Genomic DNA, 69,171 nt, shown 5'->3' on the forward strand with positions numbered 1-69,171 from the left:
TTCACTTTTTCGCATTGTATTTGAACGAACTCCTCCTAGGGAATTTATCGGATCTGCTTCACAATTGGTCAGTACAGTCATGAAGTGGTGCTGAACCAAAATCGTGCTATTTGTGATTCTACGTTGAAGGGCGTGGCCGTGGCGTGCCATCAAAGTTGGCCGTTTTGAATTCCGTGGTCTTATTTTCGCTTTTTTCCCCTTGTATTTGAACAAACTCCTCCTAGGGTATTTATCGGATCTGCTTCACAATTAGTCAGTACAGTCAAAACATGGTGCTCAACCAACGCCGTGTTATTTGTGACTGTACATTGAAGGGCATGGCCGTGGCGTGCTGTCAAAGTTGGCCATTTTGAATGGAATTCTTTCACTTTTTCGCCTTGTATTTCAACTAACTCCAACTAGGGAATTCATCGGATCATTGATGTAGGGTTAATGAACATGTAATTCAGTTAAATGTGGTCTTACATGTTAATGTCAAAACAATCAGTAGGACACCACAGGGCACCTCTGCTTCTACAGATTACATAAATTTGCGAATTTTTTTTAAAACTGCGCTTTTTTAAAACTGCGCGCAGTGATGAACGGGACCTCGTGCCGGCTTGCGGCTGCGTCACGTGCGGTCCTAACATGTGCACATCTTGCCAGCACACATGTTACGACGGCACGTGACGCGGCCGCAAGCCGGCGCGATTTTTTTTTAAAACTGCGCGCAGTGATGAACGGGACCTCGTAGTGGCGGCTGCAAGCCGGCGCGAGGTCCCGTTCATCACTGCGCGCAGTTTTAATTCTTCTTCTTCTTATTATTTTTAGCGACTTCGACTGCATTTTTCCCCCCCTGAACATATTCGAAAACTCATTTTTTTTTGGTGCAATTGTGGGGACTGGTGAAAAATTTGATATTCTAGCCCTCAAATTCACATTCGCCCCTAGGTGGCGCTATAGCAACTGTTCAAAAGTGCAAACTTTGCACAAGCAGCACGCGTCACCGGTTTGACCTACACTCATAAAACTTTGCACACACATGAAAATCCTCATGATGAACAAAAAAGTCTCTTGAACTGAACACTTCCGGTAGCCATATTTTCCGCCATTTTGAATTTTGTTAAAAACAGTAAATTCCCCAAGGATCCCAGGTTTTTCGACTTTGACCAAAATCCTTTGGCACATATCATATATGGCCCATTCTCTTCAATCTGACTTAAGGATTAGTCTGTACAATAAAGTTTAGAGCACCAATGAGTTCTAAAAGGGGTGTGGTTGAAACCTCGAAAATAGTTAATTGCTGATATCAATGTCAAGTTGGACGCCTATGATGTTGGCCCCAATACAAAAGTTGTTCAGAATCAAATTCTGAACAAGATAAAGTCAACATATTTTCAAATGGGGCGTGGCATCGAAATGGGCGTGGCCTGACACTAAAATCGCCACAGTTCATAGACGCAATGTTTGATTTCAGCAGGACCGACTTAGTGGCCGTTAGGTACCAAAGTTCTAACTGCTCACCAAAAATTTCGTCGATTTAAAAAACAACATGGCCGCCAGAGCCTCAAAATCACTGTGCGGAGACCGTAATAGTTATGAATATGAAATTCACAGCACACGTGTAAACTGGTGCCGATAGCTCACATACCAAAATTCGTGTTTCTATTTTTTGTAGCGCCCCCTACAGGAACTTTAAAAAGCAGCCCCTGCGCCACGTTTCACCAATATGTATGAAACTCAGTATTCACGTACAATGTGCCCATACCTACAGAAAAGCCTCTTGGACCCATGCCCCAAACCCCACAGGAAGTCGGCTATTTGCATTTCTAATTTTCACTTTTGGCGGCCATTTTGAATTTTTTCACTTTTTTGCCTTGTGAACTCCTCCTAGGGAATTTATCGGATCTGCTTCAAAATTGGTCAGTACAGTCATGAAGTGGGGCTGAACCAAAATCGTGCTATTTGTGATTGTACGTTGAAGGGCGTGTCCGTGGCATGCCGTCAAAGTTGGCCATTTTTGAATTCCGTCGCCTTGTATTTGAACTAACTCCTCCTAGGGAATTTATCGGATCTGCTTCAAATTTGGTCAGTACAGTCATGAAGTGGTGCTGAACCAAAATCGTGCTATTTGGGACTGTACGTTGAAGGGCGTGTCCGTGGCGTGATGTCAAATTTGGCCATTTTGAATGGAATTTCACTTTTTCGCATTGTATTTGAACGAACTCCTCCTAGGGAATTTATCGCATCTGCTTCACAATTGGTCAGTACAGTCATGAAGTGGTGCTGAACCAAAATCGTGCTATTTGTGACTGTACGTTGAAGGGCGTGTCCGTGGCGTGCCGTCAAAGTTGGCCATTTTTGAAATCTGTCGCCTTGTATTAAACTTACTCCTCCTAGGGAATTTGTATTTGAACTAACTCCTCCTAGGGAATTTATCGGATCTGCTTCAAAATTGGTCAGTACAGTCATGAAGTGGTGCTGAAACAAAATCGTGCTATTTGTGACTGTACATTGAAGGGCATGGCCGTGGCGTGCTGTCAAAGTTGGCCATTTTGAATGGAATACTTTCACTTTTTCGCCTTGTATTTCAACTAACTCCTCCTAGGGAATTTATCGGATCATTGATGTAGGGTTAATAATGTTAGTTAAAGTTGTTACAACATGTAATTCAGTTAAATGTGGTCTTACATGTTAATGTCAAAACAATCAGTAGGACACCACAGGGCACCTCTGCTTCTACAGATTACATAAATTTGCGAATTTTTTTTAAAACTGCGCTTTTTTAAAACTGCGCGCAGTGATGAACGGGACCTCGTGCCGGCTTGCGGCTGCGTCACGTGCGGTCCTAACATGTGCACATCTTGCCAGCACACATGTTACGACGGCACGTGACGCGGCCGCAAGCCGGCGCGATTTTTTTTTAAAACTGCGCGCAGTGATGAACGGGACCTCGTAGTGGCGGCTGCAAGCCGGCGCGAGGTCCCGTTCATCACTGCGCGCAGTTTTAATTAGGGACCGAGCCAAACATGGCAAGGTCCCTATTGAAACCCTCTTGATTATTATTATTCTTTTCCAGCACTTTGACTGCCTTTTTCCCCCCCTGCACATATTCTAAAACTCAAAATTTTTTGGTGCAATTGTGGGGACTGGTGAAAAATTTGATATTCTAGCCCTCAAATTCACATTCGCCCCTAGGTGGCGCTATAGCAACTGTTCAAATGTGCAAACTTTGCACAAGCATATCTCGCCACCGGTTTGACCTACACTCATGAAACTTTGCACACACATGCATATCCTCATGATGAACAAAAAAGTCTCTTGAACTGAACACTTCCGGTAGCCATATTTTCCGCCATTTTGAATTTAGTTAAAAACAGTAAATTCCCCAAGGATCCCAGGTTTTTCGACTTTGACAAAATTCCTTTGGCACATATCATCTATGGCCCATTATCTTCAATCTGACTTAAGGATTAGTCTGTACAATAAAGTTTAGAGCACCAATGAGTTCTAAAAGTGGTGTGGTTGAAACCTCGAAAATAGTTAATTGCTCATATCAACGTCAAGTTGGACGCCTATGATGTTGGCCCCAATACAAAAGTTGTTCAGAATCAAATTCTGAACAAGATAAAGTCAACATATTTTCAAATGGGGCGTGGCATCGAAATGGGCGTGGCCTGACACTAAAATCGCCACAGTTCATAGACGCAATGTTTGATTTGAGCGGGACCCACTCAGTGGCCGTTAGGTACCAAAGTTCTAACTGCTCAATTAAAATTAAGTCGATTGAAAAAACAACATGGCCGCCAGAGCCTCAAAATCACTGTGCGGAGACCGTAATAGTTATGAATATGAAATTCACAGGACACGTGTAAACTGGTGCCTCTAGCTCATATACCAAAATTCGTGTTTCTATTTTTTGTAGCGCCCCCTACAGGAACTTTAAAAAGCAGCCCCTGCGCCACGTTTCACCAATATGTATGAAACTTGGTAGGCACGTATAAGGTCCCATGCCCTACAGAAAAGCCTCTTGGACCCATGCTCCAAACCCCACCGGAAGTCGGAAATTTTAATTTTTTCATTTTCACTCTCGGCGGCCATTTTGAAATTTCTTTCACTTTTTTGCCATGTATTTGAATGAACTCCTCCTAGGGAATTTATCGGATCTGCTTCAAAATTGGTCAGTACAGTCATGAAGTGGTGCTAAACCAAAATCGTGCTATTTGTGACTGTACGTTGAAGGGCGTGTCCGTGGCATGCCGTCAAAGTTGGCCATTTTTGAATTCCGTCGCCTTGTATTTGAACTAACTCCTCCTGGGGAATTTATCGGATCTGCTTCAAATTTGGTCAGTACAGTCATGAAGTGGTGCTGAACCAAAATCGTGCTATTTGTGACTGTACGTTGAAGGGCGTGTCCGTGGCGTGCCGTCAAAGTTGGCCATTTTTGAAATCCGTCGCCTTGTATTAAACTTACTCCTCCTAGGGAATTTGTATTTGAACTAACTCCTCCTAGGGAATTTATCGGATCTGCTTCAAAATTGGTCAGTACAGTCATGAAGTGGTGCTGAAACAAAATCGTGCTATTTGTGACTGTACATTGAAGGGCATGGCCGTGGCGTGCTGTCAAAGTTGGCCATTTTGAATGGAATACTTTCACTTTTTCGCCTTGTATTTCAACTAACTCCTCCTAGGGAATTTATCGGATCATTGATGTAGGGTTAATAATGTTAGTTAAAGTTGTTACAACATGTAATTCAGTTAAATGTGGTCTTACATGTTAATGTCAAAACAATCAGTAGGACACCACAGGGCACCTCTGCTTCTACAGATTACATAAATTTGCGAATTTTTTTTAAAACTGCGCTTTTTTAAAACTGCGCGCAGTGATGAACGGGACCTCGTGCCGGCTTGCGGCTGCGTCACGTGCGGTCCTAACATGTGCACATCTTGCCAGCACACATGTTACGACGGCACGTGACGCGGCCGCAAGCCGGCGCGATTTTTTTTTAAAACTGCGCGCAGTGATGAACGGGACCTCGTAGTGGCGGCTGCAAGCCGGCGCGAGGTCCCGTTCATCACTGCGCGCAGTTTTAATTAGGGACCGAGCCAAACTTGGCAAGGACCCTATTGAAACCCTCGTGATTATTATTATTATTATTATTATTATTATTATTATTTTCCACGACTTCGACTGCATTTTTCCCCCCCTGCACATATTCTAAAACTCAAAATTTTTTGGTGCAATTGTGGGGACTGGTGAAAAATTTGATATTCTAGCCCTCAAATTCACATTCGCCCCTAGGTGGCGCTATAGCAACTGTTCAAAAGTGCAAACTTTGCACAAGCATATCTCGCCACCGGTTTGACCTACACTCATGAAACTTTGCACACACATGCATATCCTCATGATGAACAAAAAAGTCTCTTGAACTGAACACTTCCGGTAGCCATATTTTCCGCCATTTTGAATTTAGTTAAAAACAGTAAATTCCCCAAGGATCCCAGGTTTTTCGACTTTGACAAAATTCCTTTGGCACATATCATCTATGGCCCATTATCTTCAATCTGACTTAAGGATTAGTCTGTACAATAAAGTTTAGAGCACCAATGAGTTCTAAAAGTGGTGTGGTTGAAACCTCGAAAATAGTTAATTGCTCATATCAACGTCAAGTTGGACGCCTATGATGTTGGCCCCAATACAAAAGTTGTTCAGAATCAAATTCTGAACAAGATAAAGTCAACATATTTTCAAATGGGGCGTGGCATCGAAATGGGCGTGGCCTGACACTAAAATCGCCACAGTTCATAGACGCAATGTTTGATTTGAGCGGGACCAACTCAATGGCCATTAGGTACCAAAGTTCTAACTGCTCACCAAAAATTAAGTCGATTTAAAATACAACATGGCCGCCAGAGGCTCAAAATCACTGTACGGAGACCGTAATAGTTATGAATATGAAATTCACAGGACACGTGTAAACTGGTGCCGATAGCTCACATACCAAAATTCGTGTTTCTATTTTTTGTAGCGCCCCCTACAGGAACTTTAAAAAGCAGCCCCTGCGCCACGTTTCACCAATATGTATGAAACTCAGTATTGACGTACAATGTGCCCATACCTACAGAAAAGCCTCTTGGACCCATGCCCCAAACCCCACAGGAAGTCGGCTATTTGCATTTCTAATTTTCACTTTTGGCGGCCATTTTGAATTTTTTTCACTTTTTTGCCTTGTATTTGAATGAACTCCTCCTAGGGAATTTATCGGATCTGCTTCAAAATTGGTCAGTACAGTCATGAAGTGGTGCTGAACAAAAATCCTGCTATTTGTGACTGTACGTTGAAGGGCGTGTCCGTGGCGTGCCGTCAAAGTTGGCCATTTTGAATGGAATTCTTTCACTTTTTCGCCTTGAATTTCAACTAACTCCTCCTAGGGAATTTATCGGATCATTGATGTAGGGTTAATAATGTTAGTTAAAGTTGTTACAACATGTAATTCAGTTAAATGTGGTCTTACATGTTAATGTCAAAACAATCAGTAGGACACCACAGGGCACCTCTGCTTCTACAGATTACATAAATTTGCGAATTTTTTTTTAAACTGCGCTTTTTTAAAACTGAGCGCAGTGATGAACGGGACCTCGTGCCGGCTTGCGGCTGCGTCACGTGCGGTCCTAACATGTGCACATCTTGCCAGCACACATGTTACGACGGCACGTGACGCGGCCGCAAGCCGGCGCGATTTTTTTTTAAAACTGCGCGCAGTGATGAACGGGACCTCGTAGTGGCGGCTGCAAGCCGGCGCGAGGTCCCGTTCATCACTGCGCGCAGTTTTAATTCTTCTTCTTATTATTTTCCAGGATTTCGACTGCATTTTTCCCCCCCTGCACATATTCGAAAACTCATTTTTATTTGGCACATTTTGTGGGACTGGTGAAAAATTTGATATTCTAACCCTCAAATTCACATTTGCCCCTAGGTGGCGCTATACCAACTATGCCAAAATTTCAACGTTTGCACAAGCATAACTCGTCACCGGTTGGACCTAAACTCATGAAACTTTGCACACATATGCAAATCCTCATAATGAAGAAATTTGCAGATACTAACTTAGCACTTCCGGTAGCCAGATTTCCCGCCATTTTGAATTTAGTTAAAAACAGTAAATTCCCCAAGGATCCCAGGTTTTTCGACTTTGACAAAATTCCTTTGGCACATATCATCTATGGCCCATTACCTTCAATCTGACATAAGGATTAGTCTGTAGGATAAATTTCAAAGTACCCATGAGCCATTGAGTTCTAAAATGGGTGTGTTTTTCACCCCGAAAATAGTAAATTGCACATATCTACATGAAGTTGGACTCCTAGGACTTTGGACCCCTCTAGTAAAGTTGTTCAGAATCAAATTCTGAACAAGATAAAGTCAACAATTTTTCAAATGGGGCGTGGCTTCGAAATGGGCGTGGCCTGTTACTAAAATAGCCACAGTTCATAGACGCAATGTTTGATTTGAGCGGGACCAACTCACTGGCCGTTAAGTACCAAAGTTCTAACTGCTCAATTAAAATTAAGTCGATTGAAAAAACAACATGGCCGCCAGAGGCTCAAAATCACTCTGCGGACACCGTAATAGTTATGAATATGAAATTCACAGGACACGTGTAAACTGGTGCCGATAGCTCACATACCAAAATTCGTGTTTCTATTTTTTGTAGCGCCCCCTACAGGAACTTTAAAAAGCAGACCCTGCGCCACGTTTCACCAATATGTATGAAACTCAGTATTCACGTACAATGTGCCCATACCTACAGAAAAGCCTCTTGGACCCATGCCCCAAACCCCACAGGAAGTCGGCTATTTGCATTTCTAATTTTCACTTTTGGCGGCCATTTTTAATTTTTTTCACTTTTTTGCCTTGTATTTGAATGAACTCCTCCTAGGGAACTTATCGGATCTGCTTCAAAATTGGTCAGTACAGTCATGAAGTGGTGCTGAACCAAAATCGTGCTATTTGTGACTGTACGTTGAAGGGCGTGTCCGTGGCATGCCGTTAAAGTTGGCCATTTTTGAATTCCGTCGCCTTGTATTTGAACTAACTCCTCCTAGGGAATTTATCGGATCTGCTTCAAAATTGGTCAGTACAGTCATGAAGTGGTGCTGAACCAAAATCGTGCTATTTGTGATTGTACGTTGAAGGGCGTGTCCGTGGCATGCCGTCAAATTTGGCCATTTTTGAATTCCGTCGCCTTGTATTAAACTTACTCCTCCTAGGGAATTTATCGGATCATTGATGTAGGGTTAATGAACATGTAATTCAGTTAAATGTGGTCTTACATGTTAATGTCAAAACAATCAGTAGGACACCACAGGGCACCTCTGCTTCTACAGATTACATAAATTCGCGAATTTTTTTTAAAACTGTGCTTTTTTAAAACTGCGCGCAGTGATGAACGGGACCTCGTGCCGGCTTGCGGCTGCGTCACGTGCGGTCCTAACATGTGCACATCTTGCCAGCACACATGTTACGAGGGCACGTGACGCGGCCGCAAGCCGGCGCAATTTTTTTTTAAAACTGCGCGCAGTGATGAACGGGACCTCTTACCGGCTTGCGGCAGCGTCACGTGCGGTCCTAACATGTGAACATCTTGCCAGCACACATGTTAGGACGGCACGTGACGCGGCCACAAGCCGGCGCGAGGTCCCGTTCATCACTGCGCGCAGTTTTAATTTATTTTACAATTCAAAAATGAACAAAACTGTTCTAAATTAAGGAAAAGATACTGGGAAACGAATAAACCATTACAAGCAACGAGTGAACTTAATAAGCGATCGAAATACTTTTTTCAACCACCGCCTCTTTCCCTTGACATTAAGTTTTCACCTGACGAATGCGACCGATGTAATTAAGGCAACCTGGTCTCACAGGAATCCGTGAAATAAGTCGGTCTACGTCGTGGCGAACTTAGCCCTTTGGATAAGGTGACCAGATTTCTGAAACAAAATCCGGGGATAGTGCTTACATTATAACAGGGTCCGCGGGTGGAATTGTTGACAGGGGGGAGGGGGGCGCGAAGTTGCATGATTGCATCGCGCGTTAGCAGGAAGGCCGTCAATGCATAATTAGACATCCCGACGCTGCTCTTGTGAAGAGATTTTTATAAAAACAATATATATGGGGGAAAAATATAAAGAGGGCATTTTTTTCCCCAAACAGGTTTACGAAGATCTCATCAATATTCATGAGCTGAGCTACAAACGCGAAGCTGCTATTGCTTCAAAGTTGTTCACGTTACGTTATTAGAAATGGCGGCGGCGACAACTCTGTGCACTCGCTTTAAAGAAGTGTGTGTGTGTGTGTGTGTGTGTGTGTGTGTGTGTGTGTGTGTGTGTGTGTGTGTGTGTGTGAGAAAGAGAGCGTGGAAAATATGCGTACCTCTATCACACCCAAAAAGGGTACCAACACACACACGTATATGTTGCGAATGTGAACTGTGTGTGTGTGTGTGTGTGTGTGTGTGTGTGTGTGTGTGTGTGTGTGTGTGTGTGTGTGTGTGTGTGTGTCGAAGTGCGAGTGTGTTTGTGTGAAAGAGAACGTGGAAAATGTGCGTACCTCTATCACACCCAAAAAGGGCGCACACACACACACACACTTTAAAGCGAGTGCACAGAGTTGTAGTCGCTGCCATCGCTAATAACGTAACGTAAACAACTTTGAAGCAATAGCAGCTTCGTGTGCTCCGACTCCGTACAGCGGTCAAGTCCACGCGCATGCGTAATACTACTTTTGTAGCTCAGCTCATGAATATTGATGAGATCTTCGTAAACCTGTTTGGGAAAAAAAGTTACCGCACGGGGATGCGGTCTCTTATGTTGGTCCCGTTAATGTTAATCAGCTGAAGCCCATTGTTATCTACAACCATTGTTCTGGAACCAAAGATAATAGGCCTTAAGCATCTACAACTTGTATTTAATAAGCCTAAATTGTTCTGTGCTGTGTCCTGATTGGCTGAAGAGAAATAGCCACATCGTTGAGTTCTAAAACTGGACCTGTCGATTTGACATCTCTGGGGACTCCTTGCAACGGCATCAGCCGCCTAGCGACGACCAGTCCATACTGCTGCACCTTTTCCCCTGCGACGTCCCAAAACAGTCGAGTTGCAAGTCGTTGCGTCGCGAATCTTTGGTCTGAACTGGGCTTAAGCATTATTAGTGTTTCACGCTGTTTATACAACTTACTTCGTGGTGACTTATTTCCGTTCTAGTGGAACTCCACTCCCCCCATCATGAGTCTGCACCGCCGCGTCGCCAGGGGGCGCTAACGCACCGCCGGGCAGTGACTAAGTGACGTCAGAACCACCGGGGCGGTACTTAACGGTGGAGCGCGCGGGTCTTTCAAAGCAGAATCGGAAAGGCTGCAGGCAGAAAGCTCAAGTTCAAGCAGGAACATTACGAAGTTTAAAAAAACCCGAATACTTTCCCGTGATCTTTAATTAGTTCGGATCGCCATGGACTGTCTGGATCTTCCGAAGGTTCTCCCGAACTCCCCGAACAAAGCCCGGGGTCAGATCCAGGTAAATAACGCGCCGAGACCCCGTAAGGACGTCAATATTAACGTGACGTTTACGTTATTCAGCGGTAACGTCAATGTTGTAGAAGTCCACTAACGTGTGTTCGTGTGTTGGTGTCTGCAGGTCATCTTCGGACCGATGTTCTCTGGCAAAAGGTAACGATTCATTCAATCAAATCGCATATTGTCCTAAACGCTGAGGTTATAGATGGTGTGCATTCCTCAATAACAACATGAGAAGGTAATGGATAGTGTGTATATAATATATATTTATATACAGTGTTTGAGATCTACTATAGTGGTGTTTAGTATATACTGTAATATTAGTGTATATACTGTAACTGGCGCGGTTAAGATCCCGCCAAATCCGCATTGTTGACGGTGAAGCCCCGCCCCCACGGCCAGCCGCCACCTGTCAGTTTAGAGCTTCATAAAGTTAGATCTCTATTCACCTCTCTGTGCTTGGAGCTTCATAAAGTTAGATCTCTATTCACCTCTCTGTGCTTGGAGCTTCATAAAGTTAGATCTCTATTCACCTCTCTGTGCTTGGAGCTTCATAAAGTTAGATCTCTATTCACCTCTCTGTGCTTGGAGCTTCATAAAGTTAGATCTCTATTGTCCTCTCTGTGCTTGGAGCTTCATAAAGTTAGATCTCTATTCTCCTCTCTGTGCTTGGAGCTTCATAAAGTTAGATCTCTATTCTCCTGTGTTTAGAGCTAACTGTTTCTGCTACTGTTCTTGCAGCACAGAGCTGATGAGGAGGGTTCGGCGTTTCCAGATCGCTCAGTACAAGTGTCTGGTGATCAAATACACCAAAGACACTCGCTACTCCGTGGAGGGCGTGGCCACGCACGACCGGTAAGGACTCTCGGTTGTGTGTGTGCGCACAAAGTTAAACACAATACACATGTTACAATGCGAAACACATTAAATACAGGACACATAAGGGTGTGTGTGTGTCTGTCCTTCAGGTAATCTGTTTCCTTTTCTCTCTCCAGATACACGATGGACGCCGTCCCAGCGACCCGATTGGCCGATGTGTTCCCGCTCACGATGAACGTCTGTGTGATCGGAATTGATGAAGGACAGTTTGTAAGTTTACCCGATCGATGACCCCACTGTCCTCGTTTCCAAGCGGTCGCCGTTTCCCTTTATGAATGGAAATGACATTAAAATGCCTGTTTTCTGTATATTTATATTACTGTTTATCATTTCTTTAATGAGTAAATCGTCCTGTTTGTGGGGCGCCATGTGGCTCAGGAGGTCAAGCGGGTTGGCTGGTAACCTGAAGGTTGCTAGTTCGATCCCCGGCTCCTCCTAGCTGAGTGTCGAGGTGTCCCTGAGTGAGACGCCCTCACCCTGACTGCTCCTGAAGAGCTGGCTGTCGCCCTGCGTGGCTGACTCCGCCGTCGGTGTGTGAATGTGTCCATGAATGTGCGGCAGTATTGTAAAGCGCTTTGAGTCGCCACTGGTTAGGGCTGGGCAATTAATCAAATTTTGATTTTGATTTTAGCGTGAACCGAAACTAATATAATCAAGTTTAAACTTTATTTATTTATTTATTTATTATAAAAGTATTATTAAATAATCGTGACTATGATTTTTTTTTCTCCATAATCAAGCAGCTCTACCGCTGGTTAGAGAGCGCTGTGTTAACGCCGTCCGTTACGTTTGGTTTCAGTTCCCCGACACGGTCGAGTTCTGTGAGGCGATGGCCAACCTGGGGAAGACGGTGATTGTGGCGGCGCTGGATGGAACCTTCCAGAGGAAGGTGAGTCTCAACAACACCAGTGCGCGTGTGTGCGCGCGTGTGCGTGTGTTGCGTCCCCTCATTCTGAGTTGTGCGTTCCTTTGTCTCCAGCCCTTCGGGAACATCCTGAGCCTGGTGCCGCTGGCGGAGAGCGTGGTGAAGCTCAACGCTGTCTGCATGCAGTGCTACAAGGAGGCGGCCTACACCAAGAGGCTGGGGGCCCAGCAGGAGGTGAGGGGCCACAGGGGAGGGTCAGGGGCCCCAGAGAGAGTCCTATACCAAGGGGCTGGGGGTCCAGCAGGGGACTGAGGGGCCACAGAGTCCTAGAGGAGGCTGAGGGGCCTCAGAGAGTCTAACCATCACTAGGTTAACCCATTCAACTGGGACGTACAACAAAGATAGCTAGGGTAAGATGCTACACCATGCTAAGTACTGTTTTTTGAAGTGGAAGTTTACAATTAACAAGGTAGGAGGTAATCTGGGGGTTCACGTCAGATTGTCAACATTCTAATCCATCTGCACATTCTCCAACAATATCTTCTGAACTAATGATTGTTCAGACATTAATAGGAACCCTCTTGACTAATTTCTGTCAAGTACTAGTGATGACTTGTGTCTCGTGATTGTGTTTGTTTGTCTTGTGATAATATGCTGACTGCTATGTATGTATGTGTGTGTATATATATATATATATATATATATGAGCTCTCAGCCTTATAGATATATAGGGCTGTCAAGATTTAAAAAATGAATCGAATTGATTACAGGCTCTGTGATTAATTAATCAAATACTTACATTTTGCCGAGAAAGTATTTCAAAATAATTTAATTCAAATAAATGATGGTAGATGAGTGATTCAATGAACCATAGACATAATAGACTTTAAAGTTCAATGTCTCTTTCAACATTTCTCTCTCACTCAAGATGCAATGCATCTCAGACAAAAAAATACAATACTTTGTTTTGACTCTAGAGGGCACTATAGGACCGCGATTAATCTGCGTTAATTTTTTTAGCACGTTATCTTTTCTGTTCTTTAATTAATCACAGAAGAAAAAAAAATTAATCACACGTTAATTTGACAGCCCTAATTATATTTAATCTATCCCAATGCTGCCCAGGTGGAGGTGATCGGGGGGGCGGAGATGTACCAGTCGGCCTGCAGGAAGTGCTACGGGGGTCTGATGGACAAGGAGAACGTAGCCCCCCTGCTGAGGGACGAGACCCCCAGCCCCCAGGAGACGGCGGCCGGCCGGCCGCTGGAGGCCTGCGTACCCAGGAAGCTCTTCTCAGCACTACAGCTCTGAGCCCCAGGGCTGAGGGCCCTGGGAGTTTTTCAGTTTTTGCCGCTTTTAGAGAGAGAGTGTGTGTGTGTGTGTGTGTGTGTGTGTGTGTGTGTGTGTGTGTGTGTGTGTGTGTGTGTGTGTGTGTGTGTGTGTGTGTGTGTGTGTGTGTGTGTGTGTGTGTGTGTGTGTGTGTGTGACGATTTTATTGTAATTGATACAAATGTAGAATTAAATTATTTTGAGAGCAACATGAACGTGAACTCATTCCTTATAGCATCAGCTTCTACACTTTGGTCGAACTAGTGTTCTGTTTCCTCTGTAACGTACCTGCAGAAACCCGTTTAGTTGGACTTAAGTTCTTTGACTCTAGTATAGTTTGACAGGAGCTAACCGGAAGGTTGCTAGTTCGATCCCCGGCTCCTCCTAGCTGAGTGTCGAGGCGCCCCTGAGCGAGACGCCTCACCCTGACTGCACCTGACCAACTGGCTGTCGCCTTGTGTGGCTGACTCCTCCATGAATGTGGGCATGAATGGGTGAATGTGAGGCAGTATTGTAAAGCACTTTTGGTGGTCACTGGTTAGAAAAGTGTGTATAAATACTGTCCATTTACCATTTACAGTATCAACTTCTCAGCAAACAAACGGTCGCCCGTTGTAGCTGACCCAGGCTAAACATTATGAACCATAACATGTGCTTTAACAGGAGTTGATTCTGAAATAACTTAACACTAAAGAGTCTGCTTCATAATATGGAGAGATGTGACCAGCATGCAATTAGTTACAAATAGGTTTACTTCAAGTATCTGGAAAGCCTGTATAATAGGCTATATACTACATATGTGTGTGCATAGATGTCTGTATATATATATATATATATATATATACTGTATATATATATATATATATATTCACGTCTATGTGTACACTTCCATATAAACACGTGTGTGTGTGTGTGTGTATACATGTCTATATCTATCTATACATATGCTCTATTACTGATGACACAAATCCCTGGGTGGGGATTTCAAATACTTAGATCCTGAGATGGTTCAGATCTCCACACCTCACATCAACATCAATCTGCTGTTTCTCCAGCGTTCTCCACCTCAGCCCCGGTCTATAGCAGCATGACGACCGGCTGAGATCAGTGAGCCAGGCAGGACCTAGAACTCCAGACACCCGCTATAGAGGAAACCAGGCCTTCATGTAGTGGTTAATCACAGGATAATCTCCTTTTTATAGACACACACGCACATGGAAGCCTTCCATGAAGACAGCAGCGTTAACATCTGTAATCAGAGTGACAAATCCAGAGAAAACATCTGGAAATCAGAGTGACAAATCCAGAGAAAATATCTGGAAATCAGAGTGACAAATCCAGAGAAAATATCTGGAAATCCGAGAGGCAAATCCAGAGAGACATCTGGAAATCAGAGTGACAAATCCCTGTGTGGAGTGTTTCCCGCGGAGGCAGTGAAAGGCCGTATTGATTACTGATTAGTAAGTTGCCATGACAACGCTGATACAAAGCAATGTTGTACTCCAAAGACTTTAAAAAGTGAAAAGACAAACAAATATAAATAGAAAATACTGCCTTTAAACATTTATTATTTTGTGAGACTTTTTCACTCTATTGGCAAAGACATTTCGAAGCGAGGCGGGGTGAGTGACAGACAAATGAATTGCACTCTGGGAAAACAGACACTGTATTTAGTGGTTCACTCAAACATGGATAGTCTTCTGTAGAAGCATCAATAAATAAACAAACCCACGTTAATGTTACGCGGTCTCTGTGCTCGCGGTGTCGGTGGAGCAGGTGTGGAGAACAAGAGGCCATAAGTCCCGTTCCTTTAACACACGGTGAGCAGCCCTCTGCCCTCGTATCAATGAGGCACGGTAGATCTAAAATCTCATATCTGATCCCAGCTGAGCTTTGACCCTCCAACCACAACGTTTTCCACCCCCATCGTCCAGAGTCACAGTGACATACCTCAGTGACGTAGCTCTGTAACTTAGCAGTGACGTAGCTCTGTGACGTAGCTCAGTGACGTAGCTCTGTAACTTAGCAGTGACGTAGCTCTGTGACGTAGCTCTGTAACGTAGCACAGTGACGTAGCTCAGTGGCATAGCTCGGTGACGTAGCTCAGCTCCGACGCTACGTCCAGAGGCGTGGATCCTCCACCTCCACACAGGGGGGGGGGGGTCTTCCCAGCAGCCCCCGCCCCCCCCCCCCTCCTCTCAGTGTCCTAGTAGGGGGGGGGCTGGTAGCCCCTGTCCCCCTGCGGTGGGGCCCCGGCCGTGAACAGCGTCTGCTGGTAGGGGTCGGCCCCCCCGCTGGGGAACCCGGGGTAGGTGGTGGGGTGGTAGGCGCTGTGGGCGTAGGAGGTGGGGGCGTAGGAGGTGGGGGCGTAGGAGGTGGGGGCGTAGGGCGTAGCGCCGTGGTTCGACGCCGGCGGCTCGATGCGGGTGGGCACGGTGACGCCGTCCATGCCGTGGCGATAGCGGCCGAGAGCGAAGTAGGTCAGGATGGCCTGGGGGGGGGGGGGGAGGGAGGGGGGGGCAAGACCATCAGGGAGGGTTACCAGTTCAGAGGTCAGAGGTCACCTAGACTCTGCATAGCCCCCCCCCCCCACACCCCTCTTAGACTCTTACTGTATGTTATACGTCCTGGCACTTAAAAATAGTACTCAGCATGGTGCAGCCTATTATCCTAGCTCTCTGTTGTATACGGGGAATGGGTTAACCTAGTGATGGTTAGTGCTTGGCACTTCATGTTCTATGATGGTGTTTATCAACTGGAAAGATAATCAATAACACGTATCAGATCCCTAGTCCTGAGGTCAGTAGAGGCGTGGGCTGTGACCTTGTGGCGTGTGGCGACCTTGGGTACCCTGAAAGGCGCTATATGAATTGAAGTGATTATTATTCTTATTATTGGAGGCGGGTGCAGTGGCGGTCCTCCTCACCCAGGTGGCGCTGGAGAAGAAGGAGAAGGCCACGGCGGCGCGGGCCGCGTCCTCAGGGATCCCCCGGACGTCGCGGGTCTGACCCCACAGGCTGGCCAGCAGGCAGAAACACACGAACCACAGGAAGGACCACACACCTGGGACACACACACACACACACACGCGCGCATGCACACACGCACGCACACACAAATGCACGCATGTACACACGCACGCACACACAGAGACCCATTATAACACACGCACACGCACACACACACACACACACACACACACGCATACATGCACACACACACACACACACACACACACACACACACACACACGCAAGCACACACACGCACACACACAGACACACACACACACCCATCATAACACACACACACAGACAAAAACACACACACACACACACACACACACACACACACACACACAGACCCATCGTAAGACACATGTTTCATGGATGACAGCTGCCCTCCCTGTGCATTGAGTCTCCAGGCTCCCTGTGTTCCTATATGATTGAATAGCGGTAATAAAGAAATCAATACAGACATTACAGACATTCTAAAAACAGAATTTGGCACTTGAAAGAAACGATGTTGCCACTGTTACTGTCAGCATCTATAGATCACATCCACATGAATAACCTCCTCTTAGTAACTTATTAATCATCCATAAGGCCAGTTATGTTGAACATGAGGCCCACAGGTTCTCAGACGGGGACAGAGACTAACCAGAGGGTCCTGTCTCCAGGGTTCACTGATAACAGGTTAACCTAACAATTGTTAGTGTTTGGCTCTTGGTTCTATGAACATCCTTACTGTACCCACAGAGATATATCGTTGTTTCTCTTTCTTCTGACAAATGGACTTATTGTAAGTCGCTTTTGATGAAAGAGTCTGCTAAACGCCTTGAATGTAAATGTAGGTTTCAAATCTCTGGTCAGGCTGCATTATCCCATCAGACTAAACTACGATACACAACCAGCGTCACACACTTCTCTAACCGCACAAATCACCCTGTCCGCATTCCTTCCCCTAAGACCCCCTTTCCCCCCCTGATCTCCCAGTGAGTGTCCCAGCTGCCCTATTAGCCTCAGCCAATCGCGTCTCGCCAACCAGGAATGGCCCCTGCTAATTGGCAGCAGCACATCGTTAAGCGCTGAGAGACGCATTCCAGCAGAGCGAGAAGCACAATGAGGCTCAGTCTGTCCCTCCCTCCCCGCTCACCGGAGAAGCCCAGGTCGGCCATGACGGCGTATCTCCTCCTCCGGGCGTCGCCGATGGCGGGCAGCGCGGCGTCCAGCAGCAGGAAGCCGCTGCAGCCCAGGAAGGCGAGGACCCCCACCCCCGTGGCGTAGCGGCAGGCGGACCCGTCCCGGTGGAAAATGCACTCGGCCTGGGGGCTGTCCCGCGGGTTCACCCAGCCCTCCGCCGTCACCACGCCAAACACCACGATGGAGAAGAGCTGGGGGGGAGGGGGGGGTCAAAGGTCAATGGGGTTAGATTTACATTTAGGGGGTTTTTGCTGACGCTTTTATCCAAAGCGACTTACAACCATTCATGCACACATTCACACAGCGACGGCGGAGTCAGTCACGCAGGGTGACAGCCAGCTGGTCAGGAGCAGTGAGGGTGAGGGCGTCTCGCTCAGGGACACCTCGACACTCAGCTAGGAGGAGCCGGGGATCGAACTAGCAACCTTCCGGTTACCATTTGACCCGCTCTACCTCCTGAGCCACATGCTGCCCCCAATTAAATGAGATGTATGGGGGTTCCATGTTGGAATATCTACTTTGAATTGTTTCTGATGTTTTTCTGTTTTAGGTGAAAAGTCGCACAGAGCTGCCACCTTAACATGAAGGCTCTAACTATATTTAAAAAAAATCATTTATTTGAATACAACTTGACAACAAACCAAACCAACAGAAAACCTGAACCAGTTTTTCACCAACAGTAGTTTCTGCTGAACTGCAGTTATTCCTATTTGTGCAAACCAGCCACCACCTTGTTCTCTGTTTGCTGTTGCTGCTCCTGAAGTGAACACACTGTGCCTGAAGCTGTCTTCAGCCCAGTGTGTGTAGCTGTCTTCTCTGTCCCCCCCCCCCTCCTCCCCCCCTCCCCAACCACGCGCCTCGTTCTGACTACAGCTGCCGCCCATGTGACACAACAGACATTTCTCACCTCCCAACAACATTCAGTCGGCCAAGAGTGAGAAACATATCCATTTCAAACGTTACTCAAGAGGACATTCACTACGTTACCTCGTCACCTGCTCTGGGAAACATCTCAAAACTTTTACTTTATTTTACTCTATAAACTGACTGCATTTATACAGCCTTTTCTAACCAGTGGCCTCTCAAAGCGCTTTACAATACTGCCTCACATTCACACATTCACCCATTCATGCACACATTCACACAGCGACAGCGGAGTCAGTCACGCACGGCGACAGCCAGCTCGTCAGGAGCAGTCAGGGTGAGGGCGTCTCGCTCAGGGACACCTCGACACTCTGCTAGGAGGAGCCGGGGATCGAACTAGCAACCTTCCAGTTACCAGTCAACCTGCTCTACCTCCTGAGTCACATGCCGCCCTGCTTACAATCCTGGGAGGACTAACTAGGTCCTGCACGCCGCCAGGTTAATGAACAAAGTCCCGTTGTAATCATCTCTGAGGAGGGGGTGAGGGAGGGGGGAGCTGGTTTATGGTGCGTTAACAGATAAGGGGCGGGGTAAGGAGCAGGTGTCTGCCTCACCAGGAGGTCTGCGGGTCCATGGGGGGAGTGGAGGAGGAGGGGGGAGTGGAGGAGGAGGTGGGAGTGGAGGAGGAGGAGGGGGGAGTGGAGGAGGAGGTGGGAGTGGAGGAGGAGGAGGGGGGAGTGGAGGAGGAGGAGGGGGGAGTGGAGGAGGAGGGGAGAGCGGAGGAGGAGGGTGGGGCAGAATGGAGAAACCAGGAGAGACGTAGAGAAAGGTGGTGCATGAATGATTTCCTAGAAGCATGTAATCGAGAAGTGAATGGACCAGGGTCTATTTTGAACTGGGTCGAGGTGTATCAGCAAACTAATCTCTCTGGAGAAACGGTGAGGCAACATATCAGACCACGTGTAGAGAGAGAGAACGAGAGAGAGAGAGAGTTTCTCAAGGAGTCTGGTGTGTAATTACATGTTTACTACCAACATGCTCTCCCTCCTCACAGTAGCAGTCGTTTGGTTTAGAGAAACACCTTCTCAGAAGGAGGGCATACCTTCCCTCCCCATGACCCAATGACCCTCTGTTTGTGTTTCTCTGAAGGTTTGAATCCCACTTTCTGTTCACTGCTGGTTCGATGATCGCCTACAGTCAGTGGACAGTGCGTTGTTTGGTGGTTTTTTTCTGATTTAATGAATCCATAAAGTTGGACAGACTTTAACAAAAGAATATTAAACCAGCTCTCCGACAGAGCAGAGAACCGTTGGTGAAGGACAATGAATGAATGAGCCTATTGTCTGTGGACCACTGCGACACAGAGACACAGCCACACAGAGACACAGCGACACAGAGGCACAGTCTTCCCCTCCAGCCCAGTCAGTCCTGGTCAGTCCTGGTCGGTCCCAGTCAGTCCCGGTCCGAACCTTGCGGTCTAAATAAAATCCCGGAGCAGAGCGCACTTCTGCACCTGCAGTCCATATCACTCCTCCTATGACTGATCCCGGACCAGTTTCCATGTCTCGGTGCACCACCACCCACCGACTCACGGCGCTCTAGGATCTGGACCTCTGAGTCCGGGAGGTTTCCGACCACTCACCCAACTGAAGAACCGCACGATGGTCTGCGGCTGGCGGGCAAACTTCCGTAAGTTGAAGGCTCCTCCGGGGAGCGGCGCCCCGTACGCACCCGTCCCGCCCGTCTCCTCCATGCTGTCCCGACTCCCTCACCAGATCCGAGGAGGTCACAAGGTCCAAGGATCACAAGGAGCGCATCGGTGGGGGGCTCCTTCTGCAGCCGACCGAGAGACTGATAATCCGGACACCCTGGAGAGTGGCGACAGAAGACCGGACACCCTGGAGACAGAAGACCGAACACCCGGGAGACAGAAGACCGGACACCTTGGAGACAGAAGAGCGGACACCTTGGAGACAGAAGAGCGGACACCCGGGCTGGAGAGAAACAGGAGACTGAACAACCTGCTACTGTGTTGCGCTGTTGGTGAATCTCCTCCCATCGGGGGCGGCATGTGGCTCAGGAGGTCGAGCGGGTTGGCTGACCTACAGACCTGCTGTTACCTCAGGGTACCAGCAGGGGACGGCAAACCTGCTGTTACCTCAGGGTACCAGCAGGGGGCGGCAAACCTGCTGTTACCTCAGGGTACCAACAGGGGGCGGCAAACCTGCTGTTACCTCAGGGTACCAGCAGGGGACAGCAAACCTGCTGTTACCTCAGGGTACCAGCAGGGGACAGCAAACCTGCTGTTACCTCAGGGTACCAGCAGGGGGCAACAGCGGACCGCCAGGGGGCCAGAGTCTGACGCAGCAGTTGATGGAGTCTGCCTGGTGGAGGCGGACATGCGCCCTGCCGTTCGTGGGATCAAACAATCATCCGAACGTCGATGCTGAACCGTAAACCTCGAGAAACTCTCCACTTTAATGCTGTTTAAGTCTTACGTTTCCTATACGCTACTTCTAGTTCAATCAAATCAAACTTTATTTATGGAGCGCCTTTCGTGCAAAATTATAGTAAAATAAATAATAGTACAAGGTTGCTTAACAACACAATGACAATCAACATGAATAATAAACAGAATGAATAAAACGGATAAAGAGAATGCTGAACTAAATAGGTATATATTTTAAGGTTTCTTATGTATGACTCCAACAGCAGATTGCGATAAAATCACTCAAAAACCATAAGATCTCAAAGTCCCTCGAAAGGGGGACGATATAGGCAATAATATACATCGTATCGTGACATACAGATCCAGCCCTACACCTGGAAACAGAAATGCGCTCAGATGGTTTCTGCTGACTCATCATCAGCACTGCGCCAAAACGGACAGCTCCATCCGTCCCAGAACCAGTGGCAACGCTGAACCCTAATACCAGTATCGTATAGTATATATCAGCATTTCGGACCTTAATCAAAGTCAGCTCATCCTCCACCAGAACTAATCAAACCATATCGATCGGTGCGTAATTACGCAGGAGCGCGTGTGTATCCAGTGGAGACGTCCCAGCCTGGATGCATTACGCATGACGGCGCCCCCTCCCTATATAAAGGAGGCGCTCCCACCGCACTGCTCTCTCACTCAACACGCACCATGAGCTACGGAGCCGACCTCTACTCCTCCTCCTCCTACCGGAAGATCTTCGGGGACTCCCCCCGCTACTCCTCCTCTCCATCGAGGATGAGCAGCCACGCGTCCTCCGGTAACCGCAGCGGCGGGGGGTACCGGTCCCAGTCCGCCTCCCGCAGCGGCGGGTCCAGCCTGGGCGGTGGGTACACCAAGCGCTCCGGGGCCCGCAACTACTCCTCCATGCAGGTGGACCACGGCAGCTTCGACCTGACGCAGAGCAGCGCGCTCAACAACGAGTTCAAGATCATCCGCACCAACGAGAAGGAGCAGATGCAGGGACTGAACGACCGCTTCGCCATGTTCATCGACAAGGTGCGCACCCTCGAGCAGCAGAACCGGGGTCTGGAGGCCGAGCTGGGGGCCCTGAGGAGCCGGCAGACGGAGCCGTCGCGCCTGGCGGAGCTGTACCAGCAGGAGATCCGCGAGCTGCGCTCCCAGCTGGAGGAGGTGAACGCGGAGAAGAGCCAGACGTTGATCGAGAGGGACAACATCGAGGAGGAGCTGATGAAGCTCCGGGGGAGGTACGAGGAGGAGTTCCGCATGCGGGAGGAGGCGGAGGCCACGCTGAAGGCCTTCAAGAAGGACGTGGACGACGCGACCATGGTGCGCCTCGACCTGGAGAAGAAGGTGGAGTCGCTCCTGGACGAGATCAACTTCTTGAGGAAGGTGCACGAGGAGGAGGTGGCGGAGCTAATGGATCTCCTCCAGGCGGCGCAGGTGTCCGTGGAGATGGAGGAGGTGTCCAAGGTGCCCGACCTGACGTCGGCGCTGAAGGAGATCCGAGGACAGTACGAGTCCCTGGCCTCCAAGAACCTGCAGTCCGCGGAGGAGTGGTACAAGTCCAAGTTCACCGACCTGTCGGAGCAGGCGGGCCGCAGCCAGGAGACCATCCGGGCCAGTCGCGAGGAGCTCAACGAGTACCGGAGGCAGATGCAGTCCAAGACCATCGAGATCGAGAGCCTGCGGGGAACCAACGAGTCCCTTGACCGCCAGCTGCGGGAGATGGAGGACCGGCACAACGCGGAGATCGGGAACTACCAGGTGGGTGTTCTGCAGAGGAGCGGGTTGGCTGGTGACCGGGAGGTTGCTAGTTCGATCCCCGGCTCCTCCTTGCTGAGTGTCGAGGTGTCCCTGAGCGAGACGCCCTCACCCTGACTGCTCCTGACGAGCTGGCTGTCGCCTTGCGTGCTGTCAACGCCGTCGGTGTGTGAATGTGTGCATGAATGGGTGAATGTTTGTGTGTATGGATGGGTGAATGTGTGTATGAATGTGTGAAGTTGTGTATGCATGGGTAAATGTTTGAGTGAATGTGTGTGTGAATGTGTGAAGGTGTATGAATCGGTGAATGTGTGTATGAATGGGTGAATGTATGAATGGGTGAATGTTAAGCAATATTGTAAAGCGCTTTGAGTGGCCACTGGTTAGAAAAGCGCTGTAGAAATGCAGTCCATTCACCGTTTAAGAGTTGCATGAGATGAAGCCGGTATAGAGGAGGAGGAAGGGCCACTTTGGGGAGGTTTGGGGTCTCTCAGGCTCTCCGTGGTGCTGAACCGGAGGCGCACAAGCGCACAAAGGCTCAGCCAACGCCCCGTCGCACCCTGAGGTGACGTCTTCCTCTGATCTTAAAACACAGAGGGGAAACGGGGTCGGGCCCGGAATGCGGCAAATTCTCTTTTAGTTTTAGTTCTTTATTCGTTCTGATTTAATTGCACATTTTTGTTTTGAAATTGCAAAAACATGCCCTCGCACACATGCACACACACACACACACACACACACACACACACACACACACACATGTTTTTTCAATAAATTTTTATTTTGTTTTGTTTCGCAATTATCCTCCGATTAAAAGTCACAGGGGACATCATCCACGTCTCCAGTAAAAAGTTATATATGTATATATATTTATATATATATATATATATTTATTGATATATATTTGAACGTGTGTGTTTAGGACGGCATGGCCCAGCTGGAGAACGACCTGAGGAACACGAAGGGCGAGATGGCTCGTCACCTCAGGGAGTACCAGGACCTCCTGAACGTCAAGATGGCTCTGGACATTGAGATCGCCGCCTACAGGTACGGCTCTCTGGGACAACGCCACACACACAGACACACACACACACACACACACACACACAGACACACACACACACGCACACACACACACACACACACACACACACACACACACACACACACACACACACACACACACACACACACACACACACACACACACGCACACACACACACACACACACACACACACACACACACACTGCCCGGGGGCCATGGACCCACGAGGCCTTCTGCTGGAACTCATGTTTCAGTTCAAGGGTCAATTTCATGAACATTAACATTTAAACTGAGGGTGTTTAGCAGACACTTTTATCCAGAGCAACTTACAATAAGTACATCTGTCAGAAGAAAGAGAAACAACAATATATCTCTGTCTGTACAGTAAGGATGTTCATAGAACCAACAACAATCACTATGTCAACCCGTAGACAACATAGATAGCTAGGAGTAGATGCTACACAATGCTAAGTACTATTTTTAAGTGCAAGGACGTACAACATACAGTAAGAGCGTACATTAAGAATAACATTTCCATTATAATTAAAGTTTGACACACCTCTTAAATCATTACCAGTAGCACTAATGTCTCCCCCCCTCCTCTCCCCCCTTCCTCCCCCCCCCCCCCTGTAGGAAGCTCCTGGAGGGGGAGGAGACGCGGCTCACCACGGGGATCAGCTACTCCACCCCCAGCCTGGGCGGCGGCGGCGGCCAGGGCTACGGCTTCACCTCCCGCATGTACCACAGCGCCGGCGGCGGGGAGAAGGGCTCCTCCGGGACCCGGGGGGAGGACAGCCCCCAGCTGCAGAGCAAGGCCGGGGGGGGCAAGACCTCCCATCACGAGGTCTACGAGGAGACGGTGGTCTCCACCAAGAAGATGGAGAAGCAGCAAGAATCCAGCAGCGACGCGCCCCCCAACATGAAGAACTAAGAGCCCCCCCCCCCGAATCAAACACACACGACCAGGTCACCCCCTCTAGTCACCCCTAGTTACTATCACTACCACAGTTACTGGTTACCCCTAGTTACTGGTTACCCCTAGTTACTAGTCACTCTTGTGATTTCAAACCGGGCCGACTTTGGGTCTGCAGGCTGCGTGGGCTGGAGGGTGGAGGAGAGTGGAGGTGGAGGTGGAGAGTGAGACAGTGGTGTTGAGGGAGAGAGTGAGACGGTGGTGTTGGTGGAGAGGAGGGGTTCAGAGGAGTGAGTGCAGAGAGCGACGGCGGTCTGAGTTTGTCTGGTACCTCGATCCCCGTCTGAAGGAGTGGTTTGAGCGCAGCAGGTGTAGTCGATGACCTCATCCTTCTCTCTCTCTCTCTCTCTCTCTCTCTCTCTCTCTCTCTCTCTCTTCATCTCTTTACCTCTCTCTCTCCCTCCATCTCTTTACCTCTCTCTCCCTCTCTCTCTCCTCATCAAACCGTATTTGATGATACAATGTCAAACACATTTCTCACTTTAGATTTGGAATTTGTTAATGCAAAAGCACTGCTTGTGATTTCTCAGCGAGGTATTCTCAAAGGATTGGTATGCATCAGTACGTATCATCACGCTATAAATACATTCATCTAATTACTCAAAATGATAATATGATAAGCACTGGCTATTGGATATTCACAAGAAAGAAATAATAAAGAAATTGAGTTGTGTTGCATAGCTGCAATTATCGAAAACATATACTGTATCACTCCAAGAACCGAAACATAATTAGAAAAGTCGGCTGAAATCATCGTCAGAGTTGTCATCGCCGCAGCCTGCAGTCCCAACACCGCATGACACCAGCATGCAGGGCCTCAAGCCTCCGTCAACCCCACCTCAGTCTAGTGATGAACCTCATCCAGACTCCATCAACACCACCTCAGTCTAGTGATGAACCTCATCCAGACTCCATCAACACCACCTCAGTCTAGTCCAGCCTCCATCAACACCACCTCAGTCCAGTCCAGCCTCCATCAACACCACCCGAGTCTAGAGAACTAGTGAGTCTAGTGATGGTGCTCACCTGCATGGTTCCGGTCTAGCTCCTGTTTACAAGGCAACAGTCCATTAGTTCTTAGTCCTCCATCCTCATGGTGATGCACTGCAGGGGGTCCGGGGGTTAGAGCGATGCCCTAGTTCTCCTAGTTAGCTCAAAGCTCAGCCCCTCAATGACCTACGCTAAGGTGTGGGAGCATGTTAGCCTGTGGGCTAGGTCTTTGTCTTATTCTATTAGTTGTGACTTAGATGTACTCGTAAGACACTCGATGTAGGAACTGATTTAGTACTCGTTTAGGAATACCACTTTGTTGTGAGTAGTCATCAAGGGAAAGGTTGAGGTGCAGCAAAGAGAAAAACGATAGAAAAGGCGATGAGGTCTTACGTTTTGAGGTCTGTCAGCTCAACCAATCAGTGAGTTGGAGGCTGCATTGTAAAGTAGGTCTGAGTGTATATACTACTGCTACTATCTACTCACTATGTATCCATGGTCTCTGAGACCTTCAGCCTGAAGCACTGAAGTCTGAACTACTTCAGAACAACCACTGAGCGAGGGGAGTCCAGATGTGGAGAACAATTACAAAACAAAGGCAACCCAAAGCACACGCATCTAATGACCAAGCATCTTATGACCAAGCATCTAATGACCAAGCACACGCATCATCTAATGACCAAGCATCTAATGACCAAGCACACGCATCATCTAATGACCAAGCACACACACACACACACATCTAATGACCAAGCACACACACATCTAATAACCAAGCACACGCATCATCTAATGACCAAGCACATACATTCAACGATTGCACTTGTTTCTCTCCACCTGAGCCATGACTGCAGACATCGGCTGTAGGGTCACCCTGTTGCTCCCAGAGATCCTCCTCCAGTGGGAGACCTGACGTTTCCCCAAATGCACACCTGGTCTGAACACGCCCCGCTTGCTTACTGTCAGCCGGAGGCTGTGTGTGCGCGGGTGTGTGTGTGTGCGTGCGTGGGTGTGTGTGTGTGTGTGTGTGTGTGTGTGTGTGTGTGTGTGACAATGTGTGTCTAACTATACGTGTGCCACCACTGGATAAAGGATGACTGTAGAACAGATTCCCGTTGACCTAGATGTTTCACTCGAGCCCTGTATCTTAGTACTGTAGTAAGTGTGTGAGTGTGTGTGTAATGTATACACCAGGGATTATGATATGAGTGATCTGCTAAGATCTGCTAAGGGTAGATCTGGAAGTCTGCCCTTAGTTTCCTAGACAGTTAAGGGGCGACAGATTCGATACTGCAGAGGTGTGTGAGGAGTACTAGGTGCAATGAAGCAGCATTATATCTGTCTGTTCTACAAGTCTGCATCTCTACAATGTCCACTGGAATCTACAAATGTTCCCTGCTTTCCTCAACAAACAACAATGTGGTTCTTCTTGTAAAATGTAATCTTGCCACTTTTACACCACTGCCAAACTGTTTTATCTGTGAGCCACCCAACAAACAGATCAAATGCTTCACTGAATCATAAACCAAACACAAAAAGTCAAAAAAACATGTTTACAAATGCCTTAAAACACCAGCTGCTTTTTGAATCCTTTAGTTTCCTGTGTGCTTTGTCATCTCAACTGACATGATTGTCTGTGCTCTGCAAGTGACTACTACTGTCTGAAACCACACGACACAATGTCCAATAAAGGCTTGATGAAACTGCATCTCTCAGTTCTCCTTGTTTTGATTAATAAATTATGAGTCATGATGGCGCCAATCTTTAGTGGATTTACAGTTTTTATGATCCTTTTCATCTATAGAACGATAGAATGCGTTCACATTCAACTGTCCAGGACCCTACAACTAAACTCAAAAACACAATGTGAATTCATATCCCTCTCACTTATTAAGATTAGAAAACGATTACGCATACCTTTTTTAGTTTTATAGTTTTCATATTTAACAACTAATATTGCTGATGAGGTTTTGTAGTACAGATATTAATAACTTAATAAGTAACACCTTCTGATCATGTATCTAATGAGGTCTGGGGAAAGAGACATTAGCCTTGATTAAGGGTGAATTTAGAATAATTAAAAATAAATATATAAAGATTAATATTAATCTCAATTAAGATCTAACTGGTTCCATGCAGTTGTTGGGGAGTGAAATATTATAATCAGGTTTTTGAACGTGTTACATATTAAAACCTGATAAGAAGCAATTAGGGCAAGAGAGAGAGAGAGAGAGAGGGCGAGATAGTCTTATAAGGACGTCCCCTTGACCTTTGACCTACGTCAAGCCTCCCCAGAGAAGCAAGGGGAAGATGTGAAAGATATGATCTATTACCTGCAATGACCTTCAACCTCTTACCTCACCACTACACACACTCGCAAACACACACACACACACACACACACACACACACACACACACACACACACACACACACACACACAAATACAGCACATGATTGATTGGTTTTCCTTCTTGCTAAACCTATATCTCTGTCAGCCAACCAACCTGGGATCTGAGAGGCTGGTAACTGGTTAAACTGGAATCTGAGAGGCTGGTAACTGGTTAAACTGGAATCTGAGAGGCTGGTAACTGGTTAAACTGGGATCTGAGAGGCTGGTAATTGGTTTAACTGGGATCTGAGAGGCTGGTAACTGGTTAAACTGGGATCTGAGAGGCTGGTAATTGGTTTAACTGGGATATTTGGCATGTGAGAGCTGTTAACTGGGTTGTGTTGTGTGTTAACTGGTTTAACTGGGATCTGAAGCACTGTAACTGGGATCTGAGGGGCTGGTAACTGGTTTAAATGGGATCTGAGAGGCTGGTGTTGTGGATAAAACCCACAATCAAATAATCAAAATACGAGAGGTCGAGAAGGACTAGGGTTGAATGATCAAGGCTTTATTGCGACTGCCAAAACCAGAGGTGGTTTGCAAAGAAATCGCAAACAATCTTAGGCTCTGAAATATATTCCCCATTGTGTGACCACCCCTAATGCCCTTGGCCAATCACAATGCTCTAAATTACAGGCCTTTTCCCATTCCCCATTAACATTTATCTTCCCTCACCCGCTGTCCACAATACATTTATATACAGTAATACAGTAATTTAGCAAGAATTACATAAAAATGGTTACATAATAAACATTGTAGTTACACAAAGTAACAGATTACACATGAATTATGTGAAGTGAGGTCTTTGATTAAAGTCCATTCATTGCCTTGTTTATTAACCTGATCTTAAATCATCATGATTTACCACATGTGTTTAAGAGATGAACCCTGTAAAACCAATATTCATTTAAACAGTAAAACATGCATTGTAATAGTTCATAATGCCACTTTGTCTGTGGCATATACAGTCATAATCATAAAGCTGGTAGTGTCTGACTTTAACAAGAGTATGGATTAATTGAGTGAACTCAGCCAGCTGACATTGCCAGAATACGCATCACGAGAACATAAGGAGGGGGAATCGCAGAAGGGCGTCTCCTCTCACTGTGAGCCAGCCGTCTTCGAGGGACCACAACATTTGTCTTCATTGTAACAATACTTCTTTGTATATTATACTTATAATATACGATTATTATATAATACTTATCGTATATTATTGTATGCTTTATACTTAAAATGAACCTTACTTACACTCATAATCTAAGTGAACTGAGAAATAGGCTGACGTCATCGACTACAGAGGAATGTCTGTCTGGTGGTCTCCGGTCAGCCCAGGACCCTCTGAGGTGTTATGAATGACAAAGGCACAGGGCCCTCCCTACCCTGTTGACCCGGTTATTCTCCACTATAAGTCCAAACATTTGGCAGAGATATCCTTTTAAACCTTCATTATTTTCCACCATACTGGTTACTGGTTTAACTGGGATCTTTGGTGTGCGAGGGGCTGTCAACTGGTTTAACTGGGATCTTTGGTGTGCGAGGGGCTGTCAACTGGTTTAACTGGGATCTGTGGTGTGCGAGGGGGGCTGTACTGTACTGGGTTGTGTTGTGTGTTAACTGGTTTAACTGGGATCTGAGGGACCGTAACTGGGATCTGTGCTTCCATGATGCAGGTTACGGTAGCTAAAAGATTTATGCCCCTGCAGTGCTGCTGCGGAGCGCAGGGCGTGGCGGCTGTGAGAGCGTCCGACGCACCCCCCCCCCCCTCCACGCCACCCCTCCACGCTCCACGCCCCCCGCCCCCCGCCCCCACCCCTCCTCCTCCCTTTAAGAGGCTATTTTGAGGCTTGGCTTCTTGAATCCGTGAGCTTGTTTTATAACATCCGCTGAAGTGTGATGAAGCTATAAAAGCGCACAAAGATGGATGGTGGTGAAACAAGGCGGCCTCCTCTCCTCTCCTCGGAGGAAATCTAGTTTTAATGAGGGTGTGAGGAGACGAGGTGAGGTGGGATTCATTCACATGCAGTGTTTAATGACGTTATCGCAAGTATTCAAAGTTATTCATCGTAACATTTTCCTTAGTGAGCCACCCTTTACGTAACCATTTTTAAGGAGACTGCAGTTATACTGCGCTTCTCTAACCAGGGGCCACTCAAAGCGCTTCACAACACTGCCTCACATTCACCCATTCATGCACACATTCACATACCGACGGCGGAGTCAGCCACGCAGGGCGACAGCCAGTGGGTCAGGAGCAGTCAGGGTGAGGGCGTCTCGCTCAGGGACACCTCGACACTCTAGCTAGGAGGAGCCGGGGATCGAACCAGCGACCTTCTGGTTACCAGCCGACCCACTCTACCGCCTGAGCCACGTGCCTCTGACATGAGACCCCCTGGTTGGTCTGTCGGTACCTGACGGGTGTCTGGGGTCGACGCCCGGCACACCGACAGGACGAGGAGGAAGGAGAGGAGGAGAACACAGCTTCCTGTGTGAGGTGGAACACGAGGGCGGAGCCTAGAGGAGGAGGAGCTCCTAGACTCTCTCACTCTCCTCCTTCTCCTCTCTCCCTCCCCAAAACAGCTGGACCGCACTGATCGACAGACAGACAGATTGATGGAGACACACGTACACATACACAGAGACACACACACACACACACACACACACACACACACACACACACACACAGACACACACACACACACACACACACACACACACACACAAACACACTTGCAGGGCCTCTCTCTGAAGGAGCTTCCACAGTTCACCCGGGACCCGAGGCATAGACAGACAGACACACAATGACACGCACACACACATAATTCAGAGGCTTTTCTTCGTCTGACTCAAAGGTTTATTCTTCTGTCTTCAGAGGTTACTGTGTACTTTCAGTTTGCTGGGAGGGCTGATTGGTGATTGGTTGGTGGGCGCCCCCCTCCTGCTGCTGACAAACCCAGGGGGGTTTGTCAGTCTGAATCAGAACCAGAATCACTTTATTACGTCTTATTGTACACAAGAGTACAATTCTTAGGCTTGGTTCCTCAACAAGATAAAGTAAATAAGATAGTAAAAATTGAAATATGTAAAAATAAGTAAAAACAAGTAGCGGCATCGATTGATATAATAATAAATAATAATAATAAAAATAAAATAAAATAAAGTCTCTCTCTCTTTCCCCCTCTCTCTCCCTCTCGCTCCCTCTCTCTCCCTCTCTCTCCCTCTTGCTCCCTCTCCCTCTCCCTCTCTCCCTCTCCCTCTCCCTCTCTCTCTCTCTCTCTCTCTCTCCCTCTCTCCCTCTCTCTCTCCCTCGCTCTCGCTCTCTCTCTCTCTCTCTCTCTGAAAAGCGCTGTGTCACTGGGAGCCAGGCGGCCATCTTGTTCACAGTCTAATTATAGGTGAATAGAATTGATGAAGCGAGGCAGACAGACAGACTGATGACATGCCCCTGCAAGCACTCGCACACACACACACACACACACACACACACACACACACACACACACACACCTGCAAACATGCACGTGCGCACACACACACACACACACACACACACACACACACACACACACACACACACACACACACACACACATTGCTGTTCATCAAGAGATTAATCAGTGTGTCCTTGTCTCGTTATTATCCTGCATGTCGTTCTCTCAGTCTGAGTTGTTTAATTGAACAGGAAATAATCATGCAGGTGGCTGATTGGATGTCGTTGTGCTTTGTGAAGCGGGACCAATGGGAATGGTTGGTTGGTTCCCAAACTAAACATACCAGACCTGACAATGTGACCTCATTGGTACAATTTATTAAGCCCTCATAACCCGCCTTTATAAGACTGATTTCACCACATAACCTCCTTCCCTGCGCTCCCTTTACTCTTATTTACTTTGTCTTATCTTTTTACTAATATACGTTCTTATTCAATTATTTTATTTTGTCTCTCTCTGTGAAGCGTCTTTGAGTATCTAGAAAAGCGCTATATAAGTCGCATGTCGTTTTATTAAGTTTTCTATAGGTAACAATATGAGCCGTTAATAACATACATACAACATATAAGACACGTTACTCCTCCATCGGCAGAACAGCGAGGTTCTCCTCAAAACACCAGCGAGGTTCTCCTCAAAACACCAGCGAGGTTCTCCTCAAAACACCAGCGAGGTTCTCCTCAAAACACCAGCGAGGTTCTCCTCAGAGACACGTCTGTGAGGAGGAGGTCGGCGAGACTAAGACGCTAAGAGGTTGATATTTTTAGGCGCACATCGTAGCTGTGAGCACTGGTGCAGCGGAGAACAGCTCTCGCTGAGTGTTTGGACCCCGGCAACACACGCTCCTCAGAGCAGCAGGAGTGGAGCATTATGGGATGGCGTTCAGGGAGAGGGAAATGCCGCACTTCTGTTTCCTGAGGCAAAGAATAGTTATCATGCATATGGAAATATATCTGAAACGCCTTGCGAGTTCCCGATATGCACACTTATCACAGGGATGAGAGAATCAATGACCTCATTATTATCCTTTTGTAAGGATCGGATTATGCATCGTTTAACCTCCTATCTCCGAGTTTAGGAGTGTCTTGAATGACACTTCCTACCATTTAGGTTTGCAAGTACAGTAAAGAGTTTCCTTTTGCAACGATTATTGTAGCTACGGCTTTGTAATTAATAAGTTGTGTTAACCGTTTCATCATGTTTTAATAGCTGATGACTTCTGTTTGAAAGCTGCTTCAGCCGCTGTTCCGCGGGGACTCGTTACTGTGGAGCGGCAGGGCGGGGCGAGGCTGAACAGCAAAACAACCGTACCCTGCAGGGAGGCTGGGGGTCATACTGGGGACGGCGGCACCCCCCCACGTGGTTCAACCAACCGCAAGGAGGAACCCGCTGAACTCAACATCATGATAACACCACATCGTTGGTTCATCAATGTATGTTACCTGTATAACATGAATACAAGCTGTGTTTATTAATACCTCCTCTCCTCACTCTCTCCCTTCTCCTCTCCTCCTTCTCCTTCCCTCCCTCCCTCCTCTCCTCCCTTCCTCCCCTCTCTCTCCTCTCCTCCCTCTCTCCTCTCCTCCCTCTCTCCTCTCTTCCTCTCCTCCCTTCCTCCCCTCTCTCTCCTCTCCTCCCTCTCTCCTCTCCTCCTCTCCTCCCTTCCTCCCCTCTCTCTCCTCTCCTCCCTCTCTCCCCTCCTCCCTCGTCTCCTCTACATCTACAACATGAATACAAGCTGAGTTTATGAAGACATGAAGGGGAATTCATTCATTAGTTTATGTATTTATTTATGGGCGGAATGTGGCTCAGGAGGTAGAGCAGGTTGGCTCCCGAAGGTTGCTGGTTCGAGCCAGCTCCTCTCCGAGTGTCGAGGTGTCACTGAGCGAGACGCCCTCACCCTGACTGCTCCTGACCAGCCGGCTGTCACCTTGCATGGTTGACTCCGCCGTCGGTGTGTGTGAATGTGAGGCAGTATTGTAAAGCACTTTGAGTGGCCACTGGTTAGAAAAGCGCTGTATAAATGCAGTTCATTTACAATACATGATATACAAATATACAAATACAAATTTACAAATACACAAGACAGAATACATTGTACACCAGGTCAGAAGTGGTCTCAGTTCTGGCTTTGGGCCCTTTTGGTGTGGGCTCTCCCTTAGCAAGCAGAGGCTAATCCAACACCAGCGTGTAGCGGCTGGGTGAGCAGCAGGGAACAGGACTCAACAGCAGTGGAGGCAGAAGTCTGTCGAGAGAGAATGTGTTTTACTAGTGGACAGGTCGGTACACACAGGTCAGATCAGACAGTCGTACATCAGGAGAACAATCCGGCAGAGACCAAGACCAAGACGTAGTCGGGAGTAAGCGAAAAAGAACCAAGAACCACAAAGAACCAAGACGAAGTGGCCCAGAGGAAGGGAAACTCGCTGAGAGGGGAATGTTAACGAGGGACAGGTTGAAGACAATAAGGGGAGTGAGGAAAATCAGAGAAACACAAGGGCAGGGAGGGAAGGAATCAAAGAAGGGGGCGAGATGGGACACAACTTCCCTTTACTGACGGCCCAGTTTGTCCGAATGGGGCGTGTCTTCATGGGGGGGGGGGGGGGGTGTCTTCATGGGGGCGTGTCTTAATGGGGGTGTGTCTTCATGGAACCTCTCAAGAGGAAGGTCATTGGCTCACTTCTTTCAGGTTGTGACTTGTGACGGCCAATCGTATTTCAGGATTTCTTTCAGGACTCCTCTGCTGCTGATCTATCGTAAAGGAACTCAAATGGAGGAATGGAATAAAAAGCTTGCCCAAGGGAACCCTGGCAGGGTCTGGACCCAGAAGGGTCTGGGCCGTGGTGATCCAAACCATTATGAACAGTTACCTGCCTGATCTGGTCCCAGTGAGACTAGCCTGCCTCACTGGAAGGGAGAGAAGATGAACTGAAAATAAGGCATAAGATGGAATCCCGAATAACTAAAACCTAAATGTCGTTAATAATTCCCTTGGTTTGATTTTAAAGGGAATTCTCCATTGAAAAGAGGCTGTTCTGCCTGGCAGATCCTGCACTTTTAATGACAGAACAGAACAGTCTGTCACTACTTCTACTCAGAATTCCTTCCCTTTGATGACTGACCCCTACTGCTATATAACGGCCCTAGGATTTCAACGCCATGTCCTTCCGCAAAAGACTCAAGACTCACTTGTTGAGAGTTAACCTGGACTCTGCATAGCCTCCCCCTTTACCCCCCCCCCCCCTGCTTTGTGTAGCATCTTATTCTAGCTATCTCTGTTGTATACAGGGAATGGGTTAACCTAGCAACTGTTAGTGCTTGCCACTTGGTTCTATGAACATCCTTACTGTACCGACAGCGATATATTGTTGTTTCTCTTTCTTCTGACAAATGGACTTATTGTAAGTCGCTTTGGGTAAAAGCGTGTGATAAATGCCCTGAATTTACGTGTCAATGTCCTGTGATGATCTTTAATATTCCTGTTGTAAGAATAATAATAGACCCATCAGTGGGGGTCCGGGCTGATGTCTGTTGATGGCCCACCAGGGAGACTCTTACATAACAATTCAACCATCAGGTCTCCTCCCAGTATGACCCAGTCTATCGACTGAAGTCATCTGGGAGAAATCACCCTTGTCTTACCAAATAAATACGTTAATTTCCCTCATCGGCCCACCGTTTTGATGCCTAGTTTTCTATAGTCATCACCAATGGCGTATCCCTTATCGGGAAAGGGCTACGTTAGTTTGGGGTACCCTTTCCTCTTCCCCTCTCCTCTCCCTCTCTCCTCTCCTCCCTCTCCTCCTAGGTTAGTTTGGGGTACCCTAGTTAGTCTGGGGATCATCATTAGTCCGTTCTCAATGGAGGAAGGAACAAAGAGGCAGTAGAATATAGGGATATTAGTTACAGGTCACCGCAAAAGACAGCTTTGTTATTCCTTCTCTACACAAATCAATTCAACGACTTACTGAATGTAGACATTATAGGAAGGAGCCTGAATAGATCTGCTGAGTAACAGGTTAGACAAAAGTCTTCAATGCTCCATCCTGTCCCCTTTCTCTCCAGCCACAGATGATATTCTCACCGCAGCACACTCCTCTGATCCACACGTTATGCAACCTCAGGCAGCCTTCAAACCAGCCATGCACCATTCACCATCAGCATGTACCGCCTGCCCACGCTGCTACGAATGCCTCAGGCACCCGTCAGCCAAAGCCCTCTGCAGTCACCTCCTCTCCTCTCATCTCCTCCCTCTCTCCTCTCCTCTCCTCTCTCTCTCTCTCCTCTACTCCTCTCCTCTCCTCTCTCTCTCTCTTCTCCTCCTCTCTCTCCTCTCCTCCCTCTCTCCTCTCCTCTCTTCCCTCTCCTTTCCTCCCTCTCCTTTCCCTCTCTCTCCTCCTCCTCTCCTCTCTCTCTCCTCCCCTCTCTCCTCCTCCCTCGCCTCTCCTCCCTCTATCCTCCTCTCTCTCCTCCTCCTCTCCTCCCCTCTCTCCTCCTCCCCTCTCTCCCCTCCTCTCCTCCTTCTCCATTCCCTCCCCCTCCCCTCTCTCCCCTCCTCCCTCTCCTCCTCCTCCCCTCCCTCTCCCCCACAGTGCAGAGTGCTGACTGCACATCCCTCCCAGCCCCTGGCAGTCAGCCAGAGGAGCAGTTATAGAGTACTCATCACCACACACACACACACACACACACACACGTAAACAGATATTGATCTCCTCCAGACGGAGCATTTCATTATCCCTCCACAGCCGTGATTAAACACATCCAATGAGGTCGGCCCGTCACAGCCCGGGGTGGTCGCAGCAGAGACCTGGGAGATCTGATAGGCTGCATAGGCATTTCCTGTTTGAATTCTGGGTTGTGGAGTTAGCATATATATTGTTTCTCCGTACCTCATCAGTCTGTGTGTATGTGTGTTTTTGTGCATCTATATATTTGTGTGTGTGCTCTTGTGTTTCAATGTGTGTGTGTGTGTGTGTGTGTGTGTGTGTGTGTGTGTGTGTGTGTGAAAAAGTAGTCATTATTGAGGTGGGCTGTTGCTTCGATTTGTATATGGACACCTGTTGCTACACTAAGCTACTGAAATACCAGCCACTGGTGAGTCATATAGGCCAACTAGGTTACCAATGTCAACTTATATCATTAATCTTTGGAAGCTTAGGCCATATTCACAAAAATGTGGTTAGAGGACTGCGGTTGGGGGGATTACTAAAGAGGGAAGCCAAAAGATTGGCAAAATTTCGCTCTGTATCAGCCCATGAGAGTCTGGAGGCAAAGATGTTTTGTTTATCCTTAAGTGTTCAGTGTTTAATAACTTAATTTATCGTGTAGGCAAAGACTTGTAGCTTGATGAACCTGTCACATTATCAGTATTTCTTCCCAAAATGTTTGGATCTTTTTTCCCCTGTTTGTGGATCCAAATAAAAGCATTTAAATGTGTGTGTGCGTCTATATATGTGATATACACGTAGGTGTGTGTTTGTGCTGATCTATAGTCGACTAATGGCCTATAATCACGGAGCAGATCGATTGCGTCGGCAGCTGCTTATGAGAACGATTCACAGTTAACGAGTCGGGGATACGCAGCACGCGTCTGATTCCTTTGGTCGGGAGGCCAAAGCTTTGGCCGATCTGCAATTATTTTTATCCCATTCTTAATTTATCCCAGTTTAACCGATGTATTGACCCGATAAGCCATTTCAGGGTCCTGCCCTGTTTCTATGGTAATAAGGTGGGGGGAGGGGGGGAGGGATGAGGGGGGGGGGGGGGGCACTCTCTCCTCTCCTCTCTCTCCTCTCCTCCCTCTCCTCTCCTCCTCCCTCTCCTCTCCTCCTTTCCTTTCCTCTCCCCCCTCTCCTCTTCTCACTACCTGCCAGGAGGTCATGAATATGTAAATGATCAATTCAGTCAAAAACCATTTTTCATGCACATTGTTAAGTTTTTTTGACTGCGACCTGAAATTGGGTTTTAGATTATCTCAGGGAGAACATTTGGTTAATCCCCCTGGGCCGTGCAGGTGTTGGACTGTACTCTGAACTGTATTACTGTAAGTGGTGGAGGATAGCTGGGGGAACGCTTCCATTTCAAACCAGTTCCTCCCACGCCTCCATTACTGGGAGCTTCTGTGTTCCTGCTGCTCCTGTTCAGGTGTGTGTGTGTGTGTGTGTGTGTGTGTGTGTGTGTGTGTGTGTGTGTGTGTGTGTGTGTGTGTGTGTGTGTGCGCACATGTGTGTGTGTGCATTTTCAAGGTTGTCTGTCATGCTGCAAATGGGTTCGTCCTCAGATATGCCCCCGGTGAAAACCTCAAAGCCCCAGTGAGGAGGCATTGATCTAACACATCTCTCACAGGGCCCCCCCCCCCCCCCCCCCCCCCCCCACTGCCCCTACAGACCCCCCGCCCCCCCCTACAGATATGCCCCCCCCCCCCACTGCCCCTACAGACCCCCCGCCCCCCCCTACAGACACGCCCCCCCCCCACTGCCCCTACAGACCCGCCCCCCCCCCCCGCCCTACAGACACGCCCCCCCAAGCCAACATAGATTACACGCATACACACACACATGCACACACACACACACACACACACACACACACACACACACATATAACCTCCTGTTTAATTCTGTGTGTGTCTGCACACGCACACACACACACACACACACACACACACACACACAGACACACACACATACACACACAAATACAAACACAAGCACATGCAGACACACACACACACACACACACACACACACACACACAAACACACACACATACATACACGTAAACAGACACACACACAAACATAAACACACACACAAAACCTTTCATCCTGTCCTGCTCTATCTAGACACAGCAGACTGTGAGCACGTGGCAGACTGTCTCTCTAGGATCAAACAGAATAGACAAACAGTCCTTAGACCCTTTCTTCACAAGTGTGTAAGCAATAAATCACAAAGCAATATTGGAAAAAAATATATACATACATATATATATGTATATATACATGGGGATGTGGCTGAGGCAAAGCCAATTCTGCTTAGCACTATTAGAGAATTATTGATATAAAGATTTATTCAGCTTTACCACAGGTACCAACAATAATGAGAAATAATAATTTGAACAATAATACTCCATCTATTTTCGGACTTTGATCTGCTGAATTTATAATATTGTTGTGCGGAGCATTGAGCATTTTGTTTCTGTCAATGAAACATCTGATAGATATTGTTCAACCATTTATTTTATGTTGGGATTCGTAGCAAATTAATTCTTAATCGTTAAAAGCTAAAGGTTTCCCGTCATTGAAAAATGGCTCTTGGAATGTTATTGACCAATCAGTTAAATAGAATACACTGCATATTTTTCAACAATTAAGTAATGCACACATTCAAGTAAAAACAAAATAAAATATTGAAAATACATGTTGAGGCTTGATCATGTTATTCTATGCAATAGCTTTTCTTCAGAGAAACATTAAAAAACAGATTGAAAATATCTGACCCTCACTATTTAAACAGACTATCCAACCAATGTGTGTGTGTGTGTGTGTGTGTGTGTGTGTGTGTGTGTGTGTGTGTGTGTGTGTGTGTGTGTGTGTGTGTGTGTGTGTGTGTACACTGTGTGCCTGCATGTTTTTTGTTTGATTGAGGGCTTGTCTTCAAACAGTATTATTGATGAGCTGAGGAGGATGAATCCATGGGCTGATATCAGAGTATTTGGAGCTGGTTGTTGGGGACAGAGGTCATTATTACTGATTTGTGTGTGTGTGTGTATTTGTATCTGTGTATATGCTTGTGTGATTATGTGTATATATTACTGGGGGATGTCCATTACAAAGATGCACTCTGCAACGCAATGTGTTTTTATAGAAAATAATTCTAAATGTGGACTTTGAGGACACATTTGTACACAGTCTTACCTATGTCACAAAAAAGACATCCATCCTAATTCAAATGCATAATACAAATGAATGAAGGCGATTGGCCGATTGGTACATTATTTACAGTATTTAAAGGACAACATTAGTTACCTCAGTGGGTCCTGGGGGGGGGGGGGGGTCAGTGATCAGTGCTGCTTTGGAGCACTGATCGGTGGCTGTAGACCTCCACTCTCATTTATACTTTATATTTGTACAATATCAATGTTACAATGTGACGTTACATACAATACACACATTTTCAAACATTTGGGGCATTTATCAGACACTTTTATCCAGAGCGACTAACAATCAGTACATTTGTCAGAAGAAAGAGAAACAACAATATATCTCTGTGGGTACAGTAAGTACGTTCATAGAACCAAGTGCCAAGCACTAACCATCACTAGGTTAACCCATTCTCCGTACACAACAGAGATAGCTAGGATAAGACGCTACATGATGCTAAGTCATAAGTCTCTAGCAGGCTGCTGCAGCTCTGCGTGTACGGCCGCTGCGTGTGGACCGTCTCTCCGTAGCGTCTCTCCAGCGAGGTCGCGACTAAATAATGCAGAGCCACATCTCGTCCTCTGAACACGCGGAGCTCAAATCCCTCAGCCCTGCTTTCACACCAATTATCACACATGACTGGGCAAAAGGCCCCGCCAAGGCTGCACGCACACGCAGACACACACACACACACACACACACACACACACACACACACACACACACATACACACATACACACATGCAAATACAAGCATACACAGGCACATTCACACACACACACACACACACACACACACACACACACACACACACACACACACACACACACACACACACACACACACACACAGAGTAGCTCCCCTGCACTCAGGATAAGAGGGTCAGGGAGGGACAAAGGGGGGAGCCAGCTGCAGGGAGAGCGAGGTACGACTGGAGAGCCGGGGAGTGGCCCTCAGCCTCCTCAGCACCTCTGGGACTCTCACTCCTCATTAACTCTACCTGGTAGAGGTCTACCAAGCCTGCTCACTGGTCTCTGACTGGCCCCCATTCCATACCATCCTCCTCACAGCCTCACCCCTCTCCTCACCTCCTCACTCCTCTCCCCTCTCCTCCTCACAGCCTCACCCCTCTCCTCCTCTCTTCCTCACCCCTCTCCTCCTTTCCTCCTCACCCCTCTCCTCCTCACAGCCTCACCCCTCTCATCTCCTCCTCACCCCTCTCCTCCTCTCAGCCTCACCCCTCTCCTCTCCTCCTCACCCCTCTCCTCCTTTCCTCCTCACCCCTCTCCTCCTCACAGCCTCACCCCTCTCCTCCTCTCCTCTTCACAGCCTCACCCCTCTCCTCCTCACCCCTCTCCTCCTCACAGCCTCACCCCTCTCCTCCTCTCTTCCTCACCCCTCTCCTCCTTTCCTCCTCACCCCTCTCCTCCTCACAGCCTCACCCCTCTCCTCCTCACCCCTCTCCTCCTCTCTTCCTCCCCCCTCTTTCCTTCATCCCTCTCCTTCTCCCAGCCTCACCTCTCACCTCCTCACCCCTCTTTCCTCACCCCTCTCCTCCTCACAGCCCCTCCCCCCTATATATCAATGCTTTTTGCCCATATTTGGATAACATTTTTAGATCCGAGTTGTGAACTTTGTCTCTTGTTCGTGTCGTGATCCTTTATGTCAGAGTAGAGCCACGCCCGACAGAGCGCCCTTCAGCGACAAAGAGAGAGTGGGGAGAGAGGGGAGAGATGGGAGAGAGAGAGAGAGAGAGAGAGAGAGAGAGAGAGAGAGAGAGAAAGAGAGAGAGAGAGATAGAGAGACAGACCCTCTCGTTCTCTCCCCTCTCTCTCCCCTCTTTCTCACCCTCTCTCTCTCCCAGCTTTCTCTCCCTGCTCTCTCTCCTCTCTCCCCTCTCTCTCTCCCTGCTGTCTCTCACTCTCTCTCCCCCCTCTCCTCTCTCTCCCGTCTCTTTCCCCTCTCTCTCTCACCACTCTCTCCTCTCTCTCTCCCTGCTGTCTCTCACTCTCTCCCCCCTCTCCCCCCTCTCCTCTCTCTCCCCTCTCTTTCCCCTCTCTCTCTCGCCACTCTCTCCTCTCTCCCCTCTCTCTCCCCCTGCTGTCTCTCACTCTCTCCCCCCTCTCCCCCCTCTCCTCTCTCTCCCCTCTCTTTCCCCTCTCTCTCTCGCCACTCTCTCCTCTCTCCCCTCTCTCTCTCCCTGCTGTCGCTCTTTCTCTCTCCCCTCTCTCTCAACTCTCCTCTCTCTCGGCCCTCTCTCCCCTATATACGTATATACAGTACATATATAAAGGTATAAAGCAACATCCCTCACACTAGAGGATAGTCACTTAAACCCAACAGTCGTGTACAAAGCAGATCTTAATTAGACCGATTCAGACCAACACTGTGTGTAGTTGTTCTGTCGGCTGCGGTCACAGGGGCTACATAAATAACATTGTGTTGCTAATTGGACTCTCGACATCTCTAGGTGGAGGAAATCTATTCGAGGAAATGAAATGAATTTTGCTTATTTATTTATTTCCTTTTTAGAACGCAGCCTTCAGCGACACACAGGGACTCAGCCGTCTGAGAGCAGGATGGCTCTGTTCCAACAGACTGTGTGTATCGTAGTGTATCATACAAAGGCTTTCTTACGTATAAGAATGAATACATGTACACATTATAAAGCATAGATAATATAGTGGCCTCATTAACTATCCGAACCACACCAGCTCTCGGTTTCATTATAACTTATATGCTATGCGGTACCTCTTAAACGTGTTAATGCCATTGCAATGCACACATGGTTTCCCCATACCAAATGACCTCTCTAGATTGAACCTTCCATTTTGTGATATGTATCTTAGAATTAAAGACATCTGTGTGGACACTGATGGGAAGAAGATTTGCTTATCTCTAATTAGGCCCTGTTCGCTCTTTGTTTGAAGAATTTAAGAAGAACTAATCCTCGATCAATAACTGGGAGAATTGCAGGCTTTCACAAGCGCTAATTGGCAGATCTGTTCTGCCAGATAGAGACAAAAACACATCGGTACCATTCCCTTTATAAAGGTCTACTCTACTGGCACCGGTCTAATGTTGGCATAAATAATGTAGGTTTGCATGTTCTGTTGTAAAAGGCTGCCTGCTGTATAACCTGTTTATGGTTGATGACACTGAAGACCATGGATTATGTGTTACCTGTTATCGTTTTTACTTAAATATACATTTAAGTCATTTATATATATATATATATATATATATATATATATCTTTTTTTATATATATATATATATATATATTTTTTTTTTTTCAAGTTAACGTCATATCTGAATTGTGTTTTGACGAGCAGGGTTAAGACAGTTAGTGTTAATAATAATAATGGCCTTTAAATGAGACTGTTGTGAGAATCAGAACGACAAATGTTCAGCTTTGACTACAGCGCCACCATCTGGTAGGACATGATAATAATAATAATAAAAAAAAAATATATATATATATATAATCTTTCAACCCTGCTCTGTCAAAATACAATTCACATATGATATAAACTTGAAAAAAGATAAATATATATTTTAAAATAATAATAATATCGAAATATATATATATACACGTTGCGATTCCAAAGGAACGTTTTTATTGAGAACAAAAATAGGAACAAAAAAGAGGAACAAAAGTAAAAGCCCTCACTTAATTGATATTTCCACGGACCAATCAGATCCAACGACACTACACCCAGCGCCACGCGTCACAGCCAATCACAGGGCCCGGTTTTACGTTGTCGCTTCCCTTTCATTTAATGTGCACATGCGCAGTTCATTCCAAAAATGGCGGCCGTGCAAAGTGGTCACAGTGAAACGGAGGAAGAAAAAGAGATTCAACCAGAAACGTCCAACGATGGCTCCAGAACCGACGGGAGGCCCCCCGCCGGGTCCCCGGGGGGTCCGGCCTCCTCCCCCGGGGCGGTGAAGCCCTCGGCCCCGGGGGAGGAGGAGACGCTGCGGGCGGTCCTGCGGTTCCTCCAGAAGAACAACCTGTCTGAGTCGGTGGAGATCTTGCGGCGGGAAGCGGGCTTACCGGATGATCCGGAGGACCAGACGGGCTCCGAGTCCTCCGGGACGGGGTCGGGGAGCCAGGAGGCTGGAGGCGGCGTGGGGGACGCGGGCTCCCTCCTCAGCCGGGTGTCCGCCGCCCCGACCCCCGCTGCTGCTGCCGTCGCCGCTCCGCCGCCGCCACCCAAAGGTCCGGTGGTCGCTGACCTCCTGGTTTAAAACACTTTCAATGCATGTTTCTCTTGAAATAGGGCCCTGGTCCATTTGTGCAATACCACAATTAATGCATAAACCTTAAGTGTGTTATGGTTTGAACTTATGTCTGCAGGTTGATACATGACCCATTCATCTGCTGTACAGAAAGATTATTACCAAAACTACCAATTCTTTTGGTAGTAAAAACCCGGACGACCCAGACCCATACCGAGACCCCCAAGACCCAACCCCCCCCCAGACCCAGACCCAGAATTGTAATAGCTTGTATAAAATAAAAAGAGTCTGCACTGATTCTGTTCCGTGAGGTTATAACGTGATGCATATGCCTTGTTGACACTTTCAGTCGGCGCCGGGGACGACCGACCTGATGTGAACGTCGTCCTGTCGGCCTACAGCCAGCAGGGGGACCCGGTCCTCTACGACGTCTACTACAGCGGCCTCAAGAAGTTCATCGAGTCGGTGCTGGACTGCCACCGGGCGGAGCTGTCCCAGGTCTTCTACCCACTCTTCGTGCACATGTACCTCGAGCTGGTCTACAACAACCACGAAACAGAGTCCAAAGCTTTCTTTGAGAAGTAAGTCAATGTTAAATGGTAAATGGACCGCAGTCATACAGCGCTTTTCTAACCAGTGGCCATTTAAAGTGCTTCACAATACTGCCTAACATTCACCCATTCATGCACACATTCACACACTGACGGCGGTGTCAGCCATGAGTAGGAGCAGTGAGGGGGAGGTGTCTTGCTCAGAGACACCTCGACACTTGGCTATGAGGAGCCGGGGATCGAACTACCAACCTTCCGGTTACCAGCCAACCCGCTCTAGTCTCTCGAGTCCTGAGCCACATGCCGCCCATGTTCTGTTCAGTTGTGATATAGTTCAGTTGGTTTTATTTTATGTTTGTTTTTGGGAACTGCGTTGAGGAGTGAACCTCCGTGTCTTGACCTTGTTCATGAGCGACATATTGAGTTCCAAAACATTGTAGACTAATAACGGATTGTGCGTCTTGATGACCCAGGTTCAGCGGGGACCAGGAGTGTTACTATAGCGACGACCTGCGGATCCTGTCCAGCCTATCAAAGAAGGAACACATGAGGGGCAACGAGACGCTGCTGGACTTCCGCACCAGCAAGTTCGTGCTGCGTATCTCCCGAGACTCGTACCAGCTGCTGAAGAGGCACCTGCAGGAGCGGCAGAACAACCAGATCTGGACCATCATCCAGGAGCACCTCTACATCGACATCTTCGACGGGATGCCACGCAGCAAGAGCCAGATTGACGCCATGTCGGGCAGCTTGGCCGGCGAGGCCAAGAGGGACTCCAACAAGGCCAAGGTGGGTGTGGTCGGTCGCTGGGCCTGCGCTGCTCAGGAGCATTGTGGGACTGCTGGTGTGAATACAGGAACATTCAGGGCCTTTAGCAGACGCTTTTATCCAGAGCGACCTACAATAAGTACATTTGTCAGAAGAAACAACAATATATCGCTGTTAGTACAGTAAGGATGTTCATAGAACCAGGTGCCAAGCACTAACTATCACTAGGTTAACCCATTCCCCGTATACAACACAGATAGCTAGGATAAGATACTACACTTTGCTAAGTACTGTTTTTAAGTGCAAGGACGTACAACATACAATAAGTGTGTAAGAGGGGTGTGGGGGGGTAAGTTCGGAGGCTAGGCATCTACTAGTGTGTGTTGTAGGGTGTGTACGATTCCTATCTTATCATCTCACGGTGGTTCCCTTCTGTCCCCCCCCCCCCCCTGCAGGTGTTCTACGGGCTGCTGAAGGAACCGGAGATCGAGGTTCCCCTGGACGATGAAGACGAGGAGGTGGAGAACGAGGAGGGGAAACCCAAGAAGAAGAAGCCCAAGAAGGACAGCCTGGGCAACAAGAGCAAGAAGCAGGACCCCAACGCGCCCCAGCAAAACAGGTCCGCACCCAGCACCATCCACCGTCCCTATGCTCTCCTCTCAGTCAATATGACAGCGCAGTGGAGTTAAGAGATTCATTATAAGACCTTTACATTGAGGGCATTTAGCAGATGCTTTAATCCAAAGGGACTTACAACCATTCATTCACACATTCACACACTGAGGGCGGAGTCGACCACGCAGGGCGACAGCCAGCTCGTCGGGAGCAGTCAGGGTGAGGCGTCTCGCTCAGGGACACCTCGACACTCTAGGAGGAGCTGGGGATCGAACTAGCAACCTTCCGGTTACCAGCCAACCCGCTCTACCTCCCTAGCTAAGCAGACCCGGATTATATAACATATGAATGTTTTTTAATTAAGTGTAATTCTTTTTAATTGGACATTTTAAAAACGTACGCATACATGGTTCTTGGTTCAGATGACTTCATCGTACGGCCGCGTTACAATCCCTGGCCAATGACTCTAAATCGTTAGTTTGGAAGCTGATGGTGTCTGTGTGTCTCCTCCACAGGATCCCACTGCCGGAGCTGAAGGACTCGGACAAGCTGGACAAGATCATGAACCTGAAGGAAGCCACGAAGAGGGTCCGCCTGGGACGGGACACCCTGCCCTCTATCTGCTTCTACTCCTTCCTCAATGCGTACCAGGTAAGGCCCGGTCTAAAGCACCATGCTGATGCAGAGCGTGCTGCATCGTGGAGGAGACGTTGGATAAGCAATGGCTTTTCCAAAGTGCTCAGAGGGATGATTATCTCTTCTGATGTGAACTGGTTTATTAAAATCAGAAAATGATCCATTCTTGTGGCAAACATGTAACATAACATTAGGGTTTGCTTTATAAGTATGAAAACAAAAGTAAACATACAGCATCATCGTGGGAAATGTGTTTTTGAATAATGTTAAATGTTAAATGGACTGCATTTCACCAGCGCGTTTCAAACCAGTCGCCACTCAAAGCGCTGTTCAATACTGCCTAACATTCACCCATTCATGCACACATTGACACACCGACGGCGGAGTCGGCCAGGGCGACAGCCAGCTCATCAGGAGCAGTCAGGGTGAGGCATCTCGCTCAGGGACACCTCGACACTCCACTAGGAGGAGCCGGGGATCGAACTAGCAACCTTCTGGTTACCAGCTGACCTGCTCTACCTCCTGAGCCACATACCGCCGTACATTAAAAAATTAGGAATGTGTTATTTTTCTTAAATCAATGTATTGATGGTACGTGTGATAGTAACTGTTGTTTCCCTCCTGTGGTCTGAAGGGTCTGACGGCGGTGGACTTCACCGACGACTCCAGCCTGATCGCCGGGGGTTACGCCGACTCCACCGTACGGGTGTGGAGCGTCACGCCCAAGAAGCTGCGCAGGGTCAAATCCGCTGCAGGTAAAAATATTGAGCTACTGCCTGGCCCCACTTGACCGTATTGTGTTGACACCTTGGATGACCACGCGTCCACTGGACGGCAGGATCCTCTCCCGCTGAAATGTTTCTCTCGTTTCCCTTGCAGACCTGAGTCTGATCGACAAGGAGTCGGACGACGTGCTGGAGAGGATCATGGACGAGAAGACGGCCAGCGAGTCCAAGATCCTCCACGGCCACAGCGGGCCGGTGTACGGCATCAGCTTCAGCCCCGACAGGTGGGCAGCTGCTCGGGGAACAGCCTCTTACACACAGAACAGCCTCTTGCACACAGAACAGCCTCTTACACACCGAACAGCCTCTTACATACGTATATTGTATTATCTTGTATACATATAGAACAGCATCTTACATGCGTACAGAACTAGAGTTGTTCCAATAGCGATTCCAGTATCGGAAATTCCTCCGATACTGCCTAAAAAAAAAATAGGGTATCGGCGAGTACTCAAGTCACTCGAAACTCGACCGTATTTCCGCGTGTGACACCACTTCACCTCCGCTGCCCCCCGGTGCTTCTCCACAGGAACTACCTGCTGTCGTGCTCCGAGGACGGGACGGTGCGGCTGTGGAGCCTGCAGACCTTCACCTGCCTGGTGGGCTACAAGGGCCACAACTACCCCGTGTGGGACACACAGTTCAGCCCCTACGGCTACTACTTCATCAGCGGGGGGCACGACCGCGTGGCCCGGTGAGGACCCCCACGATACCGTGCTTTACTAACCAGTGGCTGCCCGAAGCGCTTCACAGTACTGCTTCAAGATTCACCCATTCATGCACACATTCAGACACCGACTGCGGAGTCAGCCACACAGGGCGACAGCCAGCTCGTCAGGAGCAGTCAGGGTGAGGCGTCTCTCTCAGGGACACCTCCACACTCTCGAACTAGCAACCTTCTGGTTACCAGTCAACCCGCTCTACCTCCTTAGTGAAGTGAATAGTATTCCCATATTTATTTTACCCTTTCTCTTTTTAATCCAAAATTTGACCTAATCTATTGATGTATTCATGCTACTAAATGCCCTAGATGTAAATGTAAATATCAATGTTTCATTCACCGCACTGTCCATCGTTATACAGTAACACCTGACCACACCTGGTCTGTCAGGTGTTACGGGGATGCCTGTACTGTAACGTCATCACACAGTAGTTGGATGACGTTCTGTTAAGTTTCATTATTACTGTTTACATATTTAATATTGGTTTTCTTTAGACTTTATCCTTCACTGCTATACTTTTTAAATGATTAAAATGCTTGCATTATTCCTTTTTTATTGTCCATATTTAATGCTGGCTGCTAGATTTTATCCCTGCACTGCTGTACGTACTTATTTGCACTACCATCATGACACAAATTCACCAAGACGACCTTAGCATATCTTAATCGTCCATATTATCCGTGTGGATATTTTATTTTATCATCATGTTAATGTTGTATGTGTGTGACGTGTTCAAGCTACTGTGACTTTGAGTTTCCCCTGGGGATCAATAAAGTGTTCATCTGTCTGCTCCGCAGCCTGTGGGCCACGGACCACTACCAGCCCCTGCGGATGTTCGCCGGCCACCTGGCGGACATCACCTGCACCCGCTTCCACCCCAACTCCAACTACGTGGCCACCGGCTCCTCGGACCGCACCATCCGGCTCTGGGACGTCCTGACCGGGAACTGCGTCCGCATCCTCACCGGGCACAAGGTGAGCTCACCGGACTAGAGATGTTCCGATACCATACCCGATATTGATTCCCACATAATTATTATAATTATAATAAGACATTTGTATTCTTGTTGTTAAGCGTGAGCATCCATGTTTTTTTGACTTGGTAGCTCGAACGCACGTAGGCAGTATCGGAGGAATATCTGAAACTGGTATATCTGAAACTGGTATCGGATTTGGAAAACTGTACCCCAGACAAGGAGTCTTCTGCAGCACTTTGTTTAGTTTAAGATGTCATCAGTTGCCTTATTGGTCTTCACAAAGTAACGTGAAGAAATAAACAATAGATAAGTTACTTATCTATTCATCATATTTTTAGAAATTCCATGAACATTAAAACGAATGTTAATACATTTTATAAACTTTTCTTCTCCTGGCATATGGGTCTGCTGACTAGCCTTCCCATGTTACGAAGAATACATTAGCTCTCTCTATATTGAAATATGAATCTTCCACATCTGAACCTTTTTAAGAAAGAGTTTTAACATTCGATCATTTGATGTTCTAACACGTCTGTCCTCCAGGGTCCGATCCACGCGCTTGCCTTCTCCCCCAACGGGAAGTTCATGGCGTCGGGGGCGACGGACGGCCGCGTGCTGCTCTGGGACATCGGCCACGGCATCATGATCGGAGACCTAAAGGGACACACGGACGCCATCTACACCCTCAAGTTCAGCCGCGACGGGGAGATCCTGGCCTCCGGTGGGTGACCTCATCATCACTGAAAGTGTGATAATAGAAAACGGTCTCCATCTCTACAGCGTTTTTCTAACCATTGGCCACTCAAAGCCACAGCCAGCTGGTCAGGAGCAGTCAGGGTGAGGCGTCTCACTCAGGGACACCTCGACACCCAGCTAGGAGGAGGAGCCGGGCATCGAACTAGCAACCTTCCGGTTATCAGCCAACCCGCTCTACCTCCTGAGCCACATGCCGCCCTATTGGTGACAAGTAAATGCTTATATTGGCGGTCCACCTATTTCATTGCCCCTCCCCCCCCCCATAAAATAACTGAATAGAGAGAAATTCCATAATTTAAACAAACACACGTTTAGTTGTGCTTTTTCTTATCCTAGCTATCTCTGTTGTATACAGGGATCGGGTTAACCTAGTGATTGTTAGTACTTGGTTCTATGAACATCCTTACTGTACCGACAGTGATATATTGTTGTTTCTTTCTTCGGACAAATGCACTTATTGTAAGTCGCTATGGATAAAAGCGTCTTCTAATTATAAATGTATTTGTATCCGATGACTAATAAACGCTGCTCCTCTCCAGGCTCCATGGACAACACGGTGCGGTTGTGGGACGCGTTCAAAGCCTTCGATGAGCTGGAGACGGACGACTTCACCGCCACCACGGGGCACATCCACCTCCCGGAGAACTCCCAGGAGCTGCTGCTGGGCACCTACCTGACCAAGGCCACGCCCGTCATCCACCTGCACTTCACCCGCAGGAACCTCCTCCTGGCCGCCGGCGCCTACAACCCCTGACCAGAACCTTCTAGAACTTTTACGTCAACCACGGCCGATCAGAAGTTTGATTGACAGGGTTCTCTCTCGATGGCAGAGAGGTTGGAAAATGAAGACCTGGTGATAATTTGAAGGTTAAAATTAAGGCTTCGATGTCGTGATCTTGACGTTCAATTTGTCGTTTAAAAAAGATGCAAGCTAATGTTGGACAATGGACAAGCCTAAAAAAAAAAGAAAGGTGCCAATTCTAATCCTAGACCCTCTTTCTTTAATTTCCGCCATGACTTCTGCTGTATTCGACTCGTTGCTGTTCTGTATTATAGTGTCTTTTATACCGTTAAACTTGTAAATAAAAGTGTTTTTAATAATTTTTGAAACAGATGTTTATTGTTATTTTTTTTTACATGGTACAGACAGTTTATTACAAGCGCATCACGACGCCTCCTCACTCAGCGACGATCCGCCCAGCTCAGAGAGGAACCTGGGGAGAGGGAACGCACAAGGGTTAGAAATCATGCTGGACTCTAATGTGTCTGCAGACGTTAGCATTAACAGCTTTAAGCTTATAATGAACAGCTTATCCAGTGTATCAAATGTGAAATGGACGCATGGGGCCTCCACGCTACAGTAAACACGGAGAACCCAGTGTTCTCAGCCTCATTAAAGGGGTGATGTTATGCCACCAGGTGTGAGTGTGATCAGCCGTTAGAAAATCTGCTCATCATACATCTAGGTGGACACACACCCACTTGTGATGTTACTAAAACACAAGAAAAGGCAGATTTTCAAACGGCTTGTAACGGCGGCTCCGGGATCCCACTCACACCTGGTGGCGTAACACCGGCCCTTTAAGCAGGGCAGGCATCCCTTACATCATTTCTCGGTGACGGCGGCCTGTTTCTTGGGCTTCAGTTTGAAGAAGAGGATGATGGAGGCGATGGTTGCGTAGGTGGCCAGTACACACTGGAGGAACAAGAACCAGACCAGACCCACGTTAACGCCTCATCAATGACAATCAAACCTCATTCAATTATCTCACATCATTACTCGATGTAGAGATGATGAGACACCACTGAACTCACATTCCTCCTCCCGGTGATGGTGTAGGAGTTGAAGTACTTGGCGATGCCAGTGAACTGGTGAGATCCGGTGTCGTGTCCGCCCATTCTGTGGTTTTAATGGTCCTGGAAAACACAAAACACAGGGGGATATATCTTAAGGAACACACAGACATGAAGGAGTGAAGAAGACAGTGATGAAGGCCGATAGTTAAATTAAATTAACAATACAGAGATTACATAGTTAAAGGGCCAGTAACACAATTAATCGTCAGGTCAGGACCACTCCAAGAACTCCTTCTAAACCTACTCATGCATTGACTGAAGTGTCATTTCAGACCTCATCACACTCTGTGATCTTTGGATTGAGTTCTGTCATTGATTCCTTCTGTCTGATATAACTTGACATTGCCTTATTCCTCCACCAATCACCTTCCTTCAAGGATACAGTCAGTGTATACACGTTGCATGACCATAGAGCTAAGTTTATGATCGGAATCATTCTGCATTAACCAACTAACTAGTTAGTTGGTTGGTTATATCTGGGCTGGTTAACATGCTAGGTTTAGCTTAGCTTGCTAGCTCATACTGTGGCATTAAGTGAAACAGGAAACACAAATAAAACACATTAAGAGCGAGTTTTAGAGTTTTAAAGCATGCATTTAAAGTGCAATACAGCCTTTGCTTAAGGAGTGTGTCCTCTCTCACCTTTAAGAGTGAACCCTGGAGTGAGACGAGAGCGGAGTGAGACAAGTGTCCTTCAACGATGGCCTCAGTACTATACAACCGGAAGTTCCACCTTATTTCAAGAAAATCCATCCGGGTGGGCGACATCGACGTCGCTCAAAGATCCTGCCCGCCGATTGGTTGACAAACGTCGATCATGCTGCGCTAACAGGAAGTCCCACCTTCTTTACAAACACGCCATCCGATTAGACGAAACCCACGTCGCTCAAAGATCCCAGCGCTGATTGGATAATCGTTGAAGCTTCAAGCTACTCCCCCGAGTTGTGCTTCCGGGTCAGTGGCACGTTGAGCCTCTGCACGTGAGTTTTGGATTCTGATGAAGCGGAGATTTAATACTAATAATGTAAGAATTCTGGTTATTAAGAGATTTAATTGCATGCTGTCTTGATATTAGTGTGAAACTACCTAACTGTAGACATAAAGGCGGCACTTTGTCAGGTGGATAGGCTTTCTCTTGGATAAGTTTTGATGCTGTAATGTGTGAGCTACCGTGTGTGTGTGTGTGTGTGTGTGTGTGTGTGTGTGTGTGTGTGTGTGTGTGTGTGTGTGTGTGTGTGTGTGTGTGTGTGTGTGTGTGTGTGTGTGTGTGTGTGTGTGTGTGTGTGTGTGTGTGTGTGTGTCGGGGGGGGGGGGGGGGTGACCTCCTGGGGTTTGATGTTATCATGTGATGATATCACCTGTGCTATAAAGCACAAACAAGGACTAATGTACTTCTCAGAATAGCTGCTGTCAAATGAGAGCAGCAGAGAATTGAACAGTAGTTGATATGGATGCAGACATCACTTGTTGATGGTCTCCTGATGGAGATGGAGATGGAAGAGATGTGGCTCCATTTGAACATCCAGCATCATTGTGGCCCATCGTGGTTCAGTCGGTATCAAACACATGCACCAAACTCACCTGATCCCACTCATGCTGTGTGGGGATGTGTTTGTGTTTTTTCAGACAACTGGAATATTCTAAAGACCAACATGGCGTCGACAGAGGAAGACTTTCCTCGCGGAGGAGTCGAGAAGAAGTCTACTGAGGGCAAAGCGGTGGAGGAGAGGAGGGAGGTGGACAACCTCTTCCAGGTACGGACACTGCTGCACACTGTTAATCCAAACCCACAGTATTGTATAGTAATTGATGTCTAATTACTGGTACTTAATGTACATACTTATTGTGTGTTGTACTTCCTGGCACTTAAAAACAGTACTTAGCATTGTGTAGCATCTTATCCTGTCTTTGTTGTATACGGGGAACGGGTTAACCTAGTGATTGTTAGTGCTTGGCACTTGTTTCTATGAACATCCTTACTGTACCGACAGTGATATATTGTTGTTTCTCTTTCTTCTGACACATGGACTTATTGTAAGTCGCTTTGGATGAAATCATCTGCTAAACGCCCTTAATGTAAATGTAGTGACAAAATTATTTAAATATTCCTTGACAAGGCTTTGATGAATCATACTCTGTACATGTAGCATTTAAGGTGATCTTTTTGTCCCGTACATTTTCTGAATATCGTAGATTCAATCCTGTATTTTACCCCACAGTCCCACGATAAACCAGAGACCAAGAAGAGGAAGGGAGGATCTAAGGACGACAGCACCATCTCCAAGAAGAAGAAGAAGTCCGCAGCAGACCCAGTGACACTCAACGCCCCGGCCAAATATGTTGAGATCCTACATCTTAAGGTACGTGCTCTGCCGTGTATGCCACCGACATGGCATTAAATGGTAAACGGACTGCATTTATACCGTCCTTTTCTAACCAGTGGCCGCTTTACAACACCGCCTCACATTCACCCATTCATGCACTCATTCACACACCGACGGCGGAGTCAACCAGGCAGGGCGACAGCCAGCTGGTCAGGAGCAGTCAGGGTGAGGTGTCTTGCTCAGAGACACCTCGACACTCGGGTTGACTGTTAACCTGAAGGTTGCTAGTTCGATCCCCGGCTCCTCCTAGTGGCGTGTCGAGGTGTCCCTGAGCGAGACGCCTCAATGCTCCTGACGAGCTGGCTGTCACCCTTCACCGTTGTATGAATGTGTGCATGAATGGGTGAATGTGAGGCAGTATTGAAAAGTGCTTTGAGTGGCCACTGGTTAGTAAAGTGCTGAATATATGCAGTCCGTTTATCAGTTACTGCAGACGTCGAGGTCTGAAGCCGGTTCTAACCGGTAGAGCAGGTTGACTTGTAACCGGAAGGTTGCTAGTTCGATCCCCGGCTCCTCCTAGTGTCGATGTGTCCCTGAGCAAAACACTTAACCCTAACTGCTCCTGACGAGCTGGCTGTTGCCTTGCATGGTTGTCTCCGCCGTCGGTGTGTATTAACCATTGTAAGTTGCTTTGGATAAAAGTGTCTGCTAAATGTAATGTAAATGTAACCGGTCTGTTGTGGTTTGGCCTTCCAGAACATCAAGGAGGGGATGCTGACGCTGGCCTGTGTGAAGGAGGTGGCCGACTTCGACGTGGTGATGAGTCTGCCCTGCGGCCTGCAGGGGTTCCTCCAGATCAAGAACATCGGCGACGCCTACACCAAGCTGCTCAGCGAGCAGCTGCGCTCACAGGGGACGGAGGTGGGTCCCCCCGTCTCAGGTCTAATGGAGAGGGGGGCTATCGCCTGTCGACTGCACACCCTGGTTCTCTTGTGTAGTTATTCTGCTCCATTACTTGAGCACCTAGCATTATGTATCATCTTATCCTAGCTATCTATGTTGTAAATACGGGGAATGGGTTAACCTAGTGATTGTTAGTGCTTGGCACTTGGTTCTATGAACATCCTTACTGTACCGACATATACATATATAGATATATTGTTGTTTCTCTTTGTTCTGACTAATGGACTTATTGTAGGTTGCTTTGGATAAAACCGTCTGCTAAGTTATGGATTGGCCACAGATGTGTCCTTCTTTATACTGCTAAGGGCTCTCTCTGTTCTACTCTACAGGAGATCTCATCCCTGGACCGGATCTTCCGGCCCGGCATGCTGGTCAGGTGTGTGGTTCTCAAGCTGGACATCACCAAGGGAGGTTCTCTCAGTATCAAGCTGTCAATCAACCCCAAGCTGCTCAACAAAGCCCTCCGCCCGGGAACACTGAAGTCTGGCATGGTGAGTCGTAGGGCGGGAATCACAGGGGGACCTCACCATACGATACGCGATACCTGGCCCCCGATACAGACAATACCCCGATACAGCGATTCTGCTATAATCAATATATTGTCAGACAATCCTATAACGATACATCACGGTAATTGTCTAACGTTGAGTACAAAGTGCGGGATTTCGGTCTTTATTCACGTTTCCCGTCGTTCCCTGACTGTCAGACCCTCAGCGGCTGCGTGGAGAGCGTGGAGGACCACGGCTACCTGGTGGACATCGGGGTCGGGGAGACCAAGGCCTTCCTGCCCCGACAGGTGGCCACCGACCAGAACCCCAACCCTGAAGGTATGGGACAAAGAATAACTTATTGTTCAGACGGTAAAATATTGGATTTCATTTTAGAGCGTGATCAGGGGAAAGTACGGGCAGCAAAGTTACCAAGAGTAAAAAAAAAAAGGTGAAGTGCTGGATTTCGGTCTTTATTCACGGCCCAAACTGATTTTTTCAGTTACTGTTGGTTCGTTAACTGCCCGATTCACGTGTTGAGTGCCACCTGGAGGAGCAGGGAAATCTGTTAAGAGCTCCTTTTTTTATTGATGATAATATCGATATTTGGGGTGATATTACCTGTCTAACTCTATATGAATAAAGCATAAAAAATGCAACAAAAAAAACCACTGAAAAATAATATATCTATTTGGTGCCAGAGTATCATTTCTCGTATCGCACAAAGAAGGGCGACGATATATCACCGTACGGATATTTTCTCCCACCCCTAATATCTACGAGTCTCTCCTCCTTCTCTCCAGAGCTGAAGGCGGGCCAGTCCATCACCTGTCGGGTGGACGAGGTGAAGGGCTCGGGCAGAGTGGTGCGTCTCTCAGTGAACCCTGTGACCCTCGCAAGGACCTTTGCCGACGCCTCCCACGACTGGAGCCTCACCAGCCTGCAGCCGGGCCTCCTGGTCAAGGCCAAGATCAAAACGGTGACCATAGGGATGGGACCACTCTGTGTGTTTTTAGTATCATTGGATAAATGTAAAAGCAGCTCAAGTTACAAAGTGCATCCTCATTTCAGATTTTTAAGTAGAGTTGTTCAGATAACGATTCCAGTATCCGAAATTCCTCCGATACTCCCTAAAATGCAGTATCGGGTAACTACTATCTAACTATCGTATGATAGTAGTGAGTTCAGAAAATATATTTTGCAGACAGTAAGGGAACCGACTATACATTGCTGTCATTGTATGAGAACCCTTCAATAACAACAAGTGCTGTTAGTAGTCACAATGCTAGATGCTGTATCAGGATATACTCCGTATCGGCCGATACTCAAGTTCAGGAATCGGGATCGGTATCGGGAAAGAAAAAATGGTATCGGAACATCTCTACCTTTTTTAAAAGGGCAGCCCTCGACCCTTTATGTTCAGTGATAAGTTATGCGAGAAACGCAGCCTGATATACAACGTTCCTCCAATCCTTTTCGAGGAGTAGTGGTCTTCGACGTCTGACTGTCGTGGCCTGGTTGTGATTTTTGAATGTTTCTGTTTGCAGGTGACCAAACATGGTCTACTGCTGACCTTCCTGTCCTTCAGCGGCCAGGTGGACTTCCTGCACATGGAGCCCGAGGAGGTCTCCACCTACAGCGTGGGACAAGAGGTAAAACACCACCCCCCCCCACCACTGTGTAGACGCTAGGATGCAAGCACGACAGTGAGAGATAAACAGACTCAAACACGCTTTCATCCCCCGGGCGAGGAGAGACATTACACCTTTTTTTTTAATCTATATTTTGTCCCACCCCTATTGTAGATATAACCTTATTTTTTTTAATGAGGTCCAGGATGTCGATTATTGACTCCGCTCACGGTGTTAAAACCGATTTCCTTCTGCACAACGCTTCTTCATCCTCCACCCCCAGAGTGGACTGACTGCAGCCTCTCCTTAACGTTCTCCTCTCTCCCTCTGCCCTGTGTGGCCCCCGTCAGGTCCAGCCTCTCCTTAACGTTCTCCTCTCTCCCTCTGAGCTGTGTGGCCCCCGTCAGGTCCAGCCGCTCCTTAACGTTCTCCTCTCTCCCCCTGTGGCCCCCGTCAGGTCACGGCCTGTGTCCTCTACATCGAGCCCATCACGCGCCTGGTGGCCCTCTCCCTGCGTCGCCACCTCCTGGCGCCGGGCACCCTGGTGGACCTCAGCCCCGCCGGGGGCGACCGCGTCGGGGAGGTGGTGGAGGGCTGCAGGGTGACCTCCATGCACAACATGTCCGGAGCTCTGCTGGAGCTGCCCGACCAAACCAGGGCCTTCGTACACGTGAGTGGGCTTCTCTGGGCAGCATGTGGCTCAGGAGGTAGAGCGGGTCGGCTGGTAACCTGAAGGTTGCTAGTTCGATCCCCGGCTCCTCCTAGCCTCCTAGAGTGTCGGGGTGTCCCTGAGCAAGATGCCTCATCCTTACTGCTCCTGACGAGCTGGCTGACGCCCTGCGTGGCTGACTCCGACGTCGGTGTGTGAATATGTGAATGAATGTTCACATATTATACATAATATACATTCACACATGAATGGGTGAATGTGAGGCCACTGGTTAGAATAGCGCTGTAGAAATGCAGTAAATTTACTTTTGGAAGCCTCCCTGCTGTTTAGTGTTTACTCACAGGATGCACTGATAATCTTAAATTATGTTAAGTTGACCATGCTAAAAAAGTATCACAATGTTGGAGTGGATCGTAACCATGGAAATAACCCCCCCCCCCCCCCCCCCCCTTTCGTAGACACAATTTATTGTAAATCTCAGTGTTTGATTTCGAGCTAAAACGGGGTTCGTTCACACAAAAAAGCGGCATGAATAGTAGACCAACTTTACTTGTGCGAGTGATTCGTACAAACTTCAAAACAAATGAATCTTTGTGTCTCTTTGTCTCTTCCTCAGAAAAACCACCTGAAGGAGATGGAGCAGACTTCAGCGCTGGACAAGCTGCTCTCCCTCCCAGACCTGAGCTGCAGGATCATGAAATTCAGTGCCATGGACCAGGTCCACTTCGCCAGCCTGCGCAAGTACGTCGTTAATCACCACCTCGGGACGGTGGTGGACTCTACTAGAGATGGTGCTATAGTGGTGCTTTTCTAACCAGTGGCCACTCAAAGCACTGTACAATACTGCAACACAATCACCCATTCATGAATATATTCATACACCGAATGCAGAGTCAGCCATGCACTCCGCAGTAGTTTCTAGAGTACCGTAATGTGTGTGAATAAACATGCGTAATATATACATATACATTTATATGTGTGTGTAATACTTGCAGCGTTGGCTCTGCCATATATATGTGTATAAATGATTGCAAGTCACTTTGGATGAAAGCGTCTGCTAAATGCCCTTAATGTAAATGTAGGTATCTCCATTGAAAGCCTCTCTCTGTTTCTCTTTCTCCTCAGGAGTGTGAGGGATAAGGCCCACTTCAGATATGAGGACATCCAGGTCGGCGAGGTTGTCGTGGTAAGAAGACGTTAATTCATGTGAACACAAAATATCTCTGTAATCAGGAGTGCAAACTCCTCACCTTTTGGTGAAATCTATTTTTTTTACTCAAATCGGGCATCCCCGTGAATTGTGTAAAAAAAATTCAAATGTAGGACAGACGGTTTTATTTGACAGTTGGTTTACCATCTTATTGCTGGCACTCCTTCATATATAAGGTCTGTGTAGTGTTTATTCTGTGGCAAACTTTTGGGTGAATAAAAGCAACTCCAACTCTGTGTCAGCAAAACGTGGTTCTTTATTCATTCCACCTTCATTTACCTTTTTTTTTTTTCCTGGCAAAAAAAAGTTGTCTCCACCAGCAGTTTTCACCCCTGGTAGTAGTTGTTCTTTTCTGTTTCCCTGCTCTCTGGAAAACCTCCAGTCTCCCTCCCTCCCCGTCTTACCATCCACTGTTCCTCCCCCCCCAGGGCACGGTGTCAGAGCTGCTGGCCCACGGGATGATGGTGCTGCTGTCAGGGAACCTCAAAGGCCTGGTCCCCAAAACCCACCTCTCTGACATCCTGCTGCGCAACCCCGAGAAGAAATACAGCGAGGGCATGAAGATCAAATGCAGGGTCGGTTGTGTGTGTGTGTGTGTGTGTGTGTGTGTGTGTGTGTGTGTGTGTGTGTGTGTGTGTGTGTGTGTGTGTGTGTGTGTGTGTGTGTGTGTGTGTGTGTGTGTGTGTGTGTGTGTGTGTGCCATCTTTGATTGTGTGTGTGTTTGTCTATTAGAGCGTGTCTGTGTGTGCCATCTTTGATTGTGTGTGTGTGTTTGTCTATTAGAGCGTGTCTGTGTGTGCCATCTTTGATTGTGTGTGTGTTTGTCTATTAGATTGTGTCTGTGTGTGTGCATCTTTGATTGTGTGTCTGAGAGCTCTTGATTGTGTGTTTATTTCTATGAGAGCTTGTATACGTGCATCTTTGATTTTGTCTGTGTGTCAGTGAGTGTCTAGGTGTGCGAGTGTGACTCCTGACCCCCATGTCCTGCAGTGTCCTCATCCTCTCTCTGTCCCCCTTGGTCTCCAGGTGTCCTCATCCTCTCTCTGTCTCCAGGTGTCCTCATCCTCTCTCTGTCTCCAGGTGTCCTCATCCTCTCTCTGTCTCCAGGTGTCCTCATCCTCTCTCTGTCTCCAGGTGTCCTCATCCTCTCTCTGTCCCCCTTGGTCTCCAGGTGTCCTCATCCTCTCTCTGTCCCCCTTGGTCTCCAGGTGTCCTCATCCTCTCTCTGTCCCCCTTGGTCTCCAGGTGTCCTCATCCTCTCTCTGTCTCCCTTGGTCTCCAGGTGTCCTCATCCTCTCTCTGTCCCCCTTGGTCTCCAGGTGTCCTCATCCTCTCTCTGTCCCCCTTGGTCTCCAGGTGTCCTCATCCTCTCTGTCCCCCTTGGTCTCCAGGTGTCCTCATCCTCTCTCTGTCCCCCTTGGTCTCCAGGTGTCCTCATCCTCTCTCTGTCCCCCTTGGTCTCCAGGTGTTGTCGGTGGAGGCGGACAAGAAGCGTGTGACGCTGACCCGGAAGAAGACCCTGCTGACGTCCACGCTGCCGGTGGTGGCCAGCTACCGGGCGGCGCGCCCCGGCCTGGTCGCCCACGGCTTCGTGGTGTCCATCAAGAGCTTCGGCTGCATCGTTCGCTTCTACAACGAGGTGAAGGGCCTGGTGCCGCTGCGGGAGCTGAGTGCCGAGCCGCTGGCCAGCCCCGAGGAGGTGTTCTACGTGGGACAGGTAGGGGAGGCGGGCTGCGTCTGGGGTAGTGCTTGCTCCATTATGGAAAAAAAAATCATAATCACGGTTATTTTGGTCAATATTGAAATCACGATTAATCGAACGACTGTTTTTGAGTTTGAAAACATGATGCATTTATTCAGCATTTCTCTCCCAAAAAATACTTTAGAACTGAGAACTTAGAAATTTCGCCTTAAAAAAATATACAAAATGGACCTAGTCTGGGGTCCACTGGGTGGGGTTTGACTTTTTCATCCCAAAGCGTCTTACAGGGAGGGGGAGATGCATGACCTGAAGGAGCAGGCAGGGGGTTAGTGCCTCTTGGAATAGGATAACAGTAGTGTATCTGCGCTAGGGCTGGGGATCGCCATGGATCTCCCAAAACGATTCAATGCAATATCGATTCAGTTAGGGATATTTCAGTTGCAATACCAATTTTGCTTGGATTTGAAATGTATTATTATGCAAGTAATGCTTTGAAATTGTACAAGGAACCCTCTAATCTGATGCATTGATAAAATGATTTATGTTTACATTAAGAATTGACCCCAAAGCAGTTACATGAATGTACTTTTCATCAAACATGGCCAACACTCTGTCAGGCTTACATTATATCTTATTTGTATCTCTACAAAAGTCACTGTAACAAGGAATGTTATGAAAGGACATTAAAAAGATCAGCTCAGATCTCTTCAGATTTTACGGCGGTGGAGATGAAGCCTGGTGCTCTGCTGCTGCTGCAGGTGGTGAAGGTGAAAGTCCTGGAGTGTGAGCCGGAGAAGGAGAGGCTGCTGCTGTCCTTCAAGGCGGTGGTGGAGGGAGACACGGCGGGCGAGAGCAGCACCGCGTCCCGGGTGCAGATGGAAGTGGGCCAGGTAACCCCCAGCGCTTTGACCCTGTCCTCGTCTGCTGGTTGAATTTATGGTTCTGTGGCTCGCTCGCTTGAAGAGGCTCTTTTTAAGGAGAATTCCCTTTTCAAATTTAAAAAAAGTACTGTATTTAAGTAGCCTGGAAATCCAGACCAACATCTAGAAAGCTGTAGGGATCTGCAACAAGTAATTAAAATGGCCCAACTCGAAGGGCGGCACCAAGCATGCATTTGAAAATATCACTGCACGCAATTGGATAAAACTACGACCAATCAGAAGAATACAAGGAGTGATGTATCCAGACAAGTGGAGCTAACCAATAGATAAGACTCTTGCCATATCCGGTCGGTAAAACAGCAACGCTTTTGGCCCGCCTATATCCGATACAACGATGTGATTGGTTAATGTTCTGGGCCAGGGGAATCGGGGAGTGAGTATATTGCTCGGTCCCTGAGTGACTCGCTGAGCAAATTCAAATTGTGCTCTTGCGAGAACTCCGGGTTTCCAGGGTAGTGTTTACGTGCCATGATGTACAACATACTATCAGCGTGCCTAACCCCGGGGTCCTGGGTCCCGTGCAGGGGTGCGAGGCGCGGCTGGTCACCAAGTCGGCCGCGTGTCTGGAGGTCGTCATCCTCCCCGAGGAGGTCCCCGCTCTGCTACCCACAATGCACCTCTCGGACCACGTGTCCAACTGCGCCCTCCTGTGGGAGGCCCTGCAGGAGGGAGACGTCATCACCAACCTGGCCTGCCTCAGCCGGAGCAAAGAGACCATCGTATCCTCTCGTGTCTTTTGTGTTCTCCTAACATGTGTTCTCTTAACGTCTTGTAAATGGACTGCATCTCTGCAGCGCTTTTCTAACCAGTGGCCGCTCAAAGTGCTGTACAATACTGCCTCATATTCACCCATTCATACACACATTGACCCGTCCATACACACATTCACCTGTCCATACACACATTCACCCGTCCATACACACATTCACCCGTCCATACACACATTCACCCGTCCATACACACATTCACCTGTCCATACACACATTCACCCGTCCATACACACATTCACCCGTCCATACACACATTCACCCGTCCATACACACATTCACCCGTTCATACACACATTCACGCACACATTGTCGAGTGTTTCGCCTATAATGGGTTTTTATAGCATGAGGGCTGTGGGAGAACCTTCAGTCGCACTAGGTGGGAAGACCTCTCCTGAGCCGTCGCCTAGGAGGGGGGGAACCCTATACTGGTTTCTCTGTTTCAATAAACCATACAAGCAATTATCAATCAACAATACAAGCAATTATCAATAAACAAAACAAGCAAGCTAGATACCAGAGAAATATTCCCGTATCTCGCTGCTTGGTTCTGCGTGGGAGCTATCTCAATAAACCCAAAAGAGAAAACTCGATATAAGAGAAATATTCCCGTTATTCGCAGCTTGGTACTGCGTGGGAGTTATCTCAGTAAACCCAGAAAACCAAACTAAATATAAGAGAAATATTCCCGTTATTCGCAGCTTGGTACTGCGTAGGATTTATCTCGATAAACCAGACACCAGATAAGATAAGGGGGGGTCCTTGCAGCTCAAGTTCTCCGTAGAGGCTGCTTCAATAAGCCAGCAGGGGGAGAAAGGGAAGGAGAGGAAGAAGCAGTGACTTGGAGGATTCTGAACACGCGTTATATACACAAATCACCAGCCGGCGAATGCGTAGTTATGATAAAGTTATGTTCAGTTTTAATCAGGGACAGAGGGGTATGGAGGTTCCTGTTACTACAAGGTATTTCGGTACACTTTGCTGCTGACGCAGCAGCTCAGCAATTCAACAATTTAGCAGCTCGATATTTTCCACATTACGGCAGCACTATTCGATGAGGAAGTCCTGCTCATCTATGGTAGTGTCGCTGAAAGTCAGTTTTTTTTCCATAAGCAGATGTGCATGTTCCTGTTTTCATCGGAGGCAGTCGGTATACTTATTATTGAAACAGCAGATCAGCAATACAACATTTTAGAAACGGCAGATCAGTAGTTACAACAGTTCAGCAATTCAACAGAGTTCATATATTGTCCGGAATTATTGTCCTTGATTGGGCATCGGGAGCTTAGGGCTAGGTCAATGTGTGGCCCACGGGCACACAACAACATTCACCCACACATTCACGCACACATTCACCCATCCACGCACACCTTCACCCATTCACGCACATATTCAGCCACCCAAGCACACACACATTCACACACCGACGGCAGCGACAGCCAGCTCGTCAGGAGCAGTCAGGGTGAGGCGTCTTGCTCAGGGACACCTCGACACTCCACTAGGAGGAGCCGGGGATCGAACTAGTGACCTTCTGGTTACCAGCCGCTCTACCTCCTGAGCCACATATCTGTTTTGTTTCAGTGATGTTCGGTTTAGTTGGGATTCAGTTTGTGTTCTGTGAATGTGTTGAGTGAGAAGTGTTCCCCGAGCCCCCCGTGGTGTTGTCCTTAACGCCGCCCCCCCCCCCCTCGCCTGAAGACCCTCACCAAGAAGCCCCTAGTGCGCTGGGGCCTGGAGGAGGGGCTGTTCGTCAAGGGCTTCTCCGACATCGTGGTGGGGATGAACCTGGTGGGCTGGATCAAGAAGGTCATGCCCTACGGCGTGTTCGTGGAGTTCCCCTGCGGCATCATGGGCCTGGCCCCCAAGTCTGTGAGTGTCCCTCCTACCACCACCACCATATACTCTGTCTGTCTGTCTGTCTCTCTGTCTGTCTGTCTGTCTCTCTCACTCTCTTTGTCTGTCTCTGTCTCTGTCTCTCACTCACTCACTCACACACTAGTGTATTAACGACCCCCCGCCCCCCCCAGGCGTTGTGCGACCGCTTCGTGACGGACACGGCCGCCGCCTACCAGCTGGGCCAGACAGTGGTCGCCATGGTGACCACCTTTGACGAGGAGAAGCAGCGCTTCCTGGTGACCCTGAAGGGGTCGGAGGTCACGGCCCCGGAGGGCGGGGCCCAGGCGCTGCTCCTCAGGGGCCTGAGGGAGAGGAGGAGCGCCGAGGAGGTGCTGGCCGCCAGAGGTATAGCCCCCCCCCCCACCCCCACGGCAGGCGCACTGAAGGGCTGATGATGGTTCCACGTTCACACGCAGTGCAATGACCACGCAGACGCTTCGACGCAGTCATGAAGTCTGGTTTTAGTGAGCGGACCAATCACAGCCCTCCCTCGCTGCTGCGTCGCCTCGACGCAAGGTTACAATTTTTGGGAGGCACACGTCAGGCCCTTTGCGGTGGACGCACGGAGGGTCTGCAAGTAAACCCCCCCCCCCTATAAACCCCCTTACGTTGCATCGACGTGGAACCATTAGCAGACCGAAGGTGAAGTCATGATCCGCCCTATTCTGCCTCTCATTGGCTAGTGACCCACCCTACTCTGCCTCTCATTGGCTAGTGACCCGCCCTACTCTGCCTCTCATTGGCTAGTGACCCGCCCTACTCTGTCTGTCATTGGCCAGTACTCTTTGATGATTTGGATGAGACATAGACATGAGACATTATACTCGTCGTCACTGTAAATGAGGGAAACCTCAGTGTCTCGAGGGAAAATAAAGGTGATTGATTTATTGATTGATCCGCCCTATTCTGCCTCTCATTGGCTAGTGACCTTCCCTACTCTGCCTCTCATTGGCTAGTGACCTGCCCTACTCTGCCTGTCATTGGCCAGTACTCTTTGATGACTTGGATGAGACATAGCAAATGTCTCATCACAAAGTTCTATGGGAGAGCCACACAAATCACGTGGATGCCCTATTTGGGGTAAAAACTGCTAATTTCGCCAAAGGTAAGGAGTTTGCAGCTCTGTGAAATGTCTTTGTGTTCCAGAAGGTTCCGGCGCGCGGCAGGAGCTGCTGGAGCTCACCGTGGGGCAGAAGCTCACCCTGGCCGTGGAGGAGGTGCTGGAGGAGGGCGGGGCCACCTTCAAGTCCGACGAACTGACGGCCGTCGCCATAGCAGCCAGCAAACATCACGTCCTAGGTGGGTCGGGGGCGGAGGGAGAGATAGTGTGTGTGTGTGTGTGTGTGTGTGTGTGTGTGTGTGTGTGTGTGTGTGTGTGTGTGTGAGAAGCACTTTGAGTCTGCCTTGTGTATGAAAAGTGCTATATAAATAAAGTTGCCTTGCCGTGTGTGTCTTTGAGTGTGTGTGTGTGCTTGTGTCTTTGAGTGAGTGTGCTTGTGTCTTTGGGTGAGTGTGTGTCTTTGAGTGAGTGTGTGTGTGCTTTGTGTGTGTGTGTGTGTGTGAGACTCCTGATCCCGGAGATCAGGGGTGCATGTACGACGTTAAAGCTCCTTCTGGTCTTCAGATGGGACCGTTTGTCTGATGAGGCTAAATAGACGTTTGTACTTCATGGGCGCCATGTGGTTCAGGAGGTCGAGCGGGTTGGCTGGGAAACAGAAGGTCGCTAGTTCGATCCCCGGCTCCTCCTCCTAGTGGAGTGTCGAGGTGTTTATTGGGTCTACTCAAACTGGAAGGAGAAGCTACGTTTCTAGTGAAGAGGGAGAATGACCTTGTTGGTTAAACTTTATCTGTATGTTTTGTCCATGTCAGGCGTGACCTTGACCCCGGGTCAGAAGGTCACTGCGGTCGTTCTCCACGTCGACCTCCTCTCCACCCGCATCCTCGTCTCAGTCCTCCCTAAGCTGCTGGCCAAGAAGAAATCGGTGAGTCTTTTCTGCCTCTTTGTTAATGGTTGAATACACTGCCGTTGTGTATGGCGTTACAACATTATGCCTGTTTGCAATCACCGGAGGCATAGCCAGGGCCATCTGTGGCCATTTTGGGAGAATTTTTTTTTTTAATTTAGTGAGAAACATGGGCCTGTGCTTCATGCAACTGTTGGCTAATTTCTCCCCACAAAAGAAGCCCAACGCCAGGGGAGGGTCAGAGCATGTAGAGGTGAATCCCATTCAGATATATTCTTCCTGAAACTGACGACATTATGGTGTTGTTTTCAACCACTTGTCCGTTTTCTCGATTTTCTATTGTCTAGCTTTCACAATTGAAACTTAGTCAGTGGGGGGAGGGGGGGGGGGGAAATAAAAAAAAAATTAAAAAAAATATCTATTTATAATACATTTTTCAGTCCTTTTTTGAGCACACCTTGCAGTAATCCAAAGTACCCCTAGGGGTATACATACCTCCTTTTGAGAACCACTCACACACATTCTTCAGACCTTCTTTTGATCCATTTGAATCTCCTCCTGCCCCCTCCCCCCCCCAGCTGGAGGCGGGCTCTCTGCTGGCCGTGATGGTGCAGCACGTGGACCAGGCCTTCGCCGTGGTCGCCTTCGAGCACTCGGCCCGCCTGGCCGTGGTGCACGCCGCCGGGCACGTCAACGCCGTGTTCAGCGAGGCGGGCCACGTGAAGCCGGGCTCCGCCCTCTCCGTGACCGTCACCGACCCGGCGTGCGAGGAGCTGCGGGGGCTGCCCCTGCTGCGCGTGGAGCCGGGCCCCTCCCGCCACCAGCCCCCGCCTCGCGTCGCCACGACGTCGGAGAGCGAGGCGTCGCCGGGCCACGCCTACGGCGCGACGCTGGAGGGCACCGTGCGCTCGGTGAAGCCCACGTGCGTGCTGGTGGCGCTGGACGGCGGCGGCACCGGGAGCGTGCACGTGTCCCAGATGGCAGACACCGTGGCGGTGGGCAGCTTCCCCACGGCGCTGGTGGAGGCGGGCGCCAGGGTCAGGGCCCGCGTCATCGGGGGCCGGGAGGCCACCAGCCACCGGTGAGCTGAGAGGGGCTCCTCCTACAGAGAGCGCCATGTTCTCTAAGTGTTGTTACAGAGACCGCCATGTTCTCTAAGTGTTGTTACAGAGACCGCCATGTTCTCTAAGTGTTGTTACAGAGACCGCCATGTTCTCTAAGTGTTGTTACAGAGACCGCCATGTTCTCTAAGTGTTGTTACAGAGGCCGCCATGTTCTCTAAGTGTTGTTACAGAGACCGCCATGCTCTCTAAGTGTTGTTACAGAGACTTTTAGTGTTATTGCAGAGACCTCTGTTCTTTGAGTGCTAGTACCAGCGGCCCCTTAGAGACCTTTGTTCTTCAAGTGTTATTAACGTATTCGTGTATCTCCTTGTGTTTCAGTTTCCTGCCCTTCTCTCACCCCAACTTCAAATACTCGATTCCCGAGCTCACTCTGGTTCCCAGGTACCCGTCTGTCCGTCCGTCCGTCTGGTTGTTTGGTCTCCATACGTCCCACAGTCATTGGTTGTTAACCTCTCTCCCTCCCTCTCGCTCGCCCCCAGTAAGCTGGACGAGAGTGTGAAGCTCAAACCAGTGAAGCCGCGGGAGAAACTGGGAAGCTTCAAGGCTGGACAACAAATCACATGCTTTGTATCAAAGGTACGTTACTAGGATTGAACACTTTCCATTCATATATATATATATATATATATATATATATATATATATATATATATATATATATATACGTACGTACATCCTACGCACTTATTGTATGTTGTACGTCCTTGCAGTTAACTCAGCATTGTGTAGCCTCTTATCCTAGCTATCTGTGTTGTATACTGGGAATGGGTTAACCTAGTGACTGTTAGTGCTTGGCACTTGGTTCTATGAACATCCTTACTGTACCGACAGAGATATATTGTTGTTTCTCTTTCTTCTGACAAATGTACTTATTGTAAGTCGGTCTTGATAAAAGCGTCTGCTAAACGCCCTCAATGTAAATGTAAATCTCTATAAGGTGTATGTGAGATGCTGACTGGTGCCTCTGTACCCAGTATAACACAGAGAGGAAGAGCCTGGAGGTCAGCACAGACCCGTCTCTGACGGGGACCATAGAGCTGCTGGACCTCGTCAAAGACCTCAAGGTGAGTTCAGCTCTCACGTGAAGGAACGTCTGGTTAATAAACCCTGTACTGGTTATGAAGCACATTCTAGTGTGTGAACAGAATGCAACCACCGCTGATTATTACAGTCATTCCAACCCTTTGGACATAGATGTATACTCACAAAACCTTTTTTCTGGGAGGCTATGGCACACTGGTGTTTAAAGCTCTGTGCTTATGTGTTCCTCTAGGAGGCTATGGTACTCTGGTGTTTAAAGCTCTGTGCTTATGTGTTCCTCTAGGAGGCTATAGTACTCTGGTGTTTAAAGCCCATGGGTTTCTGTTCCTCTAGGAGGCTATGGTACTCTGGTGTTTAAAGCTCTGTGCTTATGTGTTCCTCTAGGAGGCTATGGTACTCTGATGTCTAAAGCCCATGGGTTTATATTCCTCTAGGAGGCTATAGTACTCTGGTGTTTAAAGCCCATGGGTTTCTGTTCCTCTAGGAGGCTATGGTACTCTGGTGTTTAAAGCTGTGTGCTTGTGTGTTCCTGTAGGAGGCCGGCCACCCAGAGAAGCTGTACAAGAGCGGCCAGGCGGTGAGCGCCACGGTGGTGGAGGCCTCGTCCAAACCCTACCACTTCTCCCTGTCGCTCAACGGTGAGACCGCCGCCTAGCTGCAAGTCTGGACCTAGATCGTTAGCTGCTAGTCTGGACCTAGCTCGTTAGCTGTTAGCCTAGCTGCTAGTCTGGACCTAGCTCGTTAGCTGCTAGTCTGGACCTATCTCATTAGCTGCTAGCCTAGCTGCTAGTCTGGACCGAGCTCATTAGC

The 69,171-nt window shown here is 48.1% G+C and overlaps 6 protein-coding genes across 7 annotated transcripts in view; 4 read left to right on the forward strand and 2 right to left on the reverse strand.

Moving 5' to 3' along the window:
- Window positions 1-10,367: 10,367 nt before the first annotated feature.
- tk1 (thymidine kinase 1, soluble) lies at window positions 10,368-13,816 on the forward strand. Of its 2 annotated transcripts, XR_014633281.1 has the most exons (8): window positions 10,368-10,550; window positions 10,671-10,702; window positions 11,291-11,404; window positions 11,545-11,638; window positions 12,228-12,317; window positions 12,408-12,527; window positions 13,419-13,656; window positions 13,759-13,816. XR_014633281.1 is itself a non-coding variant. In XM_084465668.1 (7 exons), the coding sequence occupies exons 1-7, from the start codon at window positions 10,485-10,487 to the stop codon at window positions 13,602-13,604; spliced, it is 702 nt and encodes a 233-aa protein (XP_084321794.1). In that variant the 5' UTR covers window positions 10,368-10,484; the 3' UTR covers window positions 13,605-13,671. The 2 variants fall into 2 exon arrangements, 1 of the variants encoding a protein (XP_084321794.1); XM_084465668.1 differs by lacking the exon at window positions 13,759-13,816 and having other exon boundaries at window positions 13,419-13,671.
- A 1,224-nt stretch (window positions 13,817-15,040) lies between these two features.
- syngr2b (synaptogyrin 2b) lies at window positions 15,041-20,682 on the reverse strand. The gene is made up of 4 exons (XM_084465667.1): window positions 20,331-20,682; window positions 17,778-18,015; window positions 16,549-16,685; window positions 15,041-16,113 (listed from the first exon to the last, which is right to left on the reverse strand). The coding sequence occupies exons 1-4, from the start codon at window positions 20,439-20,441 to the stop codon at window positions 15,829-15,831; spliced, it is 771 nt and encodes a 256-aa protein (XP_084321793.1). The 5' UTR covers window positions 20,442-20,682; the 3' UTR covers window positions 15,041-15,828.
- A 1,157-nt stretch (window positions 20,683-21,839) lies between these two features.
- On the forward strand, window positions 21,840-24,891 carry inab (internexin neuronal intermediate filament protein, alpha b; the record flags this gene model as incomplete). Its single annotated transcript, XM_084465353.1, has 3 exons — window positions 21,840-22,916; window positions 23,836-23,960; window positions 24,654-24,891. The coding sequence occupies 3 exons, from the start codon at window positions 21,840-21,842 to the stop codon at window positions 24,889-24,891; spliced, it is 1,440 nt and encodes a 479-aa protein (XP_084321479.1).
- An 18,632-nt stretch (window positions 24,892-43,523) lies between these two features.
- taf5 (TAF5 RNA polymerase II, TATA box binding protein (TBP)-associated factor) lies at window positions 43,524-50,831 on the forward strand. The gene is made up of 11 exons (XM_084465229.1): window positions 43,524-43,953; window positions 44,323-44,554; window positions 44,998-45,313; window positions 45,748-45,911; window positions 46,423-46,558; window positions 47,178-47,298; window positions 47,423-47,552; window positions 47,858-48,022; window positions 48,848-49,025; window positions 49,571-49,748; window positions 50,323-50,831. Exons 1-11 carry the CDS (start codon window positions 43,539-43,541, stop codon window positions 50,535-50,537), a joined length of 2,250 nt encoding a protein of 749 aa, XP_084321355.1. The 5' UTR covers window positions 43,524-43,538; the 3' UTR covers window positions 50,538-50,831.
- A 43-nt stretch (window positions 50,832-50,874) lies between these two features.
- On the reverse strand, window positions 50,875-52,371 carry atp5md (ATP synthase membrane subunit k). Its single transcript, XM_084465309.1, has 4 exons — window positions 52,283-52,371; window positions 51,599-51,700; window positions 51,389-51,479; window positions 50,875-50,997 (listed from the first exon to the last, which is right to left on the reverse strand). Exons 2-3 carry the CDS (start codon window positions 51,680-51,682, stop codon window positions 51,390-51,392), a joined length of 174 nt encoding a protein of 57 aa, XP_084321435.1. The 5' UTR covers window positions 51,683-51,700; window positions 52,283-52,371; the 3' UTR covers window positions 50,875-50,997; window position 51,389.
- A 234-nt stretch (window positions 52,372-52,605) lies between these two features.
- The window catches only part of pdcd11 (programmed cell death 11), a 24,732-nt gene continuing 8,166 nt past the window's right edge, over window positions 52,606-69,171 (forward strand). The window contains exons 1-24 of the mRNA XM_084465282.1: window positions 52,606-52,664; window positions 53,267-53,394; window positions 53,860-54,000; window positions 54,721-54,885; window positions 55,257-55,418; window positions 55,634-55,754; window positions 56,219-56,394; window positions 56,963-57,067; window positions 57,504-57,716; window positions 58,333-58,457; window positions 58,842-58,902; window positions 59,355-59,501; window positions 60,392-60,643; window positions 61,387-61,518; window positions 62,094-62,288; window positions 64,035-64,205; window positions 64,364-64,577; window positions 65,379-65,531; window positions 66,102-66,214; window positions 66,775-67,277; window positions 67,639-67,701; window positions 67,800-67,896; window positions 68,295-68,384; window positions 68,897-68,999. Coding sequence (XP_084321408.1) covers window positions 53,293-53,394; window positions 53,860-54,000; window positions 54,721-54,885; window positions 55,257-55,418; window positions 55,634-55,754; window positions 56,219-56,394; window positions 56,963-57,067; window positions 57,504-57,716; window positions 58,333-58,457; window positions 58,842-58,902; window positions 59,355-59,501; window positions 60,392-60,643; window positions 61,387-61,518; window positions 62,094-62,288; window positions 64,035-64,205; window positions 64,364-64,577; window positions 65,379-65,531; window positions 66,102-66,214; window positions 66,775-67,277; window positions 67,639-67,701; window positions 67,800-67,896; window positions 68,295-68,384; window positions 68,897-68,999 — 3,604 coding nt within the window. The 5' untranslated portion in view covers window positions 52,606-52,664; window positions 53,267-53,292. The remainder of the gene's footprint in view (window positions 52,665-53,266; window positions 53,395-53,859; window positions 54,001-54,720; window positions 54,886-55,256; window positions 55,419-55,633; window positions 55,755-56,218; window positions 56,395-56,962; window positions 57,068-57,503; window positions 57,717-58,332; window positions 58,458-58,841; window positions 58,903-59,354; window positions 59,502-60,391; window positions 60,644-61,386; window positions 61,519-62,093; window positions 62,289-64,034; window positions 64,206-64,363; window positions 64,578-65,378; window positions 65,532-66,101; window positions 66,215-66,774; window positions 67,278-67,638; window positions 67,702-67,799; window positions 67,897-68,294; window positions 68,385-68,896; window positions 69,000-69,171) is intronic.

This window comes from Micromesistius poutassou (genome assembly GCF_964030765.1).
Source record: "Micromesistius poutassou genome assembly, chromosome: 3".
Taxonomy (NCBI): Eukaryota; Metazoa; Chordata; class Actinopteri; order Gadiformes; family Gadidae; genus Micromesistius; species Micromesistius poutassou.

Excerpts from the sequence above, each read along its gene's own strand:
- atp5md (XM_084465309.1), bottom strand. The coding sequence starts at position 51,682 with ATGGGCGGACACGACACCGGATCTCACCAGTTCACTGGCATCGCCAAG. Across the intron at positions 51,480-51,598 it reads CCATCACCGGGAGGAGGAAT|TGTGTACTGGCCACCTACGC; the intron begins GTGAGTTCAGTG and ends TTGTTCCTCCAG.
- syngr2b (XM_084465667.1), bottom strand. The coding sequence starts at position 20,441 with ATGGAGGAGACGGGCGGGACGGGTGCGTACGGGGCGCCGCTCCCCGGA. Across the intron at positions 18,016-20,330 it reads TCGTGCGGTTCTTCAGTTGG|CTCTTCTCCATCGTGGTGTT; the intron begins GTGAGTGGTCGG and ends CCTCCCCCCCAG. Across the intron at positions 16,686-17,777 it reads GGCCGACCTGGGCTTCTCCG|GTGTGTGGTCCTTCCTGTGG; the intron begins GTGAGCGGGGAG and ends TGTGTGTCCCAG.
- tk1 (XM_084465668.1), top strand. The coding sequence starts at position 10,485 with ATGGACTGTCTGGATCTTCCGAAGGTTCTCCCGAACTCCCCGAACAAA. Across the intron at positions 11,405-11,544 it reads GGCGTGGCCACGCACGACCG|ATACACGATGGACGCCGTCC; the intron begins GTAAGGACTCTC and ends TTCTCTCTCCAG. Across the intron at positions 11,639-12,227 it reads GAATTGATGAAGGACAGTTT|TTCCCCGACACGGTCGAGTT; the intron begins GTAAGTTTACCC and ends GTTTGGTTTCAG.
- taf5 (XM_084465229.1), top strand. The coding sequence starts at position 43,539 with ATGGCGGCCGTGCAAAGTGGTCACAGTGAAACGGAGGAAGAAAAAGAG. Across the intron at positions 44,555-44,997 it reads TCCAAAGCTTTCTTTGAGAA|GTTCAGCGGGGACCAGGAGT; the intron begins GTAAGTCAATGT and ends TTGATGACCCAG. Across the intron at positions 49,749-50,322 it reads CGGGGAGATCCTGGCCTCCG|GCTCCATGGACAACACGGTG; the intron begins GTGGGTGACCTC and ends GCTCCTCTCCAG.